The sequence below is a fragment of the Hyperoodon ampullatus genome, assembly GCF_949752795.1.
Source record: "Hyperoodon ampullatus genome assembly, chromosome: 6".
Taxonomy (NCBI): domain Eukaryota; kingdom Metazoa; phylum Chordata; class Mammalia; order Artiodactyla; family Ziphiidae; genus Hyperoodon; species Hyperoodon ampullatus.
Genome location: NC_136919.1, coordinates 21,134,992 through 21,207,080, shown reverse-complemented (window position 1 = coordinate 21,207,080; position 72,089 = coordinate 21,134,992). Strand labels below are relative to the sequence as shown.

Genomic DNA, 72,089 nt, shown 5'->3' with positions numbered 1-72,089 from the left:
GGTGCACATTAGAGTAAGACATTAGAGTAAGTATCTTTCCCTCAAGGAGCCGTAATCTCACAGAAGAAACAGGTATTGACAGAGAACCATAATGCAAAACAGAAAACGAGTTGTGCTCAGTAGAGGAATGAAATGTAATGGAAATTCCAAGGAGTAGAGAGACAGATTACCTCATGAAGGGAGGTGCTTGGGTTAAGGAAAACACATAATTATTGTTTAACTTATTCTTGATACTAAAGTATTACAAAAAGTATAAAAATGTATCCAATTCCTTAATTTTTGAAAAATTACGTGCAAAGTTCTTCTCATACTCAGAAAAGACAGCTTTTTGTTATGTTATAAGAATTGTTCAGAGTATGGAGAGGTTAGTAAGCACAAACATTTTGAAGATGGTTTACCTTATTTCCTCGAGTGGGGGGCACAGAATAGAGTGATGATGCACAAGATAAGATTTTCAAGGTCAAAGGAATAGCAAAAGAAAAACAAGGTGGGAGTGAACAAGGTAGGCCTGGGGGCAGCCTGGATTCTGAACAGGGTCAAAGGTTGCTGGGCAGTAGCCTGTACCACACAGGACTACTCTTGCAAGATAGAGACTGTGTTTTCAACTTTTTTCTTGGTGTGTGTGATATCTTTTAATTATGGCAAACATGCCACAAATATTCTGGGATGGTCTCAGTTCAGATATTTGATTCCATTATGCCCATAAATTCTTGTCAATAAGATTGACAAATAAGGTCATCATATTCATGTTAGTGTCTAGAAAGTAGAGATCACTGTATGTTCAACAGATGTTTAATAAATGAGGAGTTGGAAAAGTCAGGGAGGGGCTATTTGATAAGGAACTCTAAATTCTCAGATGCTTTAATGTGGTAGGTAATAGGGAGCCCCTACAAGTTTTTGAGCAAGGTAGTAGCATGTTAAAGCTACTACTTAACATACCCTAAACATTTATTTATTTATATTTTTAAAATTAATTTTTACTGGAGTATAGTTGCTTTATTTCACTGTTGTGTTAGTTTCTACTGTACAGCAAAGTACAGTGAAGCAGCTATATGTATACATATATCCCCTCTTTTTTGGATTTTCTTCCCATTTCGGTCACCACAGAGCATTGAGTAGAGTTCCTTGTATACAGTAGGTTCTCATTAGTTATCTATTTTTTACATAGTATCAATAGTGTACATATGTCATAACCTAAGCATTTAGAGGTATTATCTTTTAGATGAAGGACCGAGTGAGAATGCATATGATCTTTTGTCAGTAGTTTAAACAAAACTTTAAAATATAAACATGAGAATGAGGGTAATTTCTCCTAGGCTGTAGACAAAAACCTGTTGGGATATTAAAGAGACTGGGGGTGGGGGGAAGTAATGAGAATGCCACTGAACTCTTTTTGTCCTTTACATATCCTGTTGGTGACCTCTAGTGGAAGAGGATTGGTGCATCCTTTTTGCTTATAATACACATTTCTTGGGGCACCTACCTAGCACACAGTTCCCCTTCGCTGTGAGTGGCTCCAGTGCACAGGGACAAGTCCCAGCGACTTTCTCAGACTTAGGTAACTTGCCCACTGCCTACTGCCAATTTTGTCCAGAGGTGGACATCCAGCTTAAACCGGTGCAATCATAGTCTCTCCCAGGAATCTGAAACTCAGAATCAAGCAGCAAAGAGCTTGGGAATTGCTAGACCTGAGTTAGTGAGAATGTGTTCTAAAGAGAACTTCCCACTGCTGCTGCTTAGACCCCAGATCTGTCTCAGTCCTTGCTCTTCCCGCATCTTGGATCTTCTTCTCTTCCTTCCGTCCCTTTTCCTTATGCCTTGGCCATCCAGTTGAGGGACCTTAGGTCTGTTTCTAATATTTGGTGATTATGAATAAAGTCACTAGAAACATTTACATATGGGTTTCTCTGTGATAAGTTTTCATTTCACTTTGGTAAACACCTACGAGTGTGATGGCTGGGTGGTATGGTAAGTGTATGTTTGACTTTATAAGGAAAGTGTTTTCCAAAATGGGTGTGTCTTTTTGCATTCCCATCAGCAATGTATGGGTGTTCTAGGTACTCCACATCCTCTCCAGTACTTGGTATTATCAGTTTTTTGTTTTTAGACATTTTAATAAGTATGTATTGGTATCTTACTGAGTTTTGTTGGATTTTTGTAGTGATTAGTGATGTTGAACTTCTCTTTTCCTGTGCTTGTTTGCCATTCATTTAACATTTTTGGTGAAGTGTCTGTTCAAATCTTTTGCCCGTTTTTTAAAAATATTGGCTTGTTTGTCTTCTTATCATTGAGTTTTGAGAGTTCTCTGTATATTCTTTTTTAAAAAATTAACTTATTTTATTTATTTTTATTTTTGGCTGTGTTGGGTCTTTGTTGCTGCACACGGGCTTTCTCCAGCTGCGGAAAGCAGGGGCTACTCTTCGTTGCAGCATGCAGGCTTCTTATTGGGGTGCCTTCTCTTGTTGTGGAGCATGGGCTCTAGGTGCGTGGGCTTCAGTAGTTGCAGCATGTGGGCTCAGTAGTTGTGGCTTGTAGGCTCTAAAGCGCAGGCTCAGTAGTTGTGGCGCACGGACTTAGTTGCTCTGCGGCATGCGGGATCTTCCTGGACCAGGGCTCGAACCAGTGTCCCCTGCATTGGCAGGTGGATTCTTAACCACTGCACCACCAGGGAAGCCCCTTCTTTATATATTCTGATACAAGTCCCTTTTTTTGTTTCATGTTTATTGGAGTATAATTGTTTAACAATGTCGTGTTAGTTTCTGCTGTATAACAAAGTGAATCAGCTATATGCATATGTTATCCCCATATCCCCTCCCTCTTGTGTCTCCCTCCCACCCTCCTTATCCCACCCCTCTAGATGGTCGCAAAGCACAGAGCTGATCTCCCTGTGCTATGCAGCTGCTTCCCACTCTTCCCACTAGCTATCTATTTTACATTTGGTAGTGTATATATGTCCATGCCACTCTCTCACTTCATCCCAGCTTACCCTTCTGCCTCCCTGTGTCCTCAAGTCCATTCCCTATGTCTCTGTCTTTATTCCTGTCCTGCCACTAGGTTCATCAGAACCATTTTTTCTTTTTTAGATTCCGTATATATGTGTTAGCATATGGTATTTGTTCTTCTCTTTCTGACTTACTTCACTCTGTATGACAGAATCTAAGTCCATCCACCTCACTACAAATAACTCAATTTCGTTTATTTCTATGGCTGAGTAATATTCCATTGTATATATGTGCCACATCTTCTTTATCCATTCATCTGTCAATGGACACTTAGGTTGCTTCCATGTCCTGGCTATTGTAAATAGAGCTGCGATGAAGACTGTGGTACATGACTCTTTTTTTTGCGGTGTGTGGGCCTCTCACTGTTGTGGCCTCTCCCGTTGCGGAGCACAGGCTCCGGACGCACAGGCTCAGCGGCCATGGCTCACGGGCCTAGCCGCTCTGTGGCATGTGGGATCTTCCCGGACCGGGGCACGAACCCGTGTTCCCTGCATTGGCAGGCGGACTCTCAACCACTGTGCCACCAGGGAAGCCCACATGACTCTTTTTGAATTATGGTATTCTCAGGGTATATGCCCAGTAGTGGGATTGCTGAGTCGTATGGTAGTTCTATTTTTAGTTTTTTAAGGAATCTCCATACTGTTCTCCATAGTGGCTGTATCAATTTATATTCCCACCAACAGTGCAAGAGGGTTCACACCCTCTCCAGCATTTATTGTTTCTAGATTTTTTGATGATGGCCATTCTGACTGGTGTGAGGTAATACCCCATTGTAGTTTTGATTTGCATTTCTCTATTGATTAGTGATGTTGAGCATCCTTTCATGTGTTTGTTGGCAATCTGTATATCTTCTTTGGAGAAATGTCTATTTAGTTCTTCTGCCCATTTTTGGATTGGGTTGTTTGTTTGATATTGAGCTTCATAAGCTGCTTGTATATTTTGGAGATTAATCCTTTGTTAGTTGCTTCATTTGCAAATATTTTCTCCCATTCTGTGGGTTGTCTTTTTGTGTTGTTTATGGTTTCCTTTGCTGTGCAGAAGCTTTTAAGTTTCATTAGGTCCCATTTGTTTATTTTTATTTCCATTTCTCTAGGAGGTGGGTCAAAAAGGATCTTGCTGTGATTTATGTCATAGAGTGTTTTCCTCTAAGAGTTTTATAGTGTCTGGCCTTACATTTAGGTCTTTAATCCATTTTGAGTTTATTTTTGTGTATGGTGTTAGGGAGTGTTCTAATTTCATTCTTTTACATGTAGCTGTCCAGTTTTCCCAGCACCAGTTATTGAAGAGGCTGTCTTTTCTCCATTGTATATTCTTGCCTCCTTTATCAAAACTAAGGTGACCATACGTGCGTGGGTTTATCTCTGGGCTTTCTATCCTGTTCCATTGATCTATATTTCTGTTTTTGTGCCAGTACCATACTGTCTTGATTACTGTGGTTTGGTAGTACAGTCTGAAGTCTGGGAGCCTGATTCCTCCAGCTCCATTTTTCTTTCTCAAAATTGCTTTGGTTATCTGGGGTCTTTTGTGTTTCCATACACATTGTGAATTTTTTTGTTCTAGATCGGTGAAAAATTCCGTTGGTAATTTGATAGGAATTGCATTGAATCTGTAGATTGCTTTGGGTAGTATAGTCATTTTCACAATGTTGATTCTTCCAATCCAAGAACATGGTATATCTCTCCATCTGTTTGTATCATCTTTAATTTCTTTCATCAGTGTCCTATAGTTTTCTTCATACAGGTCTTTTGTCTCCTTAGGTAGGTTTATTCCTCGGTATTTTATTCTTTTTGTTGCAATGGTAATTGGAGTGTTTCCTTAATTTCTCTTTCAGATTTTTCATCATTAGTGTATAGGAATGCAAGAGATTTCTGTGCATTAATTTTGTATCCTGCTACTCTATCAAATTCATTGATTAGCTCTAGTAGTTTTCTGGTAGCATCTTTAGGATTCTCTGTGTATAGTATCATGTCATCTGCAAACAGTGACAGCTTTACTTCTTTTCTGATATGGATTCCTTTTCTTTTTCTTCTCTGATTGCTGTGGCTAAAACTTCCAAAAGTATATCAAATAACAGTGGTGAGAATGGGCAACCTTGTCTTGTTCCTGATCTTAGAGGAAATGGTTTCAGTTTTTCACCATTGAGAATGATGTTGGCTTTGGGTTTGTCATATATGGCCTTTATTATGTTGTGGTAGGTTCCCTCTATGCCTACATTCTGGAGAGTTTTTATTATAAATGGGTGTTGAATTTGTCGAAAGCTTTTTCTGCATCTATTGAGATGATCATATGGTTTTTCTCCTTCAATTTGTTAATATGGTGTATCACATTAATTGATTTGCGTATATTGAAGAATCCTTGCATTCCTGGGATAAACCCCACTTGATCATGGTGTACGATCCTTTTAATGTGCTGTTGGATTCTGTTTGCTAGTATTTTGTTGAGGATTTTTGCATCTATGTTCATCAGTGATGTTGGCCTGTAGTTTTCTTTCTTTGTGACATCTTTGTCTGGTTTTGGTATCAAGGTGACGGTGGCCTCGTAGAATGAGTTTGGGAGTGTTCCTCCCTCTGCTATATTTTGGAAGAGTTTGAGAAGGATAGCTGTTAGCTCTTCTCTAAGTGTTTGATAGAATTCGCCTGTGAAACCATCTGATCCCGGCCTTTTGTTTGTTGGAAGATTTTTAATCAGTCTCAATTTCAGTGCTTGTGATTGGTCTGTTTATATTTTCTATTTCTTCCTGGTTCAGTCTCGGAAGGTTGTGCTTTTCTAAGAATTTGTCCATTTCTTCCAGGTTGTCTCTTTTATTAGCATATACTTGCTTGTAGTAATCTCTCATGATCCTTTGTATTTCTGCAGTGTCAGTTGTTACTTCTCCTTTTTCATCTCTAATTCTATTGATTTGAGTCTTCTCCGTTTTTTTCTTGATGAGTCTGGCTAATGGTTTATCAATTTTGTTTATCTTCTGAAAGAACCAGCTTTTAGTGTTATTGATCTTTGCTATTGTTTCCTTCATTTCTTTTTCATTTATTTCTGATCTGATATTTATGATTTCTTTCCTTCTGCTAACTTTGGGTTTTTTTGTTGTTCTTCTTTTTCTAATTCCTTTAGGTGTAAGAGTAGGTTGTTTGAGATGTTTCTTGTTTCTCGAGGTAAGATTGTATTGCTATAAACTTCCCTCTTAGAAGTGCTTTGCTGCATCCCATAGGTTTTGGGTCATCGTGTTTTCATTGTCATTTGTTTCTAGGTATTTTTTGATTTCCTCTTTGATTTATTCATTGATCTCTTGGTTATTTAGTAGCATATTGTTTAGCCTCCATGTGTTTGTATTTTTTGCAGTGTTTTCCTGTAATTGATGTCTAGTCTCCTAGCACTGTGGTCGGAAAAGATACTTGATATGATTTCAATTTTCTTAAATTTACCAAGGCTTGATTTGTGACCCAAGACATGGTCTATCCTGGAGAATGTTCCATGAGCACTTGAGAATAAAGTGTATTCTGTTGTTTTTGGATGGAATGTCCTATAAATATCAATTAAGTCCATCTTGTTTAATGTGTCATTTAAAGCTTGTGTTTCCTTATTTATTTTTATTTTGGATGATCTGTCCATTGGTGGAAGTGGAATGTTAAAGTCCCCTGCTATGACTGTGTTACTGTCGATTTCCCCTTTTATGGCTGTTAACATTTACCTTATGTATTGAGATGCTCCTATATTGGATGCATAAATATTTACAACGTTATATCTTCTTGGATTGATCCCTTGATCACTGTGTAGTGTCCTTCCTTGTCTCTTGTAATAGTCTTTATTTTAAAGTCTATTTTGTCTGATTTGAGAATTGCTACTCCAGCTTTCTTTTGATTTCCATTTGCATGGAATATCTCTTTCTATCCCCTCACTTTCGTTTGTATGTGTCCCTAGGTCTGAAGTGGATCTCTTGTAGACAGCAGATATATAGGTCTTGTTTTTGTATCCATTCATCCAGTTTATGTCTTTTGCTTGGAGCATTGAATCCATTTACATTTAAGGTAATTATCTATATGTATGTTCCTATTACCATTTTCTTAATTGTTTTGGGTTTGTTATTGTACGTCTTTTCCTTCTCTTGTGTTTCCTGCCTAGAGAAGTACCTTTAGCATTTGTTTTAAAGCTGGTTTGGTGGTGCCGAATTCTCCTAGGTTTTGCTTGTCTGTAAAGGTTTTAATTTCTCTGTCGAATCTGAATGAGATCCTTGCTGGGTAGAGTTATCTTGGTTGCAGGTTTTTCCCTTTCATCACTTTAAATATGTCTTGCCACTCCCTTCTGGCTTCTAGAGTTTCTGCTGAAAGACCAGCTGTTAACCTTATGGGGATTCCCTTGTATGTTATTTGTTGTTTTTCCCTTGCTGCTTTTAATATTTTTTCTTTGTATGTAATTTTTGATAGTTTGATTAATATGTGTCTTGGTGTGTTTCTCCTTGGATTTATCCTGTATGGGACTCTCTGTGCTTCCTGGACTTGACTGACTATTTCCTTTCCCATATTGGGGAAGTTTTCAGCTATAATCTCTTCAGATATTTTCTCAGTCCCTTTCTTTTTCTCTTCTTCTTCTGGTACCCCTATAATTCGAATATTTGTGCATTTAATGTTGTCCCAGAGGTCTCTAAGACTGTCCTCAATTCTCTTCATTCTTTTTTCTTTATTCTGCTCTGCAGTAGTTATTTCCACTATTTTATCTTCTAGGTCACTTATCTGTTCTTCTGCCTCAGTTATTCTGCTATTGATTCCTTCTAGAGAATTTTTAATTTCATTTATTGTGTTGTTCATCATTGTTTGTTTGCTCTTTAGTTCTTCTAGTTCCTTGTTAAACGTTTCTTGTATTTTCTCCATTCTATTTCCAAGATTTTGGATCATCTTTACTATCATTACTCTGAATTCTTTTTCAGGTATACTGCCTATTTCCTCTTCATTTGTTTGGTCTGGTGGGTTTCTACCTTGCTCTTTCATCTGCTGTGTGTTTCTCTGTCTTCTAATTTTGCTTAACTTACTGTGTTTGGGGTCTCCTTTTCGCAGGTAGCGGGTTCGTAGTTCCCGTTGTTTTTGTTGTCTGCCCTCAGTGGCTAAGGTTGGTTCAATGGGTTGTGGAGGCTTCCTGGTGGAGGGGACTGGTGCCTGTGTTCTGGTGGATGAGGCTGGCTCTTGTCTTCGTGGTGGGCAGGACCGCATCTTGTGGTGTGTTTTTGGGTGTCTGTGACCTTATTATGATTTCAGGCAGCCTCTCTGCTAATGGGTTGGGTCGTGTTCCTGTCTTGCTAGCTGTTTGGCATAGGGTGTCGAGCACTGTTGATTTCTGGTCGTTGAGTGGAGCTGGGTCTTAGCATTGAGATAGACATCTCTGGGAGAGCTTTCGCCATTTGATATTATGTGGAGGTAGGAGGTCTCTTGTGGACCAATGTCCTGAACTTGGCTCTCCCACCTCAGAGGCACAGGCCTGACACCTGGGGAGCACCAAGACCCTGTTAGCCACATGGCTTAGAAGAAAAGGGAGGAAGGAAGGGCGGGAGGGAGGGAGGGAGCGAGCGAGGGTGGGAGGGAGGGAGCAAGGAAATAAAAAGAAAGTTGTTAGAATAAAAAATAAAAATAATTATTAAAAATAAACAATTTAAAAAGTAATTAAAAAAAGAAAGAAAGAAGAGAGCAACCAAACCAAAAAACAAATCTACCAATGATAACAAGCGCTAAAAACTATACTAAAACAAACATGAAAACCAGACAGACAGAACCCTAGGACAAATGGTAACAACTATACAGACAAAATCACACAAAGAAGCATACACATACACACTCACAAACAGAGAAAAAGGGAAAAAAATATATCTCTCTATATATAAAAAAAGGAAGAGAGCAACCAAATCAGTAAACAAATCTACCAATGAAAATAAATGCTAAATACTGAACTAAGATAAAGATTAAAACCAGAAACCAGTCAGTTGCATACAGCAAACCCCAAGTCTACAGTTGCTCCCAAAGTCCACCGCCTCAATTTGGGATGATTCGTTGTCTATTCAAGTATTCCACAGATGCAGGTACATCAAGTTGATTGTGGAGCTTTAATCCGCTGCTCCTGAGGCTGCTGGGAGAGATTTCCCTTTCTCTTCTTTCTTCGTGCAGCTCCTGGGGTTCAGCTTTGGATTTGGCCTCGCCTAGCGTGTAGGTTGCCTGAGGGCGTCTGTTCTTCGCTCAAACAGGATGGGGTTAAAGTAGCAGCTGATTCGGGGGCTCTGTCTCACTCAGGCCGGGGGGAGGGAGGGGTACGGATGCGGGGCGACCCTGCGGCGGCAGAGGCCGGCGTGATGTTGCAGCAGCCTGAGGTGTGCCGTGCGTTCTCCCGGGGAAGTTGTCCCTGGCTCACGGGACGCTGGCAGTGGTGGGCTGCACAGGCTCCCGGGAGGAGAGGTGTGGATAGTGACCTGTGCTCGCACACAGGCTTCTTGGTGGCAGCAGCAGCAGCAGCCTTAGCGTCTCATGCCCGTCTCTGGGGTCCGCGCTGATAGCCGTGGCTCACGTCCGTCTCTGGAGCTCGTTTAGGCGGTGCTCTGAATCCCCTCTCCTCGTGCACCCGAAACAATGGTCTCTTGCCTCTTAGGCAGTTCCAGAGTTTTTCCCGGACTCCCTCCCGGCTAGCTGTGGTGCACTAGCCCCCTTCAGGCTGTGTTCACGCCAGTCCTCTCCCTGAGATCCGACCTCCGAAGCCCGAGCCTCAGCTCCCAGCCCCCACCTGCCCCGGCGGGTGAGCAGAGAAGCCTCTCAGGCTGCTGAGTGCTGGTCGGCACCCATCCTCTGTGTGGGAATCTCTCCGCTTCGCCCTCTGCACCCCTGTTGCTGCGCTGTCCTCCACGGCTCCGAAGCTTCCCCTCCGCCACCCCCATCTCAGCCAGTGAAGGGGCTTCCTAGTGTGTGGAAACTTTTCCTCCTTCACAGCTCCCTCCCCGAGGTGCAGGTCCTGTCCCTATTCTTTTGTCTCTGTTTTTTCTTTTTTCTTTTGCCCTACCCAGGTACTTGGGGAGTTTCTTGCCTTTTAGGAAGTCTGAGGTCTTCTGCCAGTGTTCAGTAGGAGTTGTTCCACATGTAGATGTATTTCTGATGTATTTGTGGGGAGGAAGGTGATCTCCATGTCTTACTCCTTTGCCATCTTGAAGGTCCGAGCTATAAAGAACTCTTAAAACTAAATAGTAAAAAAAAAAAAAAAAGAAAGAAAGAAAGAAAGTGATGCCCAATGTTGAGTGAAGTAGAAACGCTTGAGCTATCTTGGCAGATAGTAGAAGGCTGAGGAAAGTGGCCAAGGACGAATGACTATATTATGTGAGGATACAAAACATATCCATTGATTGTATTCCATGAGAGAGCTCAGGAAACACACCATTCACCAAGGCCATCAGGAAAGCACTGGTGAGAGTAGCACTAGCATCACAGTGGTGGCTCTTCTCTACAGGTCAGGGCTCATTGTAGGAGAGGTGGTCGCAGAGCTGAGTTCATACATATCCATGGGGATGAGGCACTTCATTGTAATAGAGGCCATAATAATTGTAATGACCTTCAGGGTCTGAGGGAACAGCCAAGGGACTTGAGCTGCATGGAGTTGTGGAGATGGTAATAGGGCATGATGTCCCCAGGAGAAAAATAGGTAGCAAAGCATGGCAGGTATATACTATGATGATTCCCCTAGTTCTTTTCCCGAAGGGACCTGTGGACGTTTACTTGGGTGATTGTATATTGGGAAAGGGAAAATACGCAGACATTTTTAGACCCACAGTCTGAGTTGACATTGATACTTAGAGACCCAAAGCATCAGCATAGTTCTAATAGAGTGGACCTCTAATAGGCCTACAGGGAGCACGTAATAAATGAAGTCCTTGCTCACATCTGGCTCCAAGTGGGCCTGCTGGGTTTGTGGATACACTCCGTGGTCGTTTCTCCTGTTCCTGATTGCATTGATATAGTTGCATGTTAGGGGAGCCCTCATGTTGGGTTCTTAGTCTGTGGGGTAAAAGATATAGTGAGGAAGGCCAAGTGGGAAGCTTTGAAATTGTTCCTTCATCTTCCTTCCTCTCCCAGCCACAATAGTAAATCGGAAACAATATCACATTCCTGGAGCACGACTGAAGACTATTGCTGGCTTAAACAAGCGATAGCCTTCATCATAGCTACTGTGCCAGATATGATGTAATTGCTAGAGTAGATCAATAAGGCTTCAGGTACATGGTATATGGCCATTGATCTGACAAAAGCATTCTTTTCAGTTCCAATCAGAAAAGGGGGTCATAACAGTGTGTATTCACGAGGGATGGCCAACAATATTCTTTACATTTTGGCCTCAGGGCTATGTCAGCTTTCCTGCCCAGTCATAATATAGCTTGATGAGATCTGGACTGCTTGGGCATTCCACAGACCATCACACTGATCCATTTCATTGATGGCATGCTGATGTGCTCTAGAGGATGGGAGAAAAACCCTACAAAGATTCAGGAACCTGCCATTTCAGTGAAGTTTTTAGTATTCCAATGGTCAGGAGTATGTTGGGATAGCTCTCCAAAGTAAAAAACAAATCACTGCATCTTGTATCCCCTACCACAAAGATGGAAGCACAGCACCAGCAGTCCTCTTTGGGTTTGGGAAGCAATATTTTTTACAACTAGGTTCACTGCTCTGGCTCACATAGAGTGACCGAAGGCTGCCAGCTTTGAGTGAGACCTAGAAAAGGAAAGTCTCTGCCAATAGGATCTGGAGGATCCTATGGTGTTGGAAGTGTCAGTGGTAGGAAATGATGCAGTATGGGCATATGTTAAGCTCCAGTGGGACAATCATTTTGCAGGCCCTTGGAATTCTGGCTCCTGCTGCCTCTGGATATTCAACCTGTCAGCAATAGAGACCAATGCTGAGCTCTTGATAGGGCACTTTTCCTTGAGGAGACTAACCAGCTACTTGGTGGCAAGTCAACTGCTTTGGGCCTCTCCCACAATAGCTGGGCCAGTGGTTCATCCTCACAGGAATATATGACTTATTTGGGGTATGGGTTTGCATTTCCTACCTGTAATGGCTCAGTCAGCATCACTATTTAGGGGCTTATGGAATGCCTGATCTACAGGCAGGGATTCTCACACAGCTTAGCATCCAAACATGGGAGCCTCTTCATAGTGAAGGAAGTGTAAGTGGGCCCATGATCATAGGTCCACTGGTCATATCACATACTATACCAACCAGGGGCAGCTGGTCTCAGAAAATGTTGAATAGCCTTTTAAAGGCACAGCTAAAGTGCCAGTGTGTATGGGAAGAATACATGGCTCTGGGAAGCAAGGGGTACAAGCAGAAGTAACCCCACTTACCATTACTCACAGTGACCCTGTGGGGGATTTTGTACTTCCTATCCCTGCACCTCTGAGCTTTGTAGAGTTGGAGGTTCTGATCTCTAAAGAAGGTGTACTCTTGCCAGGGGACACAGCAAGGATCCTATTGAACTATAAGCGATGGCTGCCACCAGGGCATTTTGGACTCCTGTGTCCAGGGACCAGCCTGAGAGAAGAACCACCATATTGGCAGAAGTAATTGACCCTGATCAGCAGGAGAAGGTAAGGGTGTTTTTACCCAATGGGGACAGGGAGGGAATATGTGTGGAATCTCTGTGATGCAGTTGGGCATTTCCTGGTATTTCCTTGCTCTCTTGAATGGACACATGCAGCAACTCTAGTCTGAGAAGGATGTGGTTACCCACAGCATGATTACCTACTTCAGGAATGAAGGCTTAGGTCACACTACCAGGTGAATCAACAAGACGAGCCAAGGTGACAGATGACAGTGAGGGGAATTTAGAAAGGAGGAGGCAGAGTATGAGTACCAGTTGTAGGCCTGAGATCAGCAGCAGTGATGAGGGCTGTAGTTTTTTCCACTCAGTGGGCCCTTCCTTAGGAAGAGAGGCTCCATGGAACCATGGAGGAGCTGCTCCCCAGTCCCCTGTGGAGAAGGAGATGTGTGCAACCATGGGAATGTGACTCTCAGATCTCCTACTGTGGGCAGCGTAGTTGATGCCCCACCTGCTCTGATCTACATACACCACCACATTTGCTCTGAGGCCACGTTTCCTGTGGTCTTTTTCCAGACAGTGGTGGTACACAGCAGGCCCATTCCTGTGAGAGGATGCCTCTGACAGATGATATTGGCCTGAGGATTCTACATCAGCTTTCAGATAATCTCTGAAAGCTTCATGGCATTCTAAGGCCCCTCCTACCTTCCTTCTTTGCCTCGCTCCTTCTCATGGGTTAGATGTGTGTCACTGTCTGGCAGATCTCAGCCTTCTCTAGCTTTCTCCCCATTTTTTTCCACAGGCATTTACCCCAGTTTCTTGCAAGTCTAGTCTGATCTTGGTGTCTACTTCTTGGACCTGAACTGACACAGGTAGGTAGAAATTTACTCACTTTATAGATGAAGAAACTGTGCTTCAGGGAGGTTGAGTAACCTGCTCAAGGTTATATAACCAATAAGTGGCAGAGCCATGATTTAAATCCAGGATCATCTGGCTTCAAAGCCCATGTGCCTAGATTTCATATTTCTGTTTTCTTGCTTCTGCAGTTTCTGTTCGCTTCATTCTCCCCCAGTCTCCTGGAAAGGCTTTTGAATATTCTAGTCTGCCTCTACCCTGCAAAGGCAGGAGGACTTTTGAGTACTCCACTTGTAACAGACTGTGAAAGAAAGAACATTGTACTCTTGGGTTCAGTTACAGTTCTCGGGTTTAAATAACCCACCTGGGAAGGAGAAAGTAAGGGGACAGGGTTGCTGAACTTCCCCTCTCTTCCTGGAGAGTCTTTCTGGAGAGTTAAACCATGAAAGTTCAGAGTTTTGTTTTATAAGAGAAACTGTATGCCTTTATACCCATGATCTTACTAGTACTTGTCCCTCCTTTATGCCCCTCATCTTCTATGAATTTGTGAGTTTTCCTCTTAATTAAATATGACACAAAATTTTTAAGGAGTGGAAATCAAGGGCTGTGTGGACTTTGTGGCTAGGCACCACCTGTGGAATTCATTCACCCTTTCCTGATCACAGTTTCCCTCACTGCCCTGGCCTGAAGGAGATTGTGCTCTTTTACCATGCGGATTCTCACGTGGACATACGGTTTTTGTGAGATTCTCTATCGAAAGCTGGAATATCTGAATGAGATGTTAGTAAAGGAAAACCAACCTAGGGAGTGCTGTTTGCCTATTGTGGGCAACATGGCTTTCAAGTCAGGTTTGTTTTCAGAGTCTGCAGGATGCTTTCCATCCCTGGACAGCTCAGCCAAGGTCTTCCCTTCCTGGCCCTTTCCATTAGGTGAAAACCACTACCTTTTACAGGAGTGAGGCCAGATAGCTGTCTGCCTCAGGGCCCACCTTAATTGTTTGTTTCAAATAAATTGTTCCCTTTCTTTTTTGAGGACCCTTTCTTACCCTAGATGTTTGACACAGGGAGTCTCTTCCCTTTGCAGTAAGGATGCAGTTTCCACAGCGTATCATAATTTAACCTCTTCTCCTTGCCTATCTTCATCTTCATCATCATTCTCATCTCTACTGGACCATTCCCATATTCTCATCAGCACACAAGCATGCTGTGATATACCATCTTAACAAAAAACAAACCACAGAACTGCAAATCACAGAACTGCAAACCACAAACAGTACAGAAATGTACTCTATTCTACAACCATTTTCAATTTATGGCTCTTTTCTCTGTTCTCCTTTCTAGCATAACTCTTCTCTGTTTCCAGTGCCTCTCTCCCCATTTTTTCCTGAACCTACCACATAAATTAGACTTTCATTCCTACCATTCCACTGAGAATGCTCTTGTGAAGGCCACCAGTGGCCTCCAGTTTATGAAACTCAGCATTTAATTCTAAGTCCCCATCTTGCTTGTCCACTAGGCAATATTAACATAGTCGATCACTCCTTGGGACCTTCAAAACGATGTTCACTTGACTTTGGAGACACCACACTCCCCTGGTTTCCTGCCTATATCATGAACTGCTCCTCCTCATATTTTTTATCTCATATTTCTTATCATATCGGAGCGCCCTAGGACTCTGGCCTCAGACCTTTTCTCTACATATATTCATACCCTATTAAGGGTTGACAAACCACTTCTATAAAGGACCAGATAGTAAATATTTTTGGTTTTGTGGGCCATATGGTCTTTTACAACTAACTACTCAAGAAGCCGTAGACAGTACAAACATGAATGTTGAATTGATCAGTGTCATGATTGCTATAGGTATTCAGTGTTTATTATGAGCCTTACATTGCTAAATAAACAATAATTTATCATCCTGGTATTTTAGCATAGTTACCTGAGCATTACTGGAACTCAGAGGGAGGAAAAGTTCCCTACCTGTGTAGGGGAGGAGGGGGAGTTCTATTTTGAAATGTCTGTATATTTCTCCAGGACCTTGTGCCAATTTTGTTTAAAATTCAAGGGTTTTAAAAGGCTCAAGGCTCAATCTGAACTCTTTTCTTATTAATGTCAGCATTCAGCCTTTGCTCATCATGTGGGAGAAGGATGTGTGTAGGGGGTGGAGGGTGGCTTGGGCATGTCTGGCGGGAGGAATGAGGGACGGCTTCTTAGTAAGGTCTGAGAAAGAGGGAGGTTGCTTTATTTGTTGAGATGGGGTGATTAAACTCCCAAAGTGAATTCTGAGAGACAGCTGCACACAGAAGAGAGATGGTGATTAGAACTAATTATTGTTGTTGTAGATGTTTTGCATTTCTATAGCACTTTGTATTTACAAAGAATTTTGTAATCGCTTATTAACTTTCCGGCACCAGAACCTTGTGACATGGGCAACAGTACCACGGATGTTTGTATTTGTCTTCTGGGAAGAATTTTGAGCTGCTTTGGCCATATACTAGAATTAAGGAATCAAAATCCTTATTGCACCTCTTTTACTTCCTTTGTGACTTTGAGAATCCGAATAAGAAGAACTTGAACACTGTTTTATGCTATAATTTTATTATGAAGAGTAACTCATGAAGATGGTTTAGTACTTTGCTAAATTAAAAAAGATATTATATATAGGTACATAATAACAATAGTAACTTTTCAAAAATTGTTTTCTTCAGATTTTTTAAAAATAAAATTAATAATAGTGTCTATATCATATTTTTACATATCAAGTGTTTAGCATAGTGCCTAACGTATTTACCTAATGAGTGCTTAATAAATGTTATCCATTATTAATACTGTAACAAGACCCAAGTAACATATGCATTCTTATTGCCTCCACTTGATTTCTTTCTTTCGTGTTCCTGTCTTTGGGTAAAGATGCATGCAGATGTACCTTCACTTATTCAGCAATATTTATTGAGTGACTACTGTTTATTAAGCATTGTTCTTGGAGCTAGGTATAGAGCGGTGAACAAAAAAGGAGTGCCTGCTCGCATGAAGCTTATATTCTGGCAGGATGGGGAGGACTCACATCATTGTGGAGGAGGGACTTACATTCTAATGGGAGTTAGGCTGGGATAGAGAATAGAAGCATGATTAGGGTATATTTAGAATATGTGTGGAAAAACTTTTTCCTGAAACATTTATATAAAAATAGTATTTTGTTATAGCAATAGGTTAAGTGTTTATGTTTAAGCTATTTATATAAAAGTATTTAAATATATACTTGTTTATTTTATTTTAGGAAAAATATTTAAAGAAAATATTATTTTATTTATTATAATATAAATAATAATACCACCATACTGAAATTTTTTAAGATAGAAAAAGTATCTATAATTTCATTACAATATTATTCCTTTTAAGTCACCTGCTTCAGCGTAGGAAAAATGGGCTCAGTTTCCTGACATTTGGGCATGCCTTGGAGTGGCAGACAGCTCAGTGGGATGGCAGCCGTGGGAAGGGATATCACATAAAGGCATCCTGAACTCCCTTAGCCCAGAGCCTGCTTTGAAGGGATGAGGTAAAGGGAGAGGAATATTGGCCATGCTGAAAAAGAGCAGGTAAAGATGAGTAGACTGGATCAGGATTAAGTCCCTGGGACATGCCAGGTGCCAGAAGACCAGAGAGAAGGTTCTGGAGGTCGAGAGGAGCCCCAGGTTCTCACTGTTGCCTTCTCAACCTCAGGTATTTCTGGGGAAACAGCTGCCCCTACCCCCACAACGTAAAGACTTAACACTTTTCTTTCTGTTAGGGTATTAGGGCTGTGGATTGACATGCAAGCCAGAGTCCTTGCTAAGATGACCCTGAAACGAGTTAATTTGGAATTCCACAATCTGTGATTTTGGCCTCTTGCCCTCTTTTCCAGCTTCCACCAATGTCTTCTCAGTCTGGGTTCTTGCCTGGTTACATCTAAATTTTGATGCAGTTTCCCAATTTATTCCTCACTCTTCGGACACTGAAATGAGTTGATGAACAACTTGTAGATTTTTAAGGTCAGAATTAGAGTTATGGAATTGAAAAATATGCCCAAAAAGGTCATCTGGGAAGTTTCTCTCCATGTTCCTGACCCTGTCTGAAAAGTTTGTTTGTTTCTTTGTCCTGCTTCAAACTTTAGTTCTCTGACAGCAAGATTTCATAAAATGAGACCAACAGTCACACAGTCACCAACAGTCATACCAGAAATCTTCATGAATATCAGGAGTAAACGTCCCCAATCTTGATGGAAATGTGTTGGGGGCTCTTCTGCCTTCTTGTAGGCCCCTTCCTGAGACACTCCCTTGATTCTGCTCTGGGTGTGAGCACTAGCTGCAAAGCCCTTAAGCTTTCTTTATTCTGGACACTAGGCCCACTGGCTTCCTGGCATCTCCTTTAATGGTGCAGCCTCCATGCTTTGTCATTCTGTTGGAAAATCCTATAAGGGTTAGGAACAAGAGATGTTGTTTTAGGAGAAAACTCCCAAATGGTGTCTCTGATCTCAGGTTCCTTCTATGTTACCAAAGGAAAAGTCAGCCAGGTCATCTGCTGACATGAAGAGACCCAGGCAGGAGTCCACAGCAGCACTTCAGTGCACTGAGAAACCTGCATAAACAGATGCCTTGTCCCAGGTGCTGAGAATTTAAACTTCAGGCTTGGATGAAGCCCCTAGACACATTAGGGAGACGACCAACAGTTTTTCTATTTTACATGGAAATGCTAATCTCACTTGCAGAAGAGAAGTACCAAAATAGTATTATGATTATAACAGTAGAAATGTAGGAGTGTGGAATTTGTAATGTTATAGACAAATTAAGCACGAAATGCAAATACCACATCAGAGTGGGCTGTGTATCCAGATCTCAGCTGAAATTCTCGGAAAGGGTTACAATGGCTAACTAGTGCAGCTGACTAAAGGGCTACGATGTGAGGAGATGGAGTGGGTAAAAATAGGTGATGTAGAGAGAGGAGGAGGCAGTCTTAGGTTTGTGACATCTCCTCAGCTCTTCTGGGGAAGTTGTTCATAGATTTGAATATCTACAGTAATGAGTTCTCCCACTGAAATACGTATACTTGAGAATTAATAACTGTTACTTGGGAGGATAATACAGACTGCTGCGTATGATGACGTGACAACTTGAAGACAGTACATTTGGGCTTCTCTAACAATACCATAGACTGGGTGGCTTATAAATAGCAGGAATTATTTCTTTTGGCTCTGGAGGCTGGGAAGCCCAAATCAAGGTGCCAGTCAGTAGATTCAGTGTTTGGTGAGGACCCAGTTCCTGGTTCATAGATGGCCATCTTTTTGTTGCAATCTCAGATGGTGGAAAACAGAGGGGGAAGCAAGCTCTATCATGACCCTTATAAGGGTACAATCCCATTCATGAGGGCTCCACCTCCATGACCTCATCTAATCCTAATTACCTCCCAAAAGCCCCACTTCCTAATACCATCACATTGGGGTTAGGGTTTCAAAATGTGAATTTGTAAGGGACATTTAGTCCATACAAAGACATTTGATAACCTGCAAATCTGATTGCTTCAGTTCTCTGCTCAGAGTGCTCCAATGGATCCTAGTGCCAATAGCACAAGTCACTCATTATTTATTGGTTTGCTCATATTATTTTTTTCATTCTTTCCACAAATATTTGTTGAGTAGCAGTCTGTGCTAGGTGTTGGCGATGTAGCAGTAAAGAAGACAGACAAGGGAGACCCACCACTCTTGGAGCTTGTATCTTGTGGAGACAGACAATAAACAAATAATTTAAATGGAGGTGGTATTTTAATAATAAACTAATGTGGATTTGTTTCACAGACATCCTAACCCCAATCATGTTTCCCAAATCCAATCGTATTCCCTTGTAGCCATTCCACCAGTATGTTCTCCACCATAAAGAACCATAAGATAGAGGGGAAACTCCCTCCAGAGAAAATGATGAAGTAAAAGAAAGCACTTTCATTGAGAGTAGGGGTATGGAGGTGGGAGGATGTAACAGAAATATTCAGATAGTGCGAAGGTGATCTGAGACCCTTGGAGTCTGATGGCAGGTACAAACCTTGGAGAAGCTCTAAGTTTGATGTGGAGGTGGGGAAGGGGAGAGTAGGCAACGAAGGAGCATCTGTGAAGGCAAGTGTCTGGGTAAAACTCCTCCCCAAATGCTGCTCGTTCTCAGTGGTCTGTGTTTAGAATGCAGAGATTCAACAGTCCCTGTGTAGCCCTAGAGTACTGTGAGGACAGCAAGACCAAGGGACACCGGAGCCACTGAGATGATGACCGTAATGGAGGTTGCTGGTGGTGCTTGTTGATCCCAAGTGGATTCCAGAAGGACAGAAACTAACAGTCAGGGATGGATTAGAGATAAACAGGGTGCAACAGCTCAATTGAAGACCAGCAGAAAAAGAGAACGGAGACCAGCTGTACTCCCGTGTTTCCAGGGAAGAGTAGTAGACTTTCCCTGACACTGGGACACTGTGTTTGAGAAGCGAGAGGGGAAAGGGAAGAACACTCCTATGAGGGCTGAACTTCGAATTGGCTTAATACTTAGCAGAAAGTGACTATCACATATGAAAAGATCAAGAGACAAAGGAGGGAATGAAAAGAAGCCTGGACTGATAGGAAAAGTTTAGCTCATGGGAGTCTTTTTTTTTTTTTTTTGCCACAAAGCAGAAGCATAATATTTGTCAATTGATTAATGTTTTAAAACACAAGTTTCATGATGCCACGCCCCTACTTAAAATCCTTCAATAGTTTTCCATTACATTTAGAATGAATCCTAAATCTTTAATAGGGCCTAAAAACCTCTGTAATATTGTGACCCTCCAACATCTTGTAGTACCGCTTCATTTTAATCTCACCAGTCAGAATAATAATAAGCTAATATTTACTGAACAATTACAAACACCCTATGAGGTAGGTATAAATGAGGAAACCAAGGTCCAGAGAGGTTATGTAACTTTTCCAAGGTCACACAGCAAGTTGGGGGCATAGCTGGGATTCAAACCCAGGCCATTTGACTTTGGAACCTGGGCACTTCACCACCACACTGTACTGTCTGTTTCAGTTCCTCATAGTGCAAGTGCTTTCCCACTTCAACCCCCTTGTGTACTTCCCTGTCTAAAACGTTCTTCTTCAAATAAACTCACTCTTTCAGTCTCAGCCTAAATGTCACTTCCTCTGCAAAGCTTTCCCTGATAGCCATATCCCCAAGGTTAGGCTGCATGTCAGTCCTGTACACATCAGGATACCCTTCTTATTCCTAAGTAGCACTTTTTGTAATTTTATATTTATTTTGTGTGATAATACAGTGCTGGTGGGAGGTTGGGTCAAAAATTTTAAACTCGAACACATACACCAAAAAAAGTAGCTTAAAAAAAAAAAAGCTGACCTAGGGAATTCCCTGGCGGTCCAGTGGTTAGGAATCTGCACTTTCACTGCTGAGGGCCCGGGTTCCATCCGTAGTCGGGGAACTAAGATTCCACAGGCTGCGGTGCTGCCAAAAAAAAAAAAAAAAAAAAAAAAGCTGATCTAATCTTACTTTTGAGCCCCAGCCCCCTTGTTTGTATTTCTGACTTGTTTTGAAGAGCATTAGGAAAGTCCTTATACATATAGATAAGTGGTTGTAAAATTTAACAATTTATTTTTATGTACTGTCTTTCAGTCTCAGGATTTTCTTCAGTTAAACAGAGCCATTAGAGAAGTTTTATTCCAATTTTTGTAAAACTTCATAGTTTGGTAGTTTCCAGTGTGTTAAAAATTAGTAGAGGGCCCATTAGAGAGTACATGCTATTGTGTATTTATTTTAAAAAAATGTTTATGGATAAAACAGAGCAATGGGCTTGCATGACATCATGCTTATAATTGAAACTAGTAGTCCTAGGTGGAGTATTTGCTGGTGCTAGGGGTTATGTTCCAGGGGCTGATGCTAAGATGCGTAACTTACTGAAGCAGCAAAGAACAGGATGATTAGGAAGAGTTATAAAGAAAGTTTGTAAGAAAAACTGAGAGTCAAGCTGAGAAGCCAAAAGCAGTTGAGACATCTGGTGGCAGGATCAAGGCTGAAAATGAGAGAAAAATGAGAAAAATGCACCTACAGGTTTTTGTGTCATCAGAGGCTTTCATTTCACTTAGGTAAATACCGAGGACTGGGATAACTGGGCTGTATGGTAAGTCTGTTAAATTTATAAGAAACTGCTAAAATGTTTTCCAAAGTAGCTGTACCATTTTGCATTTCCACCAGCAATGTATGAGGATGAGAGTTCCAATTGTTCTACATCCTGACTGGCACTTGGTAACATCAGTTGTTTTTGTTGTTGTTTTGGTTTGGTTTTTAGGCATTCTATTAGGTTTATACTAGTACCTCATTGTGGCTTTAATTTGCATTTCCCTAATGACTAATAATGTTGAACATCTTTTTACGTGCTCATTTGTCATCTGTGTATCTTTCTTTGGTTAACTGTCTGTTCAAGGCTTTTGTCCATTACAAAACATTACAGATTATTTCCTGTTCCTCTACATCCTTGCCAGCATTTGGTGTTGTCAGTGTTCTGGATTTTGGCCATTTTAATAAGTGTTTAGTGGTATCTCATTGTTTTTTTTTTTTTTTAATTTAACATCTTTATTGGAGTATAATTGCTTTACAGTGTTGTGTTAGTTTCTGCTGTATAACAAAGTAAATCAGCTATATGTATACATATATCCCCATATCTCCTCCCTCTTGCGTCTCCCTCCCACCCTCCTTATCCCTCCCCTCTAGGTGGACACAAAGCACCGAGCTGATCTCCCTGTGCTATGTGGCTGCTTCCCACTAACTATTTTACATCTGGTAGTGTATATATGTCAACGCTATTCTCTCACTTCGTCTCAGTTTACCCTTCCCCCTCCCCGTGTCCTCAAGTCCATTCTCTACATCTTCATTTTCATTCCTGTCCTGCCCCTAGGTTCATCAGAACCATTTTTTTTTTAGATTCCATATATATGTGTTAGCATATAGTATTTGTTTTTCCCTTTCTGACTTACTTCACCGTGTATGACAGACTCTAGGTCCATCCTCATTGTTTTAATTTGTATTTCCTTGATGACATGTGATGTGGGGCATCTTTCATGTGCTTATTTGCCATCTGTATATCTTCTTTTGCCCCTTTTAAAATTGGGTTGTTTGTTTTATTACTGTGGAGTTTTGAGAGTTTTTTTTATATATTTTGGATAAAGTCCTTTGTCAAATATCTGATTTGCAAATATTTTCTCCCAATTTGTGGCTTGTCTTTTCATTCTCTTAACAGTATCTTTCAAAGGGCAGAAGTTCAGAATTTTGATGAAGTACAGTTTATCAATGTGATCTTTTATGAATCTTGCTTGGATAGTATATTTAAAAACTCTGTTCCTAGCTCAAAATCACAAAGGTTCTCTTGTGTTTTCTTCTAAGAGTTTTAGTATTATACTTTGCCTTTAGGTCTGTGATCAGTCTTGAGTTAATCTGGAGTGTGTGAGGTATAAGTCAAGAATCAGTTGGTCTTTATTGTGAGGGGGGTGCAAATGGATGCACAATTATTCTGGCACCATTGGTTGAAAAGTCTTATCATTTCTCCATTGATTTGGTTTTTCACTTTGATCAGAAATCATTTGTCCATTTATGTGTTGGATCTATTTCTGGACTCCCTGTTTTAGGAATTGACTATTATTTTTTCCTTAAAGGGCCAGATATTAAATAGTTTAGGCTTTGCAAGTCAGATGGTCTCTGTTGCAACTACTCAACTCAGTTACTGTAGCATGAAAGCAACTATAGACAACATGTAAACGAATGAGCATGACTATGTTCCATAAAACTTTATTTTCAAAATAGGCTGTCGGTCACATTTGGCCCACAGTTTGCCAGTCCCTGCTCTATTCTGTTCCATTGACTTTTGTGTCTCTCTTTTCTCCAGCACCACACTGTGTTGGTCACTGTAGTTAAGCCTTGAAATCAGGTAATGGGAGTCCTCCACTTTACTTTCCTTTTCTTCAATTGTTTTGGGTATTCTACTTTCTTTGCTTTTCCATATAAATCTATAAGAAATCCTGCTGGGAATGTACAGATCAATTTGGGGAAAATTGAAACATTAACTAAATTAAATTTTCCAGTCTTTAAACTTAATATGTCTCTTTGTTTATTTGGGTCTTCTCTGATTTTTTTCATCAGCAATTTTTTTCCATCAGCATTTTGTAATTTCCAAATATTTGGGGATTTTCCAGAAATCTTTCTAGTCATTAAATAATGACTTGCAGTTTAATTATTTTATGATCAGACAATATACTGTGTACAATTTTAATTTTTAAAAAATTGTTAAGGTTTGTTTTACGGCCCAGAATATGGCTTATCTTGATGAATACGCCATGTGCACTTGAAATGAATGTGTATTCTGCTCCTGTTGGGTGGCGTGCTCTATAAATGTCAATATGGTCAAGTTGGTTAATAGTATTGTTCTGGTCTTCTATCTCCTTGCTAATTTTTGGTCTGCCTGTTACAGAGAGAGCGGTATTTAAATGTCCAGGTGTACTTGTGGATTTGTCTCTATCTCTTTTCTATCAGTTTTTGCTTCATGTATTCTGGAGCTCTGGGTTCTTAGGAGCATATACATTTAAAATTGTTCTCTTCTTGGGTAGTTGCCCCATTCTTCACTATAAAATTTTCCTCTTTACTGCTGGTAATTTTCCTTGTTCTGAGGTCTGCTTTTTCTGACATTAAAAGAGCCAATCCAGCTTTTTTTCTGATTAGTGTTTGCATTATCTATCTATCTATCTATCTATCTATCTATCTATCTATCTATCTATCTATCTATGTATCTACCTATCTATCTACCTAGTAGGTTTCTTGAAAGCAGCATATTGTTATATAGTTTGGTCTTTTAAAAATTGAATGTGAGAATTTCTTTGTTTTAATTGGTATGTATAGACCATTTATATTTACTGTGATAATTGAAATGGTTAGATTTAGTTGTACATTTTATTATTTTCCTGTTTGTCTTTGTTTCTTGCTCCTCTTTCCTGGCTTCTATTGGAATTTTTGCATATTTACTAATATTCTGTTTTAACTTATTTACTGGCTTTTGGCCATGTAGCTTTGCATCATTTTTAGTGGTCGCTCCAGTGATTATAATATATAATACATACCCAGCTCTCACAGTCTATTTAGATTTAATATCACTTAGAGTGAAACACAGGAGCCTTGCAACCACAAAGCTCCCTTTATCATGTCCCTTTATCAGTGTCTTATGTATTACATCTATAAATACAATGTTGTAATTGTTGGTTTCAACATTCACACATATATTAAAGTACTTAAGAGTAGAAAAATAGTCTATTTATCCTGATATTTACCCTTTCTGTTGTTCTTCCTTAATTCTTGAAGTTTCAGCTTTCCTTCTGGGATCATGTCTCTTAGGCCTGAAGAACTTCCTTTAGAATATCTTTTAGAGCAGGTCTACTGGTGATAGATTCTGTTAGTTTTCTTTCTTATGAGAATGTTTCTAGTTCATCTTCATTTTAAAAAACTTTTAAAATTAAGATATAGTTGAGGTACAATATTATATAAGTTACAGGTGTACAACAGTGATTTATAATTTTTTTTTTAGTGATTTACAATTTTTTAAGGTTATACTCCATTTATAGTTATTGTAAAATATTAGCTATATTCCCTCTGTGTTTGTATAATATATCCTTGTGGCTTATTTATTTTATTTTATTTTAATTTTTTTAAAACTTTATTTATTTTTGGCTGCGTTGGGTCTTCGTTGCTGCGCACGGGCTTTCTCTAGTTGTGGTGAGCGGGGGCTACTCTTCGTTACAGTGCACGGGCTTCTCATTGCGATGGCTTCTCTTTGTTGTGGAGCACGGGCTGTAGGTGTGTGGCTTCAGTAGTTGCAGCACGTGGGCTCTAGAGTGCAGGCTCAGTAGTTGTGGCGCATGGGCTCAGTTGCTCCGTGACGTGTGAGATCTTCTCGGACCAGGGCTCAAACCCATGTTGCCTGCATTGGCAGGCAGATTCTTAACCACTGCACCACCAGGAAAGTCCCTGATTTTATACATAATAGTTTGTACTTCTTAATCTGCTATCCCTATCTTGCCCCTCCCCACTTCCCTCTCCCCACTGGTAACTACTAGTTTGCTCTCTATATTGTGAGTCTGTTTCCTTTTTGTTATATTTGCTGGTTTGTTTTATTTTTTAGATTCCACATATAAGTGATACCATACAGTATTTGCCTTTCTCTGTCTGACTTATTTCACTTAGCATAAGTACCCTCTAAGTCCATCCATGTTGCAAATGGCAAAATTTCATTCTTTTTTATGGCTGAGTAATATTCCATTGTATATATATACCACATCTTTATCTAGTCATCTGTTGATTGACACATTGCTTCCATATCTTGACTGTTTGAACACTGGGGTGCATGTTAGTTCATCTTCATTTTTGAAGGACATTTTAGCTGGCTATAACATTGTGGAATTTTAACACTTTAAAGATGTTGTTACACTGTCTTCTGGCCTCTATGGTTTTTGATGAGAAATTCAGTCATTCAAACTGTAACGTAGTATTTTTCTTTTTTTTGTTGTTAATTTTTATTGGAGTTAGCTGTTTTGCAGTGTTGTGTTAGCTTCTATTGCACAGCAAAATGAATCAGCCATACATGTACATATATCCCCTCCCTTTTGGATTTTCCTCCCATTTAAGACGCCACAGTGCATTAAGTAGAGTTCCCTGTGCTATACAGTATGTTCCCCTCAGTTGTCTATTTTTTTTTTTTTTTTTTGGTACGCGGGCCTCTCACTGTTGTGGCCTCTCCCGTTGTGGAGCACAGACTCCAGACGCGCAGGCTCAGCAGCCGTAGCTCACGGGCCCAGCCGCTCCGCGGCATGTGGGATCTTCCCGGACCGAGGCCCGAACCCGTGTCCCCTGCTTTGGCAGGCGGATTCTCAACCACTGTGCCACCAGGGAAGCCCTCAGTTGTCTATTTTATGCATAGTATCAATAGTGTATATGTGTCAATCCCAATCTCCCAATTCCTCCCACCTCACCCCTTTCAAAAGCCCCTTGGTATCCATACATTTGTCTCTACGTCTGTGTCTCTATTCTGCATTGCAAATAAGGTCATCTGTACCATTTTTCTAGATTCCACATATACATGTTACTATATGATATTTGCTTTTCTCTTTCTGACTTACTTCACTCTGTATGACACTCTGTAGGTCCATCCACGTCTCTACAAATGACCCAATTTCATTCCTTTTTATGGCTGAGTAATATTCCATTGTATATATGTACCACATCTTCTTTATCCATTCATCTGTCGATGGACATTTAGGTTGCTTCCATGACCTGGCTATTGTAAATGGTGCTGCAATGAACACTGGGGTGCATGTGTCTTTTTGAATTATGGTTTTCTCAGGGTATATGCCCAGTAGTGGGATTGCTGGGTCATATGGTAGTTCTACTTTTAGTTTTTTTTTTTTTTTTTTTTTTTTTGCGGTATGCGGGCCTCTCACTGTTGTGGCCTCTCCTGTTGCGGAGTACAGGCTCTGGACGTGCAGGCTCAGCGGCCATGGCTCACGGGCCCAGCCGCCCCGCGGCATGTGGGATCCTCCCGGACCGGGGCGTGAACCTGTGTCCCCTGCATTGGCAGGTGGACTCTCAACCACTGCGCCACCAGGGAAGCCCTACTTTTAGTTTTTTAAGGAACCTCCATACTGTTTTCCATAGTGGCTGTATCAGTTTGCATTCCCACCAACAGTGTAAGAGGGTTCCCTTTTCTCCACATGCTATCCAGCATTTATTGTTTGTAGATTTTTGGTGATGGCCATTCTGACCAGGGTGAGGTGATATCTCATTGTAGTTTTTTTTTTTTTTTTTTTTTTTTTTTTTTTTTTATTTTTTATTTTTTGCAGTACGCGGGCCTCTCACTGCTGTGGCCTCTCCCGTTGCAGAGCACAGGCTCCGGACGCGCAGGCTCAGCGGCCATGGCCCACGGGCCCAGTCGCTCCGCGGCATGTGGGATCCTCCCGGACCGGGCCACGAGCCCGCGTCCCCTGCATCGGCAGGCGGACTCCCAACCACTGCGCCACCAGGGAAGCCCCTCATTGTAGTTTTGATTTGCATTTCTCTAATAATTAGTGATGTTGAGCATCCTTTCATGTGTTTGTTGGCCATCTGTATGTCTTCTTTGGAGAAATGTCTATTTAGGTCTTCCACCCATTTTTGGATTGGGTTGTTTGTTTTTTTTTTGATATTGAGCTGCATGAGCTGCTTGTATATTTTTGAGATTAATCCTTTGTCAGTTGCTTCATTTGCAAATATTTTCTCCCATTCTGAGGGTTGTTTTTTCATCTTGTTTATGGTTTCCTTTGCTGTGCAAAAGCTTTTAAGTTTCATTAGGTCCCATTTGTTTATTTTTGTTTTTATTTCCATTTCTCTAGGAGGTGGGTCAAAAAGGATCTTGCTGTGATTTATGTCCTAGAGTGTTCTGCCTATGTTTTCTGCTAAGAATTTGATAGTTTCTGGACTTACATTTAGGTCTTTAATCCATTTTGAGCTTATTTTTGTGTATGGTCTTAGGGAGTGATATAATTTCATACTTTTACATGTACCTGTCCAGTTTTCCCAGCACCACTTATTGAAGAGGCTTTCCTTTCTCCACTGTACATTCCTGCCTCCTTTATCAAAGATAAGGTGACCATATGTGTGTGAGTTTATCTCTGGGCTTTCTATCCTGTTCCATTGATCTATATTTCTGTTTTTGTGCCAGTACCATACTGTTTTGATTACTGTAGCTTTGTAGTAGAGTCTGAAGTCAGGGAGCCTGATTCCTCTAGTTCTGTTTTTCTTTCTCAAGATCGCTTTGGCTATTTGGGGTCTTTTGTGTTTCCATGTAAATTGTAAAAATTTATGATCTAGTTCTGTGAAAAATGCCATTAGTAATTTGATAGGGATTGCATTGACTCTGTAGATTGCTTTGGGTAGTATAGACATTTTCACAGTATTGATTCTTCCAATCCAAGAACATGGTATGTCTCTCCATCTGTTTGTGTCATCTTTGATTTCTTTCATCAGTATCTTATAGTTTTCTGTGTACAGGTCTTTTGCCTCCTTAGGTAGGTTTATTCCTAGGTATTTAATCTTTTTTTGTTGCAGTGGTAAATGGGATTGTTTCCTTAATTTTTCTTTCTAATCTTTCGTTGTTAGTGTATAGCAACGCAAGAGATTTCTCTGTATTAATTTTGTGTCCTGCAACTTTACTTAATTCATTGATTTGTTCTAGTAGTTTTCTGGTGCCATCTTCAGGATTTTCTTTTAATTTATTTTTTGGCTGCATTGGGTCTTCATTTCTGTGTGCAGGCTTTCTCTAGTTGCTGTGAGCAGGGGCTACTCTTCGTTGTGGTGTGCAGGCTTCTCATTGTGGTGGCTTCTCTTGTTGCAGAGCACAGGCTCTAGGTGCTCAGGCTTCAGTAGTTGCAGCATGCAGGCCCTAGAGCACACAGGCTTCAGTAGTTGTGGCGCACGGGCTCAGTAGTTGTGGCACGCAGCCTCAAGGGCATGCAGGCTTCAGTAGTTGTGACACACGGGCTCAGTAGTTGTGGCTTGCGGGCTTAGTTGCTCCATGGCATGTGGGATCTTCCCGGACCAGGGATCGAACCCATGTCCCCTGCATTGGCAGTGGGTTCTTAACCACAGTGCCGCCAGGGAAATCCCTTTAGGATTTTCTTTGTATAGTATCATGTCATCTGCAAACAGTGACAGTTTTACTTCTTTTTTTCCAATTTATATTTCTTTTATTTCATTTTCTTCTCTGATTGCCGTGGCTAGGACTTCCAAAACTATGTTGAATAATAGTGGCGAGAGTGGACACCCTTGTCTTGTTCCTCATCTTAGAGGAAATACTTTCAGTTTTTCACCATTGAGAATAATGTTTCCTGTGGGTTTGTCATATATGGCCTTTATTATGTTGAGGTTGGTTTCCCTTTATGCCCACTTTCTGGAGACTTTTTATCATAAAAAGGGTGTTGAATTTTGTCAAAAGCTTTTTCTGCATCTATTGAGTTGATCATATGGTTTTTTTGTTTTTTGGGTTTTTTTTTTGCGGTACGCGGGCCTTTCACTGTTGTGGCCTTTCCTGTTACGGAGCACAGGCTCTGGACATGCAGGCTCAGCGGCCATGGCTCACGGGCCTAGCCGCTCCGTGGCATGTGGGATCTTCCCAGACCAGGGCACGAACTTGTGTCCCCTGCATCGGCAGGTGGCCTCTCAACCACTGCGCCACCAGGGAAGCCCGATAATATGGTTTTTATTCTTCAATTTTTTAATATGGTGTATCACACTGATTGATTTGCATATATTGAAGAATCCTTGCATCCCTGGATAAATCCCATTTGATCATGGTGCATGATCCTTTTAATGTATTGTTGGATTCGGTTTGCTAGTATTTTGTTGAAGATTTTTGCGTCTATGTTCATCAGTGGTATTGACCTGTAATTTTCTTTCTTTGTGATATCTTTGTCTGGTTTTGGTATCGGGGTGATGGTAGCCTCCTAGAATCAGTTTGGGATTATCCATCCTCTGCGATTTTTTGGAAGAGTTTGAGAAGGATAGGTGTTAGCTCTTCTCTAAACCTTTGATAGAATTCACCTGTGAAGACATCTGGTCCTAGATTTTTGTTTGTTGGAAGATTTTTAATGACAGTTTCATTACTTGTGATTTGTCTGTTCATATTTTCTATTTTTTCCTGGTTCAGTCTGGGAAGGTCGTACATTTCTAAGAATTTGTCCATTTCTTCCAGTTTGTCCATTTTATTGGCATATAGTTGCTTGTAGTACTCTCTTATGATCCTTTGTATGTCTGTGATGTCAGTTGTAACTTCTCCTTTTTTATTTCTAATTTTATTGATTTGAGTCCTCTGTGTAATGTAGTATTTTTCTCTTGTTGTTTTCAAGATTTCTTTATCTTTGGTTTTAAGAAACTTTTAAGAAACTTGATTATGATGTGTCTGGGCATGGTTTTCTTTTAATTTGTCCTGTTTGGAGCTCATTGAACATTTTGAATTTGTAAGTTTATGACTTTTATTAAGTTTGAGCAATTTTCAAGTCATTGTCTCTGAAATTATTATGAAATCCTTACAATTATTATGAAATACTTACAATCCTTACAATTCTAGAACTCATAAGCTAAAATTATATTTCCAGATCTTTAACCTTAAGAGCTTAATCATTAAACAAATGATTAAGTTAGTTAATTAACCATCTTTGGATACCTGAACTATTTCTAAGAAACAGATGCATAAATACTGCTCACTAAATATAATTTTGATTTACCCTCATTTCTTGGAATGGCAGTATATTAACAAATACGAAAAAATATGCAAATTCACCGGATGATTATTTAAGATGATATGTAGTAGATGCCCATGGAAAAACTACGTAAATCACTCTTGCTTTTCTGTCTTCTAGTTTTCTCCTATGTCTGGAGAAAAGAAAAGCTGGTTACTTTAGTTAAAGATGATCATTAATATAATTGGTTGACTATTCTAGGCATTTTTCTCTGTTTCTTCAGTAACTAGAACAATGCCTTTAACATACACCAAAGCACCCAGTTAAAATCTGTTGAATCAACTGTGGCAGTGAAGATAAACACCAAGATTGAGCCTAAGCTATCTTTACAACAAGAAGTACCCCTTTCGCAATTTAAAAACATTTGTTTTCTGGGGTATGGGTGGGGTATGGTATTAGCTCCATAAGTTAGAAGAGAAAGGACAAACTTACAGAAAGAAAAAATTCCAATAAAGAAATTAATAGGACTGGGAGGATAAGAAAATAAGACACCAAAAGAAAAAAAAAATACAAAAAGAGGACTAAATTGGGTGAAAGGAAGGACAAATGAAAAGACATAGAATGTGACGGATAAAACATAGCAGTTTGAAACACTAGCCTTTTACCCATGAATGTTTTATTATTAGAAAAAGAACTTTCCAAGGTCAATAGGACAATCAATTATCAACTACTTAAAATACTAATGATGTGTAGGAGTTTCACATTTGGGCTTTGGACAGAGGTTCAGCTCAACAGCTTCTCACTCCCTTTCCTCTCTTTCTTCTCCTCCTCACCTCTACTCCTTCCTCTCTCTTTCCTTCCCATTCCCTCAGGACTACCTGTGCACACACCCACAAAGATCAAAAAGTCTGTAGAGAAATGCACCCACGCAGACATTTATACCTAGAAACACATATGGTCAGATTCAGGAGACCCATCTACACAGTTCATGTCCACGTGATGCAGAAAAACACACCCACAAGGAGATATCCACAACCTCAGTTTTCACACAAAGACAAAAAGAAATCTAAACCTCACTTCATTGAGATCGAATATATACAAAATAAAATGTACCCATAGTAAAATAAATATTTCAGGAGTCCTTCTGTTATTTCCACATATCATTACACAGAGGCACCAGCCGCTTTATCCATGCTGACTGCTGCATGTGGATCACTCTCTTCAAATTCCACGTATTAAAATCCTCTGTCTGCTTCAAGCACCAGTTTAAATGCCATTTTCTACAACATGGAGCTTTCCCAGATCACTTCAGCCAAAAATAACCTCTCTCCTCTTTAGAGGAGATTTTTTTTTTTTTTTTGTGGTACGCGGGTCTCTCACTTTTGTGGCTTCTCCCATTGCGGAGCACAGGCTCCGGACGCGCAGGCTCAGCGGCCACGGCTCACAGGCCCAGCCGCTCCGCGGCATGTGGGATCTTCCCAGACCGGGGCACGAACCCGCGTCCCCTGCATCGGCAGGCGGACTCTCAACCACTGCGCCACCAGGGAAGCCCTAGAGGAGATTTATGTAGTAGTTTATCTGTACCAGGCACATTGTGAGATGTTTTGAGTGTTTCTGTATAACTAACTGTTATTTCCTGCTTTTAAGTTATTGGGATTCACTTATGGATAACATTTATTACTCTCCCCCCCCACCCAAATGCTTTATTCAATAAATAGCCTTTGATAGATACTACTCTGTACTAATGGGAAAAAACTGAGGCACCCAGAGGAAAGTAGCTCAGACTGAGAAATAGTGGTGCTGCTCTCCTCTGTGAGGAGGCCGGGGATTGTGGTCTTTGCAGCAGCCTCATGTTTAGAATTGCCCTCCCTGCCTCTGCAACTGGTCAGGAGAGTGGAGACTAACTAGGAGGAATGGAAAGGAGGGAGAACTAGGAGTCAGTGTTCCTCAGCTGTACAAGTAGAAAGACTACATCTTGTCAAGGTTCTCTGAGCCAGTCGGTTTCCTGAAGAAACCAACTGTATTTAAACTGAATTACCAACTGAAATTAAACTGAAAGGAGTCTGAGGCATAAAATCGTCATGCTAATTTACAAATTTATATTGAGAAATATAATCCCGAGGGACCTGGAATACTCCTACATGCTAGTCAGGTCATTCTCTTCGTATAGGTCCATTTACACTGTAAGTTACATTCTAGTCAGAAGGCACTTGATGAGCCTGTAATCAAGCCAGGCATGTGAATGGGACAGTCTCAGATGCTAATGTCACTGGGCTGTTGCCCCTGGGGGACATACCTGATGAGAAGTAGGTATGACCTGGACGACATTGGACACCTTTGGACCCAGCCTTGCTGTTTGGCTCCTGTTTTAGAGTCCTTTTATTACTGTGGCCCTTCTTTTCAAAAACAACTGGACATGTGAGTAGTCTGCAGTTTCAAACACCTTATAATCATATGTTATGTCCATTTCCTCTCAACTTGATTGAATTGAAGGTTGCAAGACTTAGTGGAGTTTAGAAACAAACTTTTTATCCATCACTAAGTTGCTACGTGACCTCAGGCTAGTGTTACTTTACTTACAGGTGATTCAGTTTCCTCGTATATAACATGGCAAAACAGTACCTGGGTCTGGTTGAGGGTAAGGACTGAATGAGGTGATGTGTGTAAAGGGCCTGGCACATAGTACTTTTTCTCAGTCAGGGTCAATTCTCCTTTCCTCCTTGTGTTCCTGAATTCTTAACTTCCATTTACAGATCACTGTCTAAGTTAGGTCATTGCCAGAGATGGCCAAACTCACCTATTATAGGAGAATTTTTTTTTTATAACATCATCCGCAGATAGTTGCTTCAAATTTCATCCAGCAATCCCACTTCTGGTTATATATCTGAAGGAAGTGATATCACTATCTCCAAGAGATATCTGTACACGCATGCTCATTGCAGCATTATTTATAATAGCTAAGACATGGAAACAACCTAAGCGTCCACTGACAGATGAATGGATAAAGAAGATGATATCATGGAATATTTTTCAGCCATAAAAAAGAAGGAAATCCTGCCATTTGCAACAACACGGATAGACCTTGACAGCATTATGCTAAGTGAAGTAAGTCAGACAGAGAAAGGCAAATATTGTGTGATCTCACTTATATATGGAATCTAAAAAAAACACCAAACTCATTCAAACAGAATAGATTGGTGGTTGCCAGTGTCAGGGAGTGGGGTTGGGAGAAATGGATGAAGGCGATCAAAAGGGACAAAATGCCAGTTATAAGATTAATAAGTTCTGGGGGTCTAATGTATAGCCTGGTGACTGTAGTTAATATGTTTGAAAGTTGCAGAAAGAGTAGATCTTAAAAGTTCTTATTACACGAAAAAAATTATAACTCTGAGGTGATGGATGTTAACTAAACTTATTGTGGTAACCATTTCACAATACCTACATACATCAAATTATTATGTTGTTCCCCTTAAACTAATACAATGTTATGTGCCAATTATATCTCAATAAAACTTGGGTGGGAGGAAGAATTGTTGCCCTTTGGAGGCCATTTGCTCCCCAGTACACACCCCAAAGCCCAGTGCTCTATTGCTTGAGGATTATTTTTGACACTTATTTAATACATAGATTGAAAGACTGTGCCCCTAGAGATTCTGATTCATTAAGTCTGGGGTGAGGCCAGGAAATGTATATTTTCACAAGCTTCCCAGTGATTCTGATGTAAGGCCAGGATTGAGAGCCATTGGAACAGACGGCCTTTTAAAGTTCCTGAAACGGAGTCCTCGGGACTCATTGGGTGGGCACGTGCTGCCCTCTAGTGCCTCTAGCTGCTTGCTACACTTCTGCGTAGCGCAGTAACCTGCTGTGAAGCGCTGGTGGTCTTGCAGATACTACTCTGGGGTGTGTCCAACTCTTCCTGTCCAACTCTTGGGCATTAATAAAAATGCTAGCATATAAAAATGTTGCTTCTGAATGGAAGAAGCTATGCCTCTGTCCCCATCACCTGAGACATCTAAGGTATTCACTAGTGTTTTCTGAGAATGAGACACAGCAAAACTCCTAAGTAAGGCTTGTGTGGAGGGACAAAATCACATCAGTGTCCTGTCAGGATTTTTCTTTATCGGGCTGTGATATGACCCATGGTGCATATGAATCAGTAATCACGAACAGTTTCCTGAAGAAATCCTACTATTACAGTAATTGTGGCACTGGAGCATTATCATGCAAGCAGGGTCCAGCTTTACCAAGTTTTCTAGAAACAGACGAATCTGAATCCTTTACAGTAGTGTAACCCTCCAGAGTCCACAGAGGCCTTTGATGTACTTCATCTCCCTTGTTTGCCGTTCAGGATACACCACGAGGCAGGAAGGGCAAAGCTGAAGGTCCACGCCCACATCATTAAAAGCAACAGTGGCCATCATCAAAAAATCTACAAACAGTAGATGCTGGAGAGGGTGTGGAGAAAAGGGAACCCTCTTGCACTGTTGGTGGGAATGTAAATTGATACAGCCACTGTGGAGAACACTATGGAGGTTCCTTAAAAAACTAAATCTAGAACTACCATATGACCCAGCCATCCCACTACTGGACATATACCCTGAGAAAACCATAATTCAAAAAGAGTCATGTACCACAATGTTCACTGCAGCTCTGTTTACAATAGCCAGGACATGGAAGCAACCTAAAGTGTCCATCGACAGATGAATGGATAAAGAAGATGTGGCACATATATACCACGGAATATTACTCAGCCATAAAAAGAAACGAAATTGAGTTATTTGTAGTGAGGTGGATGGACCTAGAGTCTGTCATACAGAGTGAAGTAAGTCAGAAAGAGAAAAACAAATACCGTATGCTAACACATATATATGGAATCTAAAACAAAAACAACAACAAAAAAAACTGGTTCTGAAGAACCTAGGGACAGGACGGGAATAAAGATGCAGACGTAGAGAATGGACTTGAGGACATGGGGAGAGGGAAGGGTAAGCTGGGACGAAGTGAGAGAGCGGCATGGACATATATATACACTACCAGATGTAAAATAGCTAGTGGGAAGCAGCCGCATAGCACAGGGAGATCAGCTCGGTGCTTTGTGACCACCTAGAGGGGTGGGATAGGGAGGGTGGGATAGGGAGGGTGGGAGGGGAGACGCAAGAGGGAGGAGATATGGGGATATATGTATACGTACAGCTGATTCACTTTGTCATACAGCAGAAACTAATGCACCATTGTAAAGCAATTATACTCCAATAAAGATGTTAAAAAAAAAAAAAAAAAAAGACAGTGTGTGGACTTCCCTGGTGGTGTAGTGGTTAAGAATACGCCTGCCAATGCAGGGGACACAGGTTCGATCCTTGGTCTGGGAAGATCCCACATGCCACGGAGCAACTAAGCCCGTGTGCAACAGCTACTGAGACTGTGCTCTAGAGCCCACGAGCCACAACTACTGAGCCCGTGTGCAACAGCTACTGAGACTGTGCTCTAGAGCCCACGAGCCACAACTACTGAGCCCGCGTGCAACAACTACTGAAGCCCGTGCGTCTAGAGCCCATGCTCCGCAACAAGAGAAGCCACCACAATGAGGGGCCCGCGTACCGCAGCAAAGACCCAACGCAGCCCAAAATAAATAGATTAAATAAATTAATTTAAGAAAAAAGAAATGATCCATTAAAAAAAGAAAAACGATGGTGTGTTCATTACATGAATGTGCCCTTGTTTAGGAAGACGCTGATCCCACTGTCCTATCCACACAAGCACCCTCTGTCAGTGGGTACCAAATCAATAAATAAACCAGTACTAAAAGTCTACTCTGCAGAAAGGCATAAGATTGTCATTTGACTCTACCTCAGCTCTGAGACAGAGGAGCAAGGGTGGATAAGTTGCTATAGAGCAGTTTGCAGCATATGGTTTTAACAGTTTGGTGGGATGACAGTGGCTGTGGATTATCTGTTAAATAAATAGTATACTCGTTGGAGCTGGTGCCAATGTTGCCAAATTTGGTGATTTTGTCTGGGGCAAAGAGGTCAGGCTAATGGAAGACTAAGCAGTGTTGCAGCAGTAGCTGCAGGAAGCAGGAGCTGGTTGTGTAGGAGATATAGTGTTCTAGGCACCTCCTCTTCATTCCATTGGTAACCCTGGGGTTCTGGGGATGGCCGAACGAGCAACATCTGACACTGGACCTATAAGACTGAATGAAGTTTATTAATTACCTACATTCATAGTCCAGGGAAGGAGGACCCCAAGCACCACGCAGTGCCATACCGGGTCAGGTTAACGGGAGACTGAGAACCTTTGCAGCAGCATAGAGGCCGGCAGCAGCTGCAGGAAGCTGGAGCTTGGTTTGATAGGAATAACAACAGTAATAAAAGATTCAAGCCACTTTGTACGTATCTTGATCTACTGCTAAAAAGCTGATGCAAGATGCTTTTTCACTGATTATTGTTTACCTGTCATTCAGTGCTCTTTAGTTGGAAAAGTCTTCTCATTCCTGTATTATGGAATTTACAAGTTCAGGAAAGATGTTGAAATGGCTCAAATTCATCCCGTCTTCAGGGTGAGACTCTTCTTAAATTATCTTAAATGTAAGGATCTATTTTGTATTTATTTTGTTCTGTAAAAAAAGGGCATTTAAGAAAAACATTCACTAATCCATTTTTTTGCCAAATTATTTTCAGAATATTCTTCCTTATAGGTAGCAAAAAATCCCCTCATGCTAACGATTGGGTTTTCTTGGCCTTTTGTTTTTTAAATTGCGGTAAAATATACTCAATATAAACTTTACTATTTTAACCACTTTTAAGTGTACTTGTCACTGACATTAAGGACATTGACAGTGCTGTGCAACCATCACCACCATCTGTTTTCAGAACTTTTTCATCATCCCATACAGAAACTTTGTACCCATTAAATAACTCCCTACACCTCTCTTTCCCAACTCCTAGTAAGGCTGGTTTTTGATTCAACTCTTAATAAGGTGGGTTCTTGATTGTGAATTAATCTTGTCTTTGAAACTAGGTTTTTAAGTGTCTTGAGAGCAGGCAGGTAACATAACTCAAATGTCTTTGTACCTTTGACACTGTCCAGCTTAGGGATGAGACTGGGAGGACTCCTTCTTTAACTCTCAGTAAGTTATTTAAAAGAACAGAAGCTATGTCCTTTCCTTGACACATTAATCACTGTTCTTTTCCTGAACCTCTTGATACTGACCACCTATTGCCTGTGGCATCAAAACCTTCACTGTCCAAGACTTAACAAGACAATGTGTGCACTGTCCTCTTGTGTGTTTTCTAGTTATCTTCCCAGTACAGGTGATATAGTTCATGGAGTTCCTCTGTAGTAGGAGGAAGACAGACAGTAGCCACTGTCTGTTTTAGGGCAGACTCAGTTATCTGGGGATAGATGCCAGACTGTTATCTGAAAGAAGAAGGCTGAGCCAACAGGATATAGAGAATAGAGCATGAAAGAGTATTTGCTTCCTGTGACTTGGCACCTTTAGGCTCAGGCTCTGCACTGTGTCACATGAGTTTCTCCTAGACAAATAAAGGTCTGTGATGCTATGCATGATGGGAAACAGGAGGGCTTTGTGATGCAGTCTACTGGTCTGGTTCTGTGCTCTGTGAGGCAGAGATGATAGGTCTAGAATTTGGAGGCATTAGGTTCTAAGACCCTGAAAGCCTAGGAAGCCTAGAAAGGGGGATGGCTAGTGAGGTTTAGATTATGTTGAGGCCTACCTTTATTCTGTGGGATGTTGGATATCCTCTTTACATTTATGGCTGCATCATCATTATTGCATTAATTATTTGGCAAGTGAGAAAGAATCACCAAGATTTAAGATTAGGACCTAACAGGAGCTGCTGCTGGGTAGGGAAACACTATGACTACGACTGAACCAATTAAGCCTTAAACAAGGTTTTATCCCCTCACTGTCTCTTGTTACTCTTAACCCCTTACCCCTGTTTTTTTTTTTTTGTTTTTTTTTTTAATGGAGGAAGTTTCCTCATTGGATCCCAGAACAGCTTCATACTTGGGTGATTCTTCTGGTTGGTGGACATTTAGGGCCTTGGATGGCTAAAGTCCTTTGGCTACTGTGCCACCCATCCTTTATTCTGTTCTTCCCTTTCTCTTGTCTTATCCTGATCTCTCCACAGAACTTGTTCAGGGAATGGGGGTGGAGGTATGGAGTATGAAGAGCCTAAAAATGAATCAGAAATAAGAGAAAGGAAATGATGGTGTGAAAAAGGTAGAGTAGGAAAAAGCAAGGTAGGAGAATGTGTAAAATTGGAACACAGAAAAAGCTAGGGAAATATTTGCAGGTTTTGTCTCAGTTTAGACATGAAAAGAAGAGAGCACCCCAGCTTCACACTCTCTTTTGCCTTTCAGCGTCACCGGAGAGTCAAACAAAGGGCTAAAGATAAAACATCAAGAGGTAACGTCCCAGTCTCTGCTCTGACTTCTGTCCACTGTGGGTGAGGCTCCCATGAACCCTGTCCCTCAATGACCCCTGGTGCCAGGCACCAAGTGCTCTAACCACTGAAGGCCCAGTTCCCCAAGTGGACAAATTCTCCCAGAAGACTTTTTTGGGTGGGAAATCAGAGCCTGGGAATATTCCAGAATTCTCCACCTTACCCCTGGGAGTGAAGAGGAAGTAGGGGAGTGAGTTAGTAAGGGCTCTGTCCTTAACTATGTCATTTACTAGTTTTATGACCCCGTGAACGTCACTTCAGCTCTCAGTCTTGTTATCCATAAAATGGGCATGATGATGCTGTCTCACTCACAGTGTGGTTGTGAAGGTCAAAGGAGATTAGGTCCAGGAGAGCACATCATACCTGGTTACGTTGTAGTCAGACGTGCGTCAGAGCACTGGCTGTTGGGGTTTGCAGTCTCCTGTCATTCAAAGATCTCCAGCTTCCTGTAGGATGTCCCTGAATCCTCTCCTGTTCCATGTAACACTGTCTCCTGGTTTCTCAGCTAGGAGACTTTCCCGGGAAGAAGCGGAGAAGCCATGGGAGCTGCTGTCTGTCATGAGGAGGTGATCTCTTGCTCTTTGCAGTCTCCCAACTCCCAGCCTGGCCTGTGATCATTTCTCCACTTGGCCTGGGGCAGGGTTGGGGAGGAGCATAATGGCTGGGAGGTAGCCAGACACAGTGGAGCCTGGACACTGGTTGAGGGTTCCCAGAGGAGAGGGTGGGATCAGACGTCTCAGGAGACAGGAGTCCTGCAGTTCTGCTCTGGGCTAGGCTCACGAAGGTCCTGGAATTCAGGATTTGACTAGTGCAGGATTTAAAACTACATGGGTTTTCACTCAACCACAAGACAAGTTAGGAGGCTAGATAATTAAGTGCATAAATCAGTCATCATTTACATATTCTCTTTACAGCTAGACCCTTTCAAGGGCAGACCCCTGGACCCTGCTGACATACCTCCTCTGGTTTTATCTTCAGGGAGGCCAGTTCCTGGGACAGCCCTCAGGCAGGAGCTTGTCATATTATCCCCCTCTTAAGATGTCTAGAGAATAGGGATTGGCTTCCAAGAGATGTTGTGTATGCCCTGTAATCCCCAGAATGCAGAGTTCCCACAAGGACCTCCGTAGCCCCAAATGAGGCTGACTCCAGGTTCTATCTGGTGGTGTTCCTGGTGCTGCACCATCAGGTAACCATGGGCTCCCCCATCTGCCTGGTTGCCTTCTCCTAGTTCAGCTTCTCAGCACAGGTCAGCAGAGAACTCACCCACCTCCCAGGCTCTCAAGGCCCTGCGTTCCTTTCAGTTGTCTGAGACTTTGCCCAACAAGCCCCAGGCTCTCAGCCCAGCACACCATAACTTGCCAAATGACATTTCCCTAGGAAGACAAGTAGATGAGTAAACACCCAGTGGGTGCAGGCCTCAGAGTTTACAGGGCTAAGGGGGGCAGTGTCAATCTCCAGGCCACACACTTGAAAAGAGGCAGATGTCATTCCATCAGTTACAAACGGTTGCCATGTTTCCCTTCCCAGCCAGGACTGGCTTCCTCAGGAGGGGAGCGTGCGGCAGATCCTGTGTGCAGATCCCTGCTGCCAAACCTGCAACGCTGTGGCTCTGGAGATTGAGCAGGTAGTGGTGGGTGAGAACACTCTGATCTCCCCCACTTCAGGGGGGTCATCGCAGGGCTCTTCTTGCCTAGAGGTTTTGTCCATGTCTAATGTGTCTTTTTTTTTTTTTTCCCCAGCTTATTTATTTATTTAGATGTTGGGGGTAGGAGTTTATTAATTAATTTATTTATTTTTGCTGTGTTGGGTCTTCGTTTCTGTGCGAGGGCTTTCTCTAGTTGTGGCAAGCGGGGGCTGCTCTTCATTGCGGTGCGCGGGCCTCTCACTATCGCGGCCTCTCTTGTTGCGGAGCACAGGCTCCAGACGCGCAGGCTCAGTAGTTGTGGCTCACGGGCCTAGTTGCTCCGTGGCATGTGGGATCCTCCCAGACCAGGGCTCGAACCCGTGTCCCCTGCATTAGCAGGCAGACTCTCAACCACTGCACCACCAGGGAAGCCCCTAATGTGTCTTTTGAACAGAGTCTGGAGCATGGCCCACACTCCAAAGACCTTTCACTTCCATCTGCTACCCTCACAGTGTCACAGAAATCCTTAACCCAGTCAGCTGCACAGTCAACTGGTGCAGCCAGCATCCATGATTTCTGGGCTGAACACCTCATGCTAAGGCAGGGATTTCAAGTGCCAGAGGTGCCCAGGGGGCCAGAGACTATGTTTTCTTCAAGGATTGAGGAACCTAGGGTTTCAGTGAAGCTGCAGGAGATGATGCAGAGCAACCTCAACCTTGTCTGTGAGAACCAAGGCCATCAGCCTTTAAATTCCCAGGTCTCTCCGCTGACCCTGAACCAAGAAATTACTACCCTGATACATCCTGTGGCCTTGCAGATGGTCACTGTCCTCCCTGCTCACCTGCCGTCCCTGAGTCCTGAAGTCCTGAGGCTTCTTGAGCTACATGTAAAAAAAATGGATGCATTTCCAGAGGTGGGGGCTCCCCAGACGTGTGGAAGAGTCTCTGAGGCAGCTTATGCCAAATCCACCATTATTTTACCAACCTGTATATAACCAACCAGTTTCTTTCATTCAGAATGATACTTCTCAGTTCTCTGTTGAGAGATTTGGGACCATTTCATACCAGAACTGGGGTCCATGTATGGCTGGCCAGCCTACCCAGGCCTTCTGGGTTTCTGAATGGTCCATTATGGACCCAGAACAAATACACTGTTACCAGCAAATCCCAAACCATATGGCTCTTGCCTTGCCCTCTTTAGCCCTTAAGGAATTAAGTGGCCTCTATCTAATGCCTGGGCAACAGGCTAATGACTCAGTGGGCCATGTGCAGCCAAAATATAGCCAGCTATTCTGTGGTCTTCCTTCTCTGCACAGTGAGTCCCTGGGTGACGCCTTCTTGGGTTCTCAAGGCCTCTCCATGAATGAGAACATGTCCAAGCCCCGCTTAAAGGACCCTTTTTTTTTTTGCATTTTTTTTGCATTTTTTTTATTAGTTTCTGCTTTATAACAAAGTGAATCAGTCATACATATACATCTGTTCCCACATCCCTTCCCTCATGCATCTCCCTCCCTCCCACCCTCCCCATCCCACCCCTCCAGGCGATCACAAAGCACCGAGCTGATCTCCCTGTGCTCTGCGGCTGCTTCCCACTATCTACCTTACGTTTGGTAGTGTATATATGTCCATGCCTCTCTTTCGCTGTATCACAGCTTACCCTTCCCCCTCCCCATATCCTCAGGTCCATTCTCAAGTAGGTCCCATTCTTCCCGCAGCAGCATGCCAGGAGGCAGCTGGAATTCCACCTCCAGAGACAGTTGATTCACCACTGCCAGGGCCTGCCGCAGAAGATCCAACAGTCCATTCAATTGTTCCTGTCCCCCACTAACCAGCAGACTATGTCCCAGAGCAGCACATTCCTAGACAGTGTGAATGGTCCCCGGCCTGCATCTCTAGAGGCCACTGGGGCTGATGACCCATTCTCACCCATTGTGGACCCAGTGACAGTCCCCATGCCACACTTGTTTGACCAGACCAAGGCAATATTGCAGAGCCATATCGACTCCAAATGTGGGCAGATTCACCAGGGCAACATCCCTGCCTGTGTATATAGCTCTTGGGAGTGCATAATTCCTGGGGGCCTGGAAGTGGCTCCCTTCACCTGCATCCCAGAAAGCAAGCCCCTGGAACTACAGGCAGCAAGTGACTCGGACCTACAACAGAAAATTACACCCTGGATGCCAACGGCCCTTGATCAGCAGCAACAAACCTCACCAGATGCTGTCATTGAACGTCCTAAGCTGCTCCGAGCCCTGTCCGAGGGAGCCATTGAGAAACTGGAGACAACTTTACGGCACAAGTGTCTGGCCTTCTTGTTAGGGCTGCCGGCTCTTTATTATGTGGCTCCCTCTAGGGTCATGGCCCCAGCAGTCACTTCCCAAGCTATGATCACAGAGATGGTACCTAGGCCTATCAAATTCCCAACAGAACCTCTGACTCAGATGACCTCACCTGAAGAGCAGGGTCTAAGTCCTGGGTCAGGCTTTCAAGATGCCAACAAGGCTTGTGCAGACATTGCAGATGAATTCCAGGCTGAAGTGCAGGTGGAAGAAGTAATTGAGATGGTGCCTCTAGAAAGTCAGACAGAGCCTGCGAGGCCCTCCTCACTTGGAGAACACATCTTGGCCAAACTAAATTTCCATCTGAGAAAGAAGAGGCTAGAGATACAACTGGGAATTCCCATAAAGGCAAGGAAGTCCAGGAAACAACAACTTGTAGCAACCTCAGAGAACATATGCACACAGGAGTCTCTTGGGAGTCTAAACAACCAAGGAAACACACTGCTCCAGGAACTCCCCATCCCACGAGATATGCCGCGTGCCCCAGATCCAGAATGCCTCTATCTCAAAGAACAGCTGGCCACTGAGTTGAAGGCAGTATATCAGAAACAGAAGCAACCCAGTTCCAGTGCAGTATCCCATGGTTCTGTCCACTGGGCCTCCAATATCTCGCAACCCAGTGGGGACCTGACAGAGGCCCAGGTGCTTTGTGGTCAGCTGGAGGCCAGTGTGAACAACCACAGCCTGAAGGAGCCCTGGAGCCCTGAGCCCCAAAGCCCTGACAAGAGCAAGGACTTAGCCCAAGTACCCATACTGGCAGAAAAGAGAGAGGAACCAGGCAAACCCAAATCGGCCGGGGACCACAGAGAAGGGGATGCCACGTTTGCAGTCTCCTCCACAAGAAAGAAAAGCCACTCTGCTGAAACCGAGAGGCCAGAAGGGATGCTTCTGAATGGGACACCCTGCAGCCCCTGGCAACGGAGACATCGCTTTCACCCTGGTGCTCCCTGTCAACACTGTCCCCAGCATCGCCCTCAGCTTAAACTCCCAGAGCTACCTCCTGGAGTCCCTGGGGGGAAAGACTCTGAGAAGAATGACCTGCAAGACAGTCAAGCCAAGCTCAATGTCATCCTCAAACCAGCAAGGGTTCCTGAGAATGCCCAGCCTGTGGTGCCTCAGGTGTCACAGGGCCAGCCTTTCCTGGGCCAACTCACTCCGGGTAAGCCGTTGCAGGGCCAAACTTTACAAGGTCAGGTTTTTCAGGGGCAGGTGATGCAAGGCCGTACTCAAAAGAGGCCCAGCTTTTCAGAATCTGGCTGGAGAAATAAGATGAAATCTTTTCTGCACTTTATTAACCCCAAGACAAAAGGCAAAGGGCATGAGGAGTCCATGTCCTCCACATCTGAGAAAGTGGCCAACACCAGAAAAGAAAATGTGGAAAAGAGCCTGGCTTCAGCCAGAAGTCCCAAGGGGCAAACTAAGATGGAGAAGACAAGAGGGGACCCTAAGGCCTAGTTTCCGCCCACTGAGAAGCAGGTGGGCTTGGCGTTCTTGGATGTGCCCCACTCCCCAGACAGTAAGCTCCGGCACCGCCCCTGCTCCCATCAACTCCACTCTGCCTCAGTCCTGGGCATCCCCTGCCGCTGCCCTCGGCACTGCACTGTCCTCGAGTGGCTTGTGTCACCCAACCAGGGAACCCACCCTAATTCCCAACTCTCACCTCTGGAGGGAAGCACTGGTCTGCTCAAGAAGACCCAGCTCAGTCAAGAGACTTTGTAGTCTATCCAACGTCAGCATTCCTTGAAGAGGACTGCTACTGTCATTTTCATTGATGTGCAGGTGGACAGAGGTGCCACCCAAAATACACTGTATATCTCTAAGCAGAGAGGTGTCTGTCTGCTCCTTCTCTCCACTGCGGTGTGTTCAAGGAAGGCATAAAGGGGCTTCCCTGGTGGCGCAGTGGTTGAGAGTCCGCCTGCCGATGCAGGGGAAACGGGTTCGTGCCCCGGTCTGGGAAGATCCCACATGCCGCGGAGCGGCTGGGCCCGTGAGCCATGGCCGCTGGGCCTGTGCGTCCGGAGCCTGTGCTCCGCAACGGGAGAGGCCACAACAGTGAGAGGCCCACATACCACAAAAAAAAAAAAAAAAAAAAAAAGGAAGGCATAAGGGAGGTAAATGTCCTTCCTATCTGGGGAAGGGGCTTTAACCCACACTTAAGCTGGGTAGCATTCCACCCCACCCCCACCCTGGACTACGGGTAAAGGGACTTGAACAGAGAAGGAAGGCCCTTGTCTAAGGTACATTGAAGGTAGAGGTCAGGCTTGAATTTTATCATGGTGCCCTTCGGCCCAGAGGAGCAATGTGGACATGAGGCTAGAACTGTCAAGGAGGAGTGGCCAGGAATCTCACAGGCAAAATTCACTGATGACTTCTATATGTGCCCACACTCTGGAAGGGAGGTTTTTAGGAGAGTGCCAGTGTTCCAGCCTTGAGCAGGTGCTTTGTGTTTATCAACAGCATATAGGTAATATGACAACAGTCAAAAGCAAATGATAGAGTCTCCCCTCTCTGCTCCCTGTTGGTTATTGGTTAGATATTTCTGGAGAACTCACTTGGGAGGCTGCTGTAGCTCTCTTGCCTCTATCCCACCTCCACTGTCTATCAGCTGCATGGACTGAATGACACTGGGAATGAAGATCACAGTAGAACATGGAGAGGGGCTGGTCCCCACTCCCAAGGGTAGGCAGGGAGAGAAGCAGGGAGAGAGAGCATGTAGATGGAGGTCTGAATATCTGGGGTAGAAGTTGACATGTTCCTGAAGAGGGCATGATAAGAGAAAAGGCTGGTTAGCTGTGCACTCTAAAGAACCTTGAGCCAGGAAGCCAACCCAATACCCAAGTGCTTTTAGGGGATGGAGATGAATAAACTGAGTTTTGGTCTGTTGTCCATAGTGTGATGAAGAGCAGTGAGTTGAGCCTTGTTTTCAAAGGCAATGCATATTAATTTACAATTTCTGAATACTCACCCTCAACCCCACAAAACTGTTTTCCAGTGTCAGGGATTGGTATAACTATAAATCTGTGTTTTTGCTCAGCTCAAACATGAAGTCAATGACTGTGTTCTAATCTTGATATATCTCAACTTTGCCCCCTTTTTTCTGTGTTTACTGCCTCTGCTTGTTAGATTACTCATCCATTCTTGCCTAAATAATACAATAGTGTCTCATATCCCCAGGGCTTAGGATAGTGGTGGCATAATAATACCTTAATAGTACTTGAATTGAAAGTCTGGGCTTAGGAGGCAGACAAATCATTACATTAGTATGATGAGTGCTATGGAATAGGGAATGCTGACACACGATTACTGGGTACTCAGCTCATGAGGACCTCAGGTCACAATAAAAATAACCTTGATTATGCTGTACACCTTAAAATTATACAGTGCTGTATGTCAATTATATCTCAAAACTGGACAAAAAAGAACTTAAAAAATAATTTTGAGAAATATCTTAACACTCAGTTAAAATATTTACTTACTATATGCAAGGGACCATAGCTAACATGACAAAGACACAGGACTTGCACAATGGAGCTCATGATTGCATGGGATAGTCTCACATGCCCAAATTGTCTAATCAACACATATACTTGAATGTCCAATATTCACCTCAAACTATAGAACAAAGAACTCCTGATTCCCTGCTCCAAGCCATCATCTAATGACACATATGAAACAGTCTCCAATCACCGTATTCCCAACATCACTTAATGGCAGCTCCATCTTTCTAGTTGTTCAGGACAAAAACATTGGTGTCATCCTTGACATTGTTTCCCTAACTGTCCATATCCAGTCCATCCTGTTGTCTCTACCTTCTGAAATGAATTCAGAACATGACGACGTCTCTCACTCACTCTGCTGCTATGATTACTGCAGTAGCATCATAACTAATCTCCCAGCTTCTGCCTGAGACCATACTTCCAACAGTCTATTCTCAGCACAGAAATTTGATGGTCCTCAGGGAAGGTCCTGGCTGTAGAAGACTAGATAGAAAGATAGATTAAGATTGAATGATGATGATGATGATGAAGATGAATATGAATATGAAGGAGGAAGAGGAGAAGAATGAAAGAAAGGAAGAAAGAAGGAAAGAAAAAGAAGGAAGAAAGGAAGGAAGGAAGGAAGGAAGAAAGAGAAAGGGAGGGAGGGAAGGAAGGAAAGAAGGAAGGGAGAAAGATACGTAAAACCATGAGACTGGATGAGATCACCAAGGCAATGATCGTAAATGAAGGGAAGATCTAAAGACAGGCTCTGGGACACCCCAACATTAAGAATTTGGAGGACAAAGTAGGAACGAATAAGCAGAGACTGAGAAGTAGCAGCCAGTGAGGTAGGAGGAAAACCAGGAGACTGTGGCATACTGGAAGGCAAGAGAGGAAAGTATTTCAAGGAGAAAGTGATCAACTGCATGAAAAGTCGCCAATCCACCAAGTAAGATGAGGACTCAGAGTTGATCGTTAGATTTAACAACACAGAGATCATTCATGGCCTTGAGAAGAATAGACTCAGGTGAGAAGTGGAGGTAAAAGCATGACGGGAGTGGATTCGAGAGAGAGGAAGAGCAATTGGTGATAGCAAGTGTAATCAACTGCTTTAGGGAGCTTTGTTCCACAGAGGGGCAGAAAAATGAGATAGCATCAAGAGGGCTTTTTAAAGGTAGGAGATATAGCATGTTGGATGTTGACGGAAAAGATCCAGTCTAGAGGAATAAACTGATGATGGAGGAGAGAAAGGGAGAAGTGCTAGAGCAATGTTGTGGTGCAGAAGTAACATAATAGGAGTGAGTCACAGGTTGAGGGGTTGGCCTTGGCTAAAAGCACAGACGTTTCACTGATGGTAAGTAGAGACAAGGTGACAGTAATGTGGAGGGACTCTGTGTATCATGAGAAGAGTGGTTTTTCTACAATTAAAAGAGCAGGGCAAATACCTAAGGGGGTGAATGAGGAACTGGGAAGGATCATGGCTGGGGGGAGGGGCTGATACATAGAACCAAAGCCGGAGACAAAATGGAATTCTGGAAGTTGCCATGGCAAGGTTTTTTATTAGGGCCTAAGGAGTTGATAGCAGCATGTGAGCCCAGGTGGGCAGAAAAAAAAGTTGAAGTTGGTGATCACCTGGTAACAGGTATGGCATCCTAGTGTTCAGCCAGGGACCAGGGAGTTTTGGTGTTTGGAGGAGAGAACTGGGAAGCAGAAAGACAAAGAGGCTGCCCTGAGTGGATGGGAGGGAACTCTGTTTTGGACACCTCATTTCTCTCAGAAGTTGGCACCCCTGTAGTCCCACTTTCTGACCTACCACAGAGGAGAGAGTAAGGGCAGGAAGTGCTGTGGCTTCCTCGTGGTGTGGTATGGGGGACTGTGGGATGCCCCCGCCTCAGTGTTTCCTAAGGAAACCCAAGATGGCTCAACATACCATCAAACCAGGAGGTGGGGGCAGGAATCTCTTCCCCTGATAGGACTCAGCACTTAGCACAGTGTATCCACTGCTAGCAGGATGCAGAAAAGCCAGATGGGAAGAAGCATGAATGTGTCCCTCCTCTGAATGGTGATTCTGTGCCTAAGGGTTGGGGGCCCAGCCCCTGGGGGTAGAGAGATGAGCTGGAACCAAGACCTTCAGGATTCTCAAGTCTCAGCAGAGTTAAGAGCTGAGAGAAGACAGGGTCAGAGCCTATAATTCACGCAGGATGTTGTAGAGGGATGAAGCCTTGCTCATTCCATCCTGTAACCCTAGCACAAGCCCCGCCTTCCAGCTCCCCCTAGGCTCAAGAGGTAAAATCAGAATGAAAACTCTCATGGCAGGGCACAAACTCAAGTATTTACTCTTCCAGAATTGGTGGTAGATTCTAGGAGTACATCAATGCTTGCTTGGGAACTTTGGAGTTTCCTCTACCCTCTGAGGTACCACATTGTCATGGCGAAAGGTTTTGACCTTCTGGAGCCCTTCTCCTGGTCTCTGAGGAAAGCATTTCAGAATTCTATAGAGAGAATTTAAGGCAACTGCCTTCCTGCAGTGGAGGAGAATGGCTTCTCCACAAAATCACTTCTGTGAAACACTAAGTCCTAGAGAACAGGGAGCGTGGCTGCTTCCTTTTTGTACCTCCTCACTGCAGCCCGCACAGAGAGGGCAACAAACACAGGACGGGCACAGGAATAAACCCCACAGAGATGCTGCATCCTGCACCATGTGAGAGAACAATAAGGATAATCTTATTTTAATAAGCCAAATCCTCTTAAATTTTATAAATATTTATAGCACAAAAGTGTACAGATTTTTACACAAAATATCATGGGTTTGATTCTCATCAACATTTCTAGTCTTAATTTCTAGGATTAAAATCTGTTAACTCAGGGGCTTCCCTGGTGGCGCAGTGGTTGAGAGTCCGCCTGCCGATGCAGGGGACACGGGTTCGTGCCCCGATCCGGGAAGATCCCACATGCCGCGGAGCGTCTGGGCCCGTGAGCCATGGCCGCTGAGCCTGTGCGTCCGGAGCCTGTGCCCCGCAACGGGAGAGGCCACGTGAGGGGCCCGCGTAAAGCAAAAAAAAAAAAAAAAAAAAAAAAAATCTGTTAACTCAAAAAGAAAACAATTTAAAATAACAGATTATCCTTGTGATTCTAACTTAAAGTATATAATTATATAAATGTTTTATTCATGTAAGCTGGGATTTACATCCTCACCACTCTGAGGTCTGTTTTTTCTCCTCCTCCATGCAAACACGGTAAGAAAATGACTGATTAGTATAACTCAATTACCAGTAAACAGGTGAATGCCTAATTTCTGGGTGCTGTTTCCTTTTGTGTACCAGCTATCTCACTTTCCCTGGAGGTATTATGTACTTTCACACCTATATGTGTTTCTTCAGGCTTTTCTAGACACCCATTTCTGCTTGGAAAAACTTAACCCATCCTTTAAGGCACAACGGAAATGTGCCCTTGGCTGACGTTTTCCCCCTCCTCCTCTAAAAGCAGGGTTTTCTATGTCCTCTGTGGTGTTCTGCTTTCCCTGCCCTGAAATAGGTATGTATGACTGCCAATGGTAGGATCATGCATCCATAAAGGCACAGTGTCCGGTCCATAATAATCACTTAATACATGTTAGCTTGAGCTAACCTAATGAGTTAAATTGGCATGAGGTAAATATGCTGACCAGCTAGATAAGAGATTACTTGGCCAACTCTTATTTAGGATCCCATAGAATCATAGATATTTGAAAGATAATCTAGCTGTGGTTCATATTTTGTGTTTTATGGAGAGTTTAATTTGAAGAAAGGTTTCTATGGCATAAAACAGCATGAAAGCCACTGATTCTGGACAAACTATTTTCAGATGAGTAAATTGAAGATTTTTTAATATAAAAATCTAGGTAATCTGATTTGAAAAATTAAAAGACCCAGCAATAAGGTTTTGTTTTTTCATTCTTGAAAAGTGTCAATCTTCTGGAACTCACTCCAGTTTGCCACAGTCCTCACCATTCCCTAAAGTGTCCCTGATGCAGAAGCTAAGTATCGAGAGTAGCACTAAACTCCCAAAATGATGAGTCTGGCATACCATGGAAATACACCTGACCTTCTCCCTGCATTTGTGTTACTTGCCTGTCACTGAAGGCAATTGAACTTGAGTCCTCAGATTTGCAATAGATGTGTTCCTATGAAGTATTGGGGAAAAATATTGTTTACAAATTAAACTTTATCTGAAATGTATGCAGTTTGCTATTCAGAGGAATCAACTGTAACTATAAACTAATTCTTTTGTACATCAAATGAGCACACTTGATTAAATTTCTATTCCCTTGACAAGAGCTACATCTTAGCCTGGCATATAATTCTGAGAGCTCAGCTTGTCCTATTAAAATTCTGTAAAAATTTCTTTCTTTTATTATCATGACATTTACTTTTGCACAGGAGAAGCTTGGGTTCAGTGTGATTATTCTTCCTTTGCAAGTAATCTTTTTGTTTGGCTTTCTTTTCCTGCATGGATAAGATCATAGTTCTTACAGTTTTTATCACAAAAATAAAACTGTTGCCAAGAAAATAAAACTGTTGCCAGGTTGAAGACTGAACAACATTAAATTAATTTTTGCCAGGGGCATGGTGAGCTCATTAGACCTGTAGATTTGGAACTTTTTTTTTCACCCTAGCAAGTTTTCCTTTGTGTATATAGTTTTAAAAAACTTTTATTGGTGTATCGATTTCATGTAAAATTTATACATGCTAAGTGGTAAACAGTTCAATGATTTTTGGTTTCAGAACATTTTCATCATCCCCCAAAGTCCCTTTGTCCTCATTTGCAGTTAATCACTGCTTCCACTCACCCCAGCCCTAGCCAAGCTTGAGCCAGAAATATACTTGCCCCTGTTATGACCTCAACCTTGGGCAGGTATTGGCCCTCCTTAATCACTCATCACTGAGGTCATCACCTCCACCAACAACGCCTTTGGACATAGGTGTTGCCAACCACTCCACATGGAGTGAACTCCCTTCCACCAAAGCACAGCCTGCCTGCTGCCCTGGCAGAACCTTACTGAGCTGAAGGGGGTGGGGAGTGCTTGGAGCTGCTTCAGCCGAGAATGCGTCAGACTCCCACTGTTGCTACTTAAAGTTCAGCTGTTTTTTAAGCACAAATGTTTCACAGATGATTGTTTGCACTTGTTTGGGGGAAAAGGATTTGCTGACGACCTCAGCCATTAGCCAGGAGGCTCACTTTTATGTTGTTTTTCTCAATGATAGCAATTGCCAACTGATTGGAACTTTGTAATCTATGGCTGTCTTTTTATCATATCTTTATCTCTGTTCCTTCTGCTCTGCAGTGCCTTTGAGATGGGCTTTAGTTAGCTATTGCAAGGTTAGATTTCTTTAAGTTTGTGTTGTGTCCTTGCTCTCTACCTTTTTACATCACTCTGGCATCTCGGTTCTATTTTTATTGTTTTTTTAAAATTAATTTTATAAAGTTACTTTCTTCTGTGTTTTTGCAAATGTGCTTTAAAATTTTTTATCTGATTTCATAGTATTAATAAGAATAATTTTTCTCTGTATTTTTGGAGCAAGAATATTCTTTGATTTTCAAATGCTGCATGTTATATAATTTTCCTGATTACTCAACTTGGAACAAAGAAGATACATTCCGGTCTGATATTTGCCAGCTGATAGGACCCATATTCTATTTGGATTTTCTCACCATCCACCAATGTACTGTCAGAATTCTCTTTCAGGAAATAAGCTAGAGGCCAAGCAGGTGCACACATCCCTAGCATTTAAGTTTTAATATCTAGAAGACATTTATCCAGTTCAACATTACTTTATTGAGGCATGGCTTTGTTCCCATTGCCTGGTTTTCGAACTATGAGATAGTATATTTGTTACTGAAAACTTTGAATCAGCATGAAGCTCTTGCTTTGCTGGAAGTAGAGCATGGGGAATCCAGTCTCCAAAGTGGATTGCTTCCTCTTTCTGCCCCCACCTACTCATGCCTTGACACCACAGGGTACAATATTGATGGGCCCTTGAGCTCATGGCCAAGTTCAGTCACTGGGCGTTATAGGACTCCAGAGTGAATCTAGGAATGAAACACTGAAGAATCCTCCGGGAAGAATTTCCTTAGGGAGGAAGATTCCCCTCAGGAACTAGATCTCTAATATAATGGTTCATGTTTGTGGTTGTGTTGCTGTCTTTCAAAGACACTCATATGAGCTCACTGGCCCAACCACATTACAGTTAGAACTAATTCCTCCCAATGACTAAAAAACATCATTGATATCATTGATTTATATCTTTAGTTTCCTCTGCTATTGTGTTTTCCTACCACGTTGGTATTAAGTCGGAGGGGAAAATTAGCAACCTGCTACCATATACTAAAAATATCCAAATATTGGCTAACTAATGAAATGTTTTCATGTTCAGAGGGAATTTTTTTCTATGACCCTTAAGATTTTTAGCTTAAATCCCTGAAAAATACATTTTCTGCTCTAGTTTATATACACAGAAATATCTTGGAGGAGTGTGTGCTAGAGCAGCGAATATCAAATTTTAATATACAGTGCTTCTAAAACTTTAATGTGTGTATGAATCCCCTGGGGATGCTGTTAAAATGCAGATTCTGCAGTTCTCACAGGTTCCCCGGTGATGTGGATACCACTCTTAAGAGTACTACGGTGCTAGAAGAGCTGGCATGCAATGTCCATGATTTGGAGCCCAAATCACTCATATTTGAATTACCATTCAGGAAGACACAAACAGGGAAAATTCTGCAACATCTCCATTTCCAGACTCACCAAGGGCCTAGTGCTCTGTGACCCCTGCCTCCAAAGCAGAGACTGTCACCAAAGAATTACTCCATCAATACTCGTGTGCCATTTCACATTCAGATATGACCTTTTTATCTGGGAGGAGACTGTTAGAGTAAGGAGGTGGCAACTAGAGATATGACTTATCATTTTCATGACACCAATAATATTTATTTGTTTATTTTATTTATTTATTTAGTTGCCCTGGGTCTTAGTTGTGGCTTGCGGGCTCCTTAGTTGCGGCTCACCAGCTCCTTAGTTGTGGCACATAGGCTCCTTAGTTGTGGCATGTGAACTCTTAGTTGCAGCATGCATGTGGGATCTAGTTCTCTGAGCAGGGATCGAACCTGGGCCCCCTGAATTGGGAGCAGAGTCTTAACCACGGCGCCGCCAGGGAAGTCCCTTATTTGTTGATTTTTAATAAGCTTCTAAAAGTTTGAGTTTGTTGTGTGCATAGCAGGTGGTGTCATAAAAATTCAGACAGTCCTCTGAGGCCATGGGTACAGGAGGAGGAGATTACAGAGCTCCAAAAAGGATTTCTGAAAAGAATGCAATAATAGCTAAGGGTGTATTTGGAGCTATGGGAAAAGAAACTATGGTTAAAAAGGTTGGTTCTGCTCTAGAAGAGCTGAATTGTTGATGTTTTAGCATTCAATAAAAATAAATACCCTTATTGATTTGGAAGATTTAACAGTCAATAAAAATAAATGCCCCGGGACTTCCCTGGTGGCGCGATGGTTAAGAATCCACCTGCCAATGCAGGGGACACGGGTTCGAGCCCTGGTCCGGGAAGATCCCACATGCCAGAGAGCAACTAAGCCCGTGCACCACAGCTACTGAGCCTGCGCTCTAGAGCCCGTGAGCCACAACTACTGAGCCCGCGTGCCACAACTACTGAAGCCTGCACGCCTAGAGCCCGTGCTCCGCAACAAGAGAAGCCACCACAATGAGAAGCCTGCGCACCGCAACAAAGAGTAGCCCTGCCCGCCGCAACTAGAGAAAGCCCGTGTGCAGCAATGAAAACCCAACGCAGCCAAAAATAAATAAATTTAAAATAAATAAATGCCCCTATTGATTTGGATGATATGTTGTAGAAGACCCCTCAAAATAGATTCCGTTGTAGTCTTTTGTAGTCTTTTGCATGGTGTTAAACTTAAATCAGAGTTAATTTTCAGGATAAGACTGCTTTTATTCCCTTGCCTGCTTGTCATCCACTATATTCTACACCTCTCCTCCAGCATAATTGCTTTCTTAGTCTAATATTTTCTTTGGAGAATCTTCTTCATGATCGACAATTTCAGTTTTGGGTTATGCTGTAGCTCAGAATCACTAGGCATTTAGCTAGAAATGCCTAAAGAGTAAACTTGAGCCCTCACATAAAACAAAGATAATGGTGTCATTTTCAGGGATAGCGCCATCTGAAACTAGCCTGCTGGGATTATTTGTCCAGTGGGTACAGGTAGGAAAGCAACGTGCCCAGGAAGCTTTAAAGGCCTTAGATGTTTGGAAAAAGCAGATTAACACAAGTACCACTGACACCAATTCTATAGCCTTGGACAAATCATTGTAGTTGTTTTGTTTGTTTTTTATTGGAGTATAATTGCTTTACAATGTTGTGTTATTTTCTGCTGTACAATGAAGTGAATGAGCTATATGTATATATTCCTTCCCTCTTGGACCTCCCGCCCCCCCATCTAGATCATCACAGAGCACCGAGCTGAGCTCCCTGTGCTATACAGCAGGTTCCCACTAGCTATCTATTTTACACATGGTAGTGTATTCATGTTAAACCTAATCTCCCAATTCATCCCACCCTCCCCTTCCCTCCCTGTGTCCACATGTCCATTCTCTACATCTGCATTTCTATTCCTGCCCTATAAATATGTTCATCTGTATCATTTTTCTAGATTCCACATATATGCATTCTAGGTCCATCCATATCATTACAAATGACCCAATTTCATTTCTTTTTATGGCTGAGTAATATTCCATTATATATATGTACCACATCTTCTTTATCCATTCATCTGTCGATGGACATTTCAGTTGCTTCCATGGCTATTGTAAATAGTGCTGCAATGAAATTGGGGTGCATGTGTCTTTTTTTTTTTTTTTTTTGTGGTACGCGGGCCTCTCACTGCTGCGGCCTCTCTTGTTGTGGAGCACAGGCTCCAGACGCACAGGCTCAGTAGTTGTGGCTCACAGGCCTAGTTGCTCTGCGGCATGGGGGATCTTCCCAGACCAGGGCTCGAACCCGTGTCCCCTGCATTGGCAGGCAGATTCTCAACCACTGCGCCACCAGGGAAGCCCCAAGGAAACATCTTGAAAACATTTTCCCTCTCTCCTCTTGTTCAGAACTTCAAAGCTAATCACAAAAAAAACTAGAGACTTTCCCATTGTGATTTGATTTCCACTGTCATGGGCTGAAAGAGTTGATACCATGCTTTTCCCCCATAGTTCTGGAAAGATCATCAAATAGCTGTATTTTCAGTAACTGTCGTTCTCCCACATTTTGGGGAAGAAATTCCACCCACTACAGTAAGATGACCAGTAGCAGATGGCACCTGCAGGAACGTACTCCAGACTTACAGGATTCCTAAGGGTCTGATGAGGTTTGACTTCTGTAACCTGAAGGCTCATCAAGAGAGAGTGTGTGGAATCCTCAAATAAGGTGGCATCAAAGATCCATGTCTGGTCTCTCAGGGCAGCTGCTGCTGCTCCTACACCTATAGAAACCATCTAGAAAGAAGCTTCATGAACAGCAGTGTGGGCTTCTTCCATATTTGTGAGGTGAAATGATTCGGTGGGTGGCGGATTTTTATTCCTCTAATTTAAGTCTGCTTCTTATTTGAGTCTGCTTCTCCTTTGTTCCAAAGGAGCCTGGTGAGTTTTACCCAGTGTGAAAACCAAGGTGTAGGCTCTGTGCATAAATAACCCCTGGACAAACAGAATTTTTCTCTTGGTCACTCCCTCTGGAGAAAGGCTACTGCCTTCTCTTCAACTTTTTGTTTGTTTTTTTTTAAAAATAAAATTTCCCAACGCCATCAGCCTGGGAAAGTCTAATTGAATAGTACATTGGATGTGATGATGTGTTAAAAATATGGTGTATGATGATCCCAACATGAACTGGAAGTCTGATGTATTCTCAAGAATCTGTTTGAAACATCCTCACTTTGATCAGCTCACTTTCTTATTATTTTATATATCATGAAGCATAAAAATCAGTTTATATTATGTTTTTGGAAAGAGTAACTGAGAGACTCTAGATATTTGCTTGATCCTGTGGTTATTTTGATGCCTTAGACGTTCTACTTTATAAGCAGAAAAAAATATTCTACTAAACTGATGTAAGTAATTGGCCAACTTGTTATGAGGAGGAAGTATTGGATACATTATAATTTGTTTACAGATTACCTGTCCTTTTACCTATTGATATAGTACTCATTTTCCCCCTCAAATTCTTACTTCTTTTTTTTTGCGGTAGGCGGACCTCTCACTGCTGTGGCCTCTCCCGTTGCGGAGCACAGGCTCCGGATGCGCAGGCTCAGCGGCCATGGCTCACGGGCCCAGCCGCTCCACGGCATGTGGGATCTTCCCGGACCGGGGCACGAACCCGTGTCCCCTGCATCGGCAGGCGGACTCTCAACCACTGCACCACCAGGGAAGCCCTTACATCATTTTTGGCAATAAAATTACATAACAATGAAAACACAAATATCTGTTCTCCAAATGTTCTCTCCATGAACTGAGTTTCCGTCCAAAGCAGTTATTTTCTCACTCATTGTTAAATATCAACTTAACCTTGAAGAGCTATATTGAGTGTTTATTATAATGGTTTTTAAAAAATAGCCACTGACTGTTAAAGGACACCACAGAAAAGGTCAGTATATGTGAAACATGCACCTTTGTGTGAAAGGAAGCTATCTTTTAGTTTGAAAACTCTTTTAAGGACTTTGCCACAAAATAACCAGCTAACCTCTGTGTGGTAGGGAAGTGACAAAGGGAGTGTCACCCCCTTCCTTGTTACAAAATAGAGTACTATGAACATTTCAAAAATCTAGTTTCTGTAGGATATTGGTGAATCCTATAGCAGTTTGTACATTCCAGGCTTCAATATCTTTGCTGTGAAAAGTTGCCAACTTTTTCAGTAAACTTACCTTGAAATTCACCCCCACCTTTTGAAAAATATTCCTGTCAAAACAGCACTTCATTAGAGTAAAAAACTGCATTTCCCCTTTTTCTGTAAGGCATTTTAAAAAAATTAAACCATCTCAATACTCTGTAATGACCTATATGGAAATAGAATTTTAAAAAGAGTGAATATATGTATATGTATAACTGATTCACTTTGCTGTACACCTGAAACTAACACAACATTATAAATCAACTATACATTTTAAAAAATTAAACCAAAAAAAAATTTTTTTTTCACATTTCTTACAAATTGATAGTACACAAGAATATGGAACCACCCCTCACCCTCAACTTACAGGACATGAAAAACCTGATTTTTTTTAAGCATTAAGGATTGCAGGTATTAGTGTCTGTTCTAGCAGCAGGTACTGTTGGTGTATTTTTCACACATATTTATGTGACTTGAGTTACTACTTGCATGGGTTTTAGGAGCATCCTCCTTTCAGGTCACAATAAGGGCACAGGGAAGATAGTAAGTAATAACTCTGTCTACCTGGTATAAGACTGCAAGTCCATGAGTTGGTTCTGAAGGAATCAGCAAACTCACACCAGCCCCTCTTCTTGCATGACTTTCAGTTAAATGATTACCTAAGGCAGCATCTTTCCAAATGTGGTTCCTGAACCAGCAGTAACTTGTTAGAAATACAAATACCTGGGGCCCACCCCAGATCCTCTGAGCATGGAGCCCAGCCATCTGTGGTTTAACAAGCCCCCCCAGGTGATTCTCATGCCTTTAGTTTGCGAATCACTGACCTCAGGAATCTTCCTAATCACGCCCAGGTCACTTTTGTAGTTAGCACAGGCATATGAGCCCTGAGTCCATGATTATATCTTGGATAAGTGAATTCATTACTGAATAATGATGCTTTAATCATATATTTCCCAGAACCAGTACAAAATAATAAAATACCTCTTTAAACTGACAGCATACTTTTAGGACATTATTTCAAAATCAATTCATATTAAAATGAATGAGTTCTTGTGAAGTGTTTTAACACATGAACTATTTATTGCCCCATGCATCTATATAGGTTAATTTGAGTTAAGGAGTTTTTTTTTTTTTTAAGGCAATAGGAAAGTGAGTATTCAGGTGTGGGGTGTGTGTATGTTGTGCGTTTGTGGCTGTTTATGACTATATTTGCGCATATGTAAGCAAAAGTCAGAAAGCAAAACCTGGGACTTCCCTGGCGGTCCAGTGGTGAAGGCTTCACCTTTCAATGCAGTGGGTGCAGGCTCGATCCCTGGTCGGGGAGCTAAGATCCTACATGCCTCCTGGCCAAAAAACGAAAACATAAAATAGGACCAATATTGTAACAAATTCAATAAGGACTTTAAAAGTGGTCCACATCAAAAAAAAATCTTAAAAAAAAAAAGAAAGACAAAACCTAACATATCGGGGGGGGGTGGGATGAATTGGGAGATTGGGACTGACATATATACACTAATATGTATAAAATAGATAACTAATAAGAACCTGCTGTATAAAAAAACCTAACATACAGTGCAGGTATTATAATGAAATATGACATAAACTATTGTAAGAACTTTTTCATAAGGAAATAATTAAGTTCCCAGTTATTTAAATAAATATTTATTATATTGACTCTGCTACAGCAAAGTAACTCATAGTCCACTAGAACTTGTTATTGTGAGATATGATCTATATTAAATACAAGTCAGGTTTTACCAAAAATTATCAGAACAGTAAAATAATGTGTATCTTAATATCAAAAGGCCTTCACCTTTTTGCAGCCTATGTTCTTAGGACAAGTCCTTTACCTCTCTGAAGCTCAGTTTCCTCATATGTAAAATGAGGATGTTGGATTTAGAAGGGTCTATGGTGTCTGATCTAAAATTCTACCTGAGGGCTTCCCTGGTGGCACAGTGGTTGAGAGTCCACCTGCCGATGCAGGGGACACGGGTTTGTGCCCCGGTCCGGGAAGATCCCACATGCCGCGGAGCGGCTGGGCCCATGAGCCATGGCTGCTCAGCCTGCACGTCCAGAGCCTGTGCTCCGCAACGGGAGAGGCCACAACTGTGAGAGGCCCGTGTACTGCAAAAATAAATAAATAAAATAAAATAAAATAAAATAAAATTCTACCTGAGATGGAAACTGAGCTGGAAATGTAAGAGTTAGCTTGAAAACTAGAGTCTCAGAGAAGAGGAAACACTTGAGGTAGAGTCAGGTACTGAGAGCCTCAGATATAGCCCTTCACTGTAGACCAGTGCAAGACTGGATGGGATATGCAGGACCAGCAGAAATGGTGGCCTAAGGGAAGAAATATTGGGGAGGCATCAACAACAGGGTGTGAGGGAACACTGCCTTCCTATAAAAAAAAAGATGTAAGTTGCATACCTAGAAAACCTCTCATATCTACACACTTAAAACCTGAGACTGAAAATATCTACCCTGAAAATGTCTTTCAAATGTAGAGTTTTGATGGATTTTGAACACATTTGTTAAAAACACAAAAGTGCAACAAGTGCTGATTGGTTGGCAAGAACAAATGATTGGCATCAGGAAAGGTGATGGTTTACCAGCTGAATTTCATCAAAAGCTGTTGCATAATTGGTGGGTGGAATAGGAAAAGGAGAATCATGACTATGTGGTAAACTCAGCCCATGGAATTTGTCTTCCATTGAGAGCTGTGTATCTTTTTTTTTTTTGGAGTATAATTGCTTCACAATGGTGTATTAGTTTCTGCTTTATAACAAAGTGAATCAGCTATACATATACATCTGTTCCCATATCCCTTCCCTCTTGCGTCTCCCTCCCTCCCACCCTCCCTATCCCACCCCTCCAGGCAGTCACAAAGCACCGAGTTGATCTCCCTGTGCTTTGCGGCTGCTTCCCACTAGCTATCTACCTTACGTTTGGTACTGTATATATGTCCATGCCTCTCTCTCGCTTTGTCACAGCTTACCCTTCCCCCTCCCCATATCCTCAAGTCCATTCTCAAGTAGGTCTGTGTCTTTATTCCTGTTTTACACCTAGGTTCTTCATGACATTTTTTTTCTTAAATTCCATATATATGTGTTAGCATATGGTATTTGTCTTTCTCTTGCTGACTTACTTCATTCTGTATGACAGACTCTAGGTCTACCCACCTCATTACAAATAGCTCAATTTCATTTCTTTTTATGGCTGAGTAATATTCCATTGTATATACGTGCCACATCTTCTTTATCCATTCATCCGATGATGGACACTTAGGTTGTTTCCATCTCCGGGCTATTGTAAATAGAGCTGCAATGAACATTTTGGTACATGACTCTTTTTGAATTATGGTTTTCTCAGGGTATATGCCCAGTAATGGGATTGCTGGATCATATGGTAGTTCTATTTGTAGTTTTTTAAGGAACCTCCATACTGTTCTCCATAGTGGCTGTACCAATTCACATTCCCACCAGCAGTGCAAGAGTGTTCCCTTTTCTCTACACCCTCTCCAGCATTTATTGCTTCTAGATTTTTTGATGATGGCCATTCTGACTGGTGTGAGATGATATCTAAGTGTAGTTTTGATTTGCATTTCTCTAATGATTAATGATGTTGAGCATTCTTTCATGTGCTTGTTGGCAGTCTGTATATCTTCTTTGGAGAAATGTCTATTTAGGTCTTCTGCCCATTTTTGGATTGGGTTGTTTGTTTTTTTGATATTGAGCTGCATGAGCTGCTTGTAAATTTTGGAGATTAATCCTTTGTCAGTTGCTTCATTTGCAAATATTTTCTCCCATTCTGAGGGTTGTCTTTGGGTCTTGTTTATGGTTTCATTTGCTGTGCAAAAGCTTTGACGTTTCATAAGGTCCCATTTGTTTATTTTTGTTTTTATTTCCATTTCTCTAGGAGGTGGGTCCAAAAGGATCTTGCTGTGATTTATGTCCTAGAGTGTTCTGCCTATGTTTTCCTCTAAGAGTTTGATAGTTTCTGGTCTTACATTTAGGTCTTTAATCCATTTTGAGCTTACTTTTGTGAATGGTGTTAGGGAGTGATCTAATCTCATACTTTTACATGTACCTGTCCAGTTTTCCTAGCACCACTTAGTGAAGAGGCTGTCCTTTCTCCACTGTACATTCCTGCCTCCTTTATCAAAGATAAGGTGACCATATGTGCATGGGTTTATCTCTGGGCTTTCTATCCTGTTCCATTGATCTATCTTTCTGTTTTTGTGCCAGTACCATACTCTCTTGATTACTGTAGCTTTGTAATATAGTCTGAAGTCAAGGAGCCTGATTCCTCCAGGTCCGTTTTTCGTTCTCAAGATTGCTTTGGCTATTCGGGGTCTTTTGTTTTTCCATACAAATTGTGAAATTTTTTGTTCTAGTTCTGTGAAAAATGCCAGTGGTAGTTTGATAGGGATTGCATTGAATCTGTAGATTGCTTTGGGTAGTAGAGTCATTTTCACAATGTTGATTCTTCCAATCCAGGAACATGGTATATCTCTCCATCTATTTGTATCATCTTTAATTTCTTTCATCAGTGTCTTATAATTTTCTGCATACAGGTGTTTTGTCTCCTTAGGTAGGTTTATTCCTAGATATTTTATTCTTTTTGTTGCAGTGGTAAATGGGAGTGTTTTCTTGATTTCACTTTCAGATTTTTCATCATTAGTGTACAGGAATGCCAGAAATTTCTGTGCATTAATTTTGTATCCTGCTACTTTACCAAATTCATTGATTAGCTCTAGTAGTTTTCTGGTAGCATCTTTAGGATTCTCTGTGTATAGTATCATGTCATCTGCAAACAGTGACAGCTTTACTTCTTTTCTGATTTGGATTCCTTTTATTTCCTTTTCTTCTCTGATTGCTGTGGCTAAAACTTCCAAAACTATGTTGAATAAGAGTGGTGAGAGTGGGCAACCTTGTCTTGTTCCTGATCTTAGTGGAAATGGTTTCAGTTTTTCACCATTGAGGATGACGTTGGCTGTGGGTTTGTCATATATGGCCTTTATTATGTTGAGGAAAGTTCCCTCTGTGCCTACTTTCTGCAGGGTTTTTATCATAAATGGGTGTTGAATTTTGTCGAAAGCTTTTTCTGCATCTATTGAGATGATCATATGGTTTTTCTCCTTCAATTTGTTAATATGGTGTATCACGTTGATTGACTTACGTATATTGAAGAATCCTTGCATTCCTGGAATAAACCCCACTTGATCATGGTGTATGATCCTTTTAATGTGCTGTTGGATTCTGTTTGCTAGTATTTTGTTGAGGATTTTTGCATCTATGTTCATCAGTGATATTGGCCCGTAGTTTTCTTTCTTTATGACATCCTTGTCTGGTTTTGGTATCAAGGTGATGGTGGCCTCATAGAAAGAGTTTGGGAGTGTTCCTCCCTCTGCTATATTTTGGAAGAGTTTGAGAAGGATAGGTGTTAGCTCTTCTCTAAATGTTTGATAGAATTCACCTGTGAAGCCACCTGGTCCTGGGCTTTTGTTTGTTGGAAGATTTTTTATCACAGTTTCAATTTCAGTGCTTGTGATTGGTCTGTTCATATTTTCTATTTCTTTCTGATTCAGTCTTGGCAGGTTGTGCATTTCTAAGAATTTGTCCATTTCTTCCAGGTTGTCCATTTTATTGGCATAGAGTTGCTTGTAGTAATCTCTCATGATCTTTTGTATTTCTGCAGTGTCAGTTGTTACTTCTCCTTTTTCATTTCTAATTCTATTGATCTGAGTCTTCTCCCTTTTTTTCTTGATGAGTCTGGCTAATGGTTTATCAATTTTGTTTATCTTCTGAAAGAACCAGCTTTTAGTTTTATTGATCTTTGCTATCATTTCCTTCATTTCTTTTTCATTTATTTCTGATCTGATTTTTATGATTTCTTTCCTTCTGCTAACTTTGGGGGTTTTTTGTTCTTCTTTCTCTAATTGCTTTAGGTGCAGGGTCAGGTTGTTTACTCGAGATGTTTCCTGTTTCTTAAGGTAGGATTGTATTGCTATAAACTTCCCTCTTAGAACTGCTTTTGCTGCATCCCATAGGTTTTGGGTCGTAGTGTCTCCATTGTCATTTGTTTCTAGGTTTTTTTTTTTTTTTTTTTTCCGGTACGCGGGCCTCTCACTGTTGTGGCCTCTCCCGTTGCAGAGCACAGGCTTTGGACGTGCAGGCTCAGCGGCCATGGCTCACGGGCCCAGCCGCTCCGCGGCACGTGGGATCTTCCCGGACCGGGGCACGAACCCGTGTCCCCTGCATCGGCAGGCGGACTCTCAACCACTGCGCCACCAGGGAAGCCCCTCTAGGTATTTTTTTATTTCCTCTTTGATTTCTTCAGTGATCACTTCATTATTAAGTAATGTATTGTTTAGCCTCCATGTGTTTGTATTTTTTACAGATCTTTTCCTGTAATTGATATCTAGTCTCCTAGCGCTGTGGTTGGAAAAGATACTTGATACAATTTCAATTTTCTTAAATTTACCAAGGCTTGATTTGTGACCCAAGATGTGATCTGTCCTGGAGAATGTTCCTTGTGCACTTGAGAAGAAAGTGTAATCTGCTGTTTTTGGATGGAATGTCCTATAAATATCAATTAAGTCCATCTTGTTTAATGTATCATTTAAAGCTTGTGTTTCATTATTTATTTTCATTTTGGATGATCTGTCCATTGGTGATAGTGGGGTGTTAAAGTTCCCTACTATGACAGTGTTACTGTTAATTTCCCCTTTTATGACTGTTAGCATTTGCCTTATGTATTGAGATGCTCCTATGTTGGGTGCATAAATATTTACAATTGTTATATCTTCTTCTTGGATTGATCCCTTGATCATTATGGAGTGTCCTTCTTTGTCTCTTGTAATAGTCTTAATTTTAAAGTCTATTTTATGTGATATGAGAATTGCTACTCCAGCTTTCTTTTGATTTCCATTTGCATGGAATATCTTTTTCCATCCTGTCACTTTCATTCTGTATGTGTCCCAGGTCTGACGTGGGTCTCTTGTAGACAGCCTATATATGGGTCTTGTTTTTGTATCCATTCAGCCAGTCTGTGTCTTTTGGTTGGAGCATTTAATCCATTTACATTTAAGATAGTTATCGATATGTGTGTTCCTATTACCATTTTCTTAATTGTTTTGGGTTTGTTATTGTAGGTCTTCTCCTTCTCTTGTGTTTCCTGCCTAGAGAAGTTCCTCCAGCATTTGTTGTAAAGCTGGTTTGGTGGTGCTGAATTCTCTTAGTCTTTGCTTTTCTGTAAAGGTTTTAATTTCTCTGTTGAATCTGAATGAGATCCTTGCTGGGGAGAGTAATCTTGGTTGTAGGTTTTTCTCTTTCATCACTTTAAATATTTCCTGCCACTCCCTTCTGGCTTGCAGAGTTTCTGCTGAAAGGACAGCTGTTAATGTTATGGGAATTCCTTTGTATGTTATTTGTTGTTTTTCCCTTGCTGCTTTTCATATTTTTTCTTTGTATTTTATTTTTGATAGTTTTATTAATATGTGTCTTGGCGTGTTCCTCCTTGGTTTTATCCTGTATGGGACTCTCTGTTCTTCCTGGACTTGATTGACTATTTCATTTCTTGTATTAGGGAAATTTTCAAGTATAATCTCTTCAAATATTTTTTCAGTCCCTTTTTTTCTCTTCTTCTGGGATCCCTGTAATTCGAATGTTGGTGCGTTTAATGTTGTCCCAGAAGTCTCTGAGACTGTCCTCAATTCTCTTCATTCTTTTTTCTTTATTCTGGTCTGCAGTAATTATTTCCACTATTTTATCTCCCAGGTCACTTATCCGTTCTTCTGCCTCAGTTAATCTGCTATTGATTCCTTCTGGAGAATTTTTTATTCCATTTAGTGTGTTTTTCATCACTGTTTGTTTGCTCTTTAGTTCTTCTAGGTCATTGTTAAACATTTCTTGTATTTTCTCCATTCTATTTCCAAGATTTTGGATCATCTTTACTATCAGTACTCTGAATTCTTTTTCAGGTAGACAGCCTATTTCCTCTTCATTTGTTTGGTCTGGTGGGTTTTTACCTTGCTCCTTCATCTGTTGTGTTTTTCTCTGTCTTCTCATTTTGCTTAACTCACTGTGTTTGGGATCTCCTTTTCGCAGGCTGCAGGTTCGTAGTTCCCGTTGTTTTTGTTGTCTACCTCCAGTGGGTAAGTTTAGTTCAGTGGGTTGTGTAGGCTTCCTGGTGGAGGGCACTGGTGCCTGTGTTCTGATGGATGAGGCTGGATCTTGTCTTTTTGGTGGGCAGGACCGCGTCCGGTGTTGTGTTTTGGGGTGTCTGTGAACTTATTATGATTTTAGGCAGCCTCTCTGCTAATGGGTGGGGTTGTGTTCCTGTCTTTCTAGTTGCATAGGGTGTCCAACACAGTAGCTTACTGGTTGTTGAGTGGAGCTGGGTCTTCACGTTGAGATGGAGATCTCTGAGAGAGCTTTTGCCATTTGATATTACGTGGGGCCAGGAGGTCTCTGGTGGCCCAATGTCCTGAACTTCGCTCTCCCACCTCAGAGCCTCAGGCCTGACACCCGGCCGGAGCACCAAGACCATGTCAGCCACACTGCTCAGAAGAAAGGGAGAGAAAAAAAGAAAGAAAGAAAAATAAAATAAAATAAAGTTATTAAAATAAGAAATTAAAAATATATTATTAAAAATAAAAAGGTAATAAAAAAAGACAGAAAGAAGAGAGCAACCAAAACAAAAAAAAATTCACCAATGACAACAAGCGCTAAAAACTATACTAAAAAATACCTCCAAAACCAGAAATGGATAGACAGACCCTAGGACAAATGGTGAAAGCAAAGCTATACAGACAAAATCACACAAAGAAGCATACACATACATACTCAGAAAAGGAGAAAAAGGAAAAAAAATATGTATATATAAAAAAAAGGGCTTCCCTGGTGGTGCAGTGGTTGAGAGTCTGCCTGCCAATGCAGGGGACACGAGTTTGTGCCCCAGTCCGGGAGGATCCCATATGCTGCGGAGCGGCTGGGCCCGTGAGCCATGGCCGCTGAGCCTGTGCATCTGGAGCCTGTGCTCCACAACGGGAGAGGCACAACAGTGAGAGGCCCGCGTACTGCAAAAAAAAAAAAAAAAAGGAAAAGAGCAACCAAATCAATAAACAAATCTACCAATGATAATAAGCTCTAAATACTAAATTAAGTTAGGCATAAAACCAGAAACAAATTAGATGCAGAAAGCAAACCCCAAGTCTACAGTTGCTCCCAAAGTCCACTGCCTCAATTTTGGGATGATTCATTGTCTATTCAGGTATTACAGAGATGCAGCGTTCATCAGGTTGATTGTGGAGCTTTAATCCACTGCTCCTGAGGCTGCTGGGAGAGATTTCCCTTTCTCTTCTTTGTTCGCACAGCTCTTGGGGTTCAGCTTTGGATGTGGCCCTGCCTCTGTGTGTAGGTCGCCTGAGGGCATGTGTTCCCTGCCCAGACAGGACGTGGTTAAAGGAGCAGCTGATTAGGGGGATCTGGCTCACTCAGGCCAGTGGGGGAGGGAGGGGTACGGTGGGGGAGGGAGGGGTACGGAATGCGGGGCAAGCCTGTGGCGGCAGAGGCCGGCGTGATGTTGGAACAGCCTGAGGCATGATGTGTGTTCTCCCGGGGAAGTTGTCCCTGGATTATGGGACCATGGCAGTTGCGGGGTGCACAGGCTTCTGGGAGGGGAGGTATGGATAGTGACTTGTGCTTGCATACAGGCTTCTTGGTGGCTGCAGCAGCAGCCTTAGCATTTCATGACTGTCTCTGAGGTACGCGCTCATAGCCACAGCTCATGCTCGTCTCTGGAGCTTGTTTAGGTGGTGCCCTGAACCCTGTCTCCTCGTGCACCCTGAAACAATGGTCTTTTGCCCGTTAGGCAGTTCCAGACTTTTTCCCGGACTCCCTCCCGGCTAGCTGTAGCGCACTAGCCCCCTTCAGGCTGTGTTCACGCCGCCAACCCCAGTCCTCTCTCCCTGGGATCTAAGCTCCGAAGCCCTAGCCTCAGCTCGCAGCCCCCACCCGCCCCGGCGGGTGAGCAGAGAAGCCTCTCAGGCTGGTGAGTGCTGGTCGGCACCAATCCTCTGTGTGGGAATCTTTCTGCTTTGCTCTCTGCACCCCTGTTGCTGCGCTCTCCTCTGGCCCCGAAGCTCCCCCCCAACCCTGCCACCTGCCATCTCCACCCGCGAAGGGGCTTCCTAGTGTGTGGGAACTTTTCGTCCTTCACAGCTCCCTCCCCAAGGTGCAGGTCCCGTCCCTATTCTTTTGTCTCTATTTTTTCTTTTTTCTTTTGCCCTACCCGGGTACATGGGGAGTTTCTTGCCTTTTGGGAAGTCTAAGGTCTTCTGCCAGCGTTCAGTAGGTGTTCTGTAGGAGCTGTTCCTCATGTAGATGTAGTTTTTTTTTTTTTTTTTTTTTTTTTTTTTAGATGTAGTTTTGATGTATTTGTGGGGAAGAAGGTGATCTCTACATCTTACTCCTCCGCCATCCTGAAGCTATGTCTAATAGAGATTTTTGGTGTTTCTGCCTATAGACTTAATTTTCAAGAATTTGTTTCTTTGAAGTATAATTTGTTTATGTTGGTAGAAACATTGAGGATGATTCTCTGGCATCAGTATTTTTTATTCATCATGTCACAGGTGAAACTAATACATGGCCAAGGCTGTGAATCATTTTTCAGGCCAGTGGTTCTCAGATTTTTTGTGCATCAGGATCACCTGAAAGACTTGTTAGATTGGTGAGCCTGACCCCTGGAATTTCTGATTTAGTGGTTCTGGGTGAAGCCCCCCAAATTTCTAACAATTTCCCAGGTGCTGCTGCTGCTGCTGCTGCTGGTCCGGGAGCCACCCTTTGAGAACTTGTGATTTAGGTTATAGAGATCCCTTGTCCTGAAGGAGGCTTTTTGACTCCTGAGATCTAGGTAAACCTTTGCTTAAGGTTATCAAAATTCCATGCCCATGATTTTGACAAATTCTGGGGTGGGATCTATGTGCTCATGTTCCCTCCTGTCTTCTCTTGCCTCCTGGGCTCCTGCTCCCTTTCACATGATCAGTGTTACATCAGCCTCTTCTTCTAGTTCATTTGTGAGCAAAACAGATTTCAGCAGAAATGTTTCAGGTACCCTAGGAAGGGCTTATAGCACTTTCACAAGTTCTTCCACTGGCTCCCCAGTAGCCTTCTCACCTTGCTGGCTCCAGCCTTTCTCCATTTTTCTGTCGTCTCTCTTCTCTCCACTGTCTTCCTTATTCACTTGTCGGGAGGAAGAAAAATCCATCCTTGTCTATGAAAATTGGCAGAACTATTACATGTTATTCTGCAGATTCTTTTCTCTTGCATGAGTCTATCAAGGTATTACCCGAGGGACTTCCCTGGTGGTCCAGTGGTTAAGAATCTGCCTTCCAATGCAGGGGATGCAGGTTCGACCCCTGGTCAGGGAACTAAGATCCCACATGCCACGGGGCAGCTAAGCCTGTGTGCCGCAACTACTGAGCTTGCGCACCTCAACTAGAGCCCACATGCCACAAACTACAGAGCCCAGGCGCCACAAACTACAGAGCCCACGCGCTCTAGAGCCTGTGCACCACAACTGGAGAAGAGAAAACCCTCTTGCCACAACTATAGAGAAGCCCACACAACACAACGAAGAGCCCGCATGCCACAACTAAGACCTGATGCAGCCCAAAATGAATAAAGATAAATAATAAATAAATAATTTTTTTTTTAATAAAGGTATTATCCCAAACTAAGATGGTTCCCTTCTGGGAGTAATTCTGGTGCCAGATGTTAAGATAATGATTACTTTTACCTCATTATTATTAAATACACATCAAAATGATAACACTGTAACAATTATCTCGATTTATTTACTTTTACCATTTTTCTCAGAATCTCACAATGAAACTCTGACATCTTTAAATCCTTGCCCCCATCATGTTTACTTTTTTACTTTATTTTTATGGTCTGGAAATTGTATTAGGTATGTTCATTGTGTGTGTTTCTGGAAGGTCCATTTGTAGCCTCAGCCTGGTTGGGAAGGCAGGACCAGTAGGTGAGGAGCGATGGGGTGGGGTTAGTGGATATGCAGGGCCAAGGTAAATTTGAGGGTTGAATTTTTGTAAACTTTGTAAAAAGTGCATTTCACAATCTATTCTAATAACTTTTTGTCCTCTTCCTTCTTTCCAGGGTTTGCTCATTGGCTAACTATTGTCATATTAGTTTGGAATGTGTAAAATTCAGTTTCTGCAAGAATGTCATCTTGGATGTGATTAAAAAACTTTGTAAAAACTGTCGACGGTAAGAGAATGTTGATTTTGCCCACTTGTGTCTCTTTCAGTCCCAAATGCCATTATGAAGTGAAGAGGAAATGTGATATTAGCTGTGCATTGGTTTGTGCTTTATAAATCCTCGTGGTTTTTTCCATTTTATTAACAGAGTTCTAGCAATCATTAAATATTTCCCAGAAAATAGCTTCTGGTAACTTTATTTAAGACTAGGGCTTCCCTGGTGGCGCAGTGGTTGGGAGTCCGCCTGCCGATGCAGGGTCCGGAAGGATCCCACATGCCGCGGAGTGGCTGGGCCCGTGAGCCATGCCGCTGGGCCTGTGCGTCCAGAGCCTGTGCTCCGCAATGGGGGAGGCCACAGCAGTGAGAGGCCCGTGTACTGCAAAGGAAAAAAAAAAAAAGACTAAACCAAGGTGACTCATAGCAGACCGCTGTGGCTTCCCCTCCCTTGGTCCTAGCTCCCACTTGCCTCCTTCCTGGGCTGCTCAGGTTATATGGGGCATGTAGGCTTGGCTGCTGCCCTGGAGGAACCCAGTGGCTAGGATTGGGTTGGGCTCAGTAAATTTTGTAAACAAACAAATAAATGTACCTAGGCCCTGAAAAAAAGACAAAAAAAAAAAAAAAGACAAAACCAAGCTTTCATGACATCTCAAATGTACTTTGGAATTCATAGAAAAGTTCAGAAAAAATATTTGGAAAACTTAAATGAAATACCTTTCAGTTATTTTGGCCTCTGTCCTTGGAACACCATTTATGAGAATTATACAAGCTAAGGAAATAAAAAGATTTCAGGAGTCACCAGAGTTGAAGCTACCATTTCAAGTGTTCCATATTTCAAGAATTCTTTTATTAGTCCTAGTCTACTCTCTGAAATCTGAGCTCTTTGGTTTTTTTTTGTGTGTGTGTGTGGTACGCGGGCCTCTCACTGTTGTGGCCTCTCCCGTTGCGGAGCACAGACTCCAGACGCGCAGGCTCAGCAGCCATGGCTCACGGGCCTCGCCGCTCCGCGGCTTGTGGGATCTTCCCGGACCGGGGCACAAACCCGTGTCCCCTGCATCGGCAGGCGGACTCTCAACCACTGCGCCACCAGGGAAGCCCTGAAATCTGAGCTCTTTGAATGAAATCAAATATTTTTGTAATAATCTTTCATGAAATGGGGGAATCCATAGAACAAATAGGGGAATACATAGAACAAATACTTGTATATGGGGCCCTGGAACTTTTTAGGTTTCAAAACAAACAACATATTGGAATAGTCTGGAATATTGGAAATCTCCTTTGCCAATTGTAAATATCTTATAAAAATTAACTAATAATTTGTTTATTACTGGAAGACAAATTGAGAGCTTAAAAGACAATGAAATATACATTATTTTAAAAAATCATCTCTAAAGGTATGGCATTCTCAACAAATGTGTTGGTGGGCAAGAATTCTATCTCATTGTATGGTGCAAATGTGACCTCTTTTTCTTTTTATAAAGCTAACTTCATTTTATTCACTCATCTTCTATAACACTAAAGACTTACAAATTAAGGAATACATGTAACAACATTAGAAATTTTTATTCTGTATTTCTAATTACTACATTAGTAAAAGATGAGTATCTTAGTTCATTGCTAAGCTGAGTCTCTTGGGTATTGGTGAAAAGAGCCTTATTTGAATATCTCATCCTTTGAATTCTGAATTATATAATGCTTTCCAGAGGAATAGGAATGGTTTTAGAATTTTATAGATCTCTTTCTGACTGATCTTTTGTCTCATTTTGTTCTTCTGGGAATAGGAGCTTTAATCTTTTTTGGCCTAAAAAAAGGGATTAATATTTTAACATCTTATATAGAATTGGGAACAACTTTCATGTCACACAGAAATGTACATTTCTCCATTATTTTGCATGAATATAAATATATCTCTGATCTAACAATGCACACACTGCATTCCCTAGAGCTAAAAGTAATTTTTGAGTATTTGAGATAAAATTCATAGGCTTCCCTAGGAAAAAATCCATTGTGGTCTCAGGACGTGATCTACCTACTGTTAGAATACAAGTTTCGGAAAAAGTTGAGTGTGTCCTGAGCAGCTCTAAAATAATTAGTAAATTGCTAACAAGGAAATATTGACATAATTATCGTTCCAATATTACTGAGATTAAAATGAACATAGCTGCCTAATAGTTGTTTATAATTATTTATAATTTATAAATCCTGCCTACTGTCAAAAAGGCTTTGGGACTTTTTATGGTTAAACACACACACACACACACATCTGAGCAATTCACAATTATACGA

The 72,089-nt window shown here is 42.0% G+C and overlaps 1 pseudogene across 1 annotated transcript; it reads left to right on the top strand.

The window, feature by feature from the left end:
* The first annotated feature begins 12,498 nt into the window (after positions 1-12,498).
* Positions 12,499-44,777, top strand: LOC307054782 (protein SPATA31F1-like; annotated as a pseudogene). The gene is made up of 6 exons: positions 12,499-12,600; positions 39,087-39,132; positions 39,675-39,735; positions 40,697-40,799; positions 41,248-42,190; positions 42,490-44,777. The product of its transcript is annotated as a protein SPATA31F1-like (transcript).
* Positions 44,778-72,089: the final 27,312 nt, after the last annotated feature.